This window comes from Musca autumnalis, unplaced genomic scaffold (assembly GCF_047663935.1).
Source record: "Musca autumnalis isolate F117 unplaced genomic scaffold, ASM4766393v1 scaffold_229, whole genome shotgun sequence".
NCBI lineage: Eukaryota > Metazoa > Arthropoda > Insecta > Diptera > Muscidae > Musca > Musca autumnalis.
The window spans coordinates 45547-117635 of NW_027411788.1; the positions used below are offsets into that span (position 1 = coordinate 45547).

The 72089-nt window shown below is 33.6% G+C and overlaps 2 protein-coding genes across 2 annotated transcripts; both read left to right on the forward strand.

Moving 5' to 3' along the window:
* The first annotated feature begins 7386 nt into the window (after positions 1-7386).
* LOC141396316 (single-strand selective monofunctional uracil DNA glycosylase-like) lies at positions 7387-8665 on the forward strand. Its single transcript, XM_073971692.1, has 2 exons — positions 7387-7702; positions 7761-8665. The coding sequence occupies exons 1-2, from the start codon at positions 7466-7468 to the stop codon at positions 8313-8315; spliced, it is 792 nt and encodes a 263-aa protein (XP_073827793.1). The 5' UTR covers positions 7387-7465; the 3' UTR covers positions 8316-8665.
* A 19518-nt stretch (positions 8666-28183) lies between these two features.
* LOC141396317 (single-strand selective monofunctional uracil DNA glycosylase-like) lies at positions 28184-29527 on the forward strand. Its single transcript, XM_073971693.1, has 2 exons — positions 28184-28725; positions 28789-29527. The coding sequence occupies exons 1-2, from the start codon at positions 28706-28708 to the stop codon at positions 29357-29359; spliced, it is 591 nt and encodes a 196-aa protein (XP_073827794.1). The 5' UTR covers positions 28184-28705; the 3' UTR covers positions 29360-29527.
* The last annotated feature ends 42562 nt before the right edge of the window (positions 29528-72089 follow it).

Below are 72089 nucleotides of genomic sequence, written 5' to 3' on the forward strand. Positions count from 1 at the left end.
TGTTTTATTCCCCGATACGATTTGTACCAAATAAAACAGGGTTCGTTTTAGATTACGTTTCTACAATGCTTTATTTACTTTATTACACTTATTCCGAACCGACTTTAATTACTAGCACACAGCTTGTCTCTAGTTAGCACGCAGCACTTCTTTAACCGATCTGTTCAGTTCAACGCTTAAAACACAACTCACTCAATGTTGCCATTCGTAACTCTATTTATACCCAAAATCTCCTTGGTCTAGAAATATCTAGAAATATGGCAACAACTCGAATCTGTGCAGCACAGAACATCCATACTCACATACATACAAGCACAGTAATGACGTAACTACAACAACAAACAACTACACGAAATACAAGAAGTAGGAACTAAACGATAATTACATTATTGTTGCAAAACAAAACAAACAAAAGAACATTAACAAAAGGTAATGTAACGACTAGAATAATGAAGAGAGTTCTACATGGTAGTTGTTGTTGCTTAAATAAAGTAACTGCGTAATAAAAACTTTACGTTACAATTCAAATTTTTAAATTAACGGAAATTAAACTAAACTAACTTAAACCTATCAGTTACATTCGTAACAATATTACGTTGTATAAAATTTGGTTCTAATCGGTAGATCCGTTCGAGGGGGACAGATGAACGGACAACGCTAAAAAGACTCCAAATTGTCTGAAACGAATTTCGTCCATATATACTTGGGGTCTAAAACCAATATTTCGATGAGACACATCTTTAGTCGTATTTTGTTTGTATCCCCTTTACCCTAAATCCTGAGGTATTAAATAGGTGGCGAGGCGACCCGATGTAGCAATATTTGCATAAAAATCCAATTTGACGACTGAAATGAAAATTGCTCTGTCATGATAGAGGCAATTTGTAGCATGGGAGGAAATTGTGGTTCTCTACACAAAACACATTATATATTAGGCAGTAGATGCGTTTTCTAGCAGAAACATTATTGCAATTTGCATCAGGGGAAAGATCAGTAGTTATTTTTCCATATGTAGGCTACTTTGGCGGTATATGCCCTCCAGGAATGAAAATATGGACCAAAAATAAAATTTGTATATTTTTCATACAAAAGTAATGGTGTATGTCAACCGCTAAATAATATCAGATCATCATGCAAAATTATAGGTATTTTCGTCAACCTAAACTCTTACCCCGTGCAAAATTTCGTGACTATTGAGCTATAATTGCGACCTCTAGCGGCTTTATGATTACACAACAAACAAAAAACTGGATATATTAGGCTGTAACTCTGTTATCTGATCACGTACATCAACATAATTGACATCAATTAAAAGGTCAAGAGATCGCCTTCTTAATATATTTCACAAGTGGGGAATGTGTCTTTTAGGAACAAAGATATAAGGTGTTTATTAAAAATGTTCACAATTTTCACACAAAAGTTGTGGTCCATTTAACCCTCTAAATATTATCTGATCGCCATCTCAAATTGCAAGCTTCAAGTTTGTCATATACTCTTGCTTCACTTAAAATTTCGAGGCGATCGGACTATTATTGCGACCAACAGAGCAGCAACAAAATCGGATAAAAATTATGTTTTTGGTCCATTTCACCCGCTAAATATTTCACGATCATCGCCAATTAAAATAGCGATCTATTCTGATGTGAAACCGATCCCCATACCAAATTTTGTGACGATCGGTCCATAATTGCGGCCTGGAGTTTGATTACAATTTATAATGGACAGACGGACACACGGACGGACGGACGGAAGGACACACATCTCAAAATCGCTTTATCTCGCCGAGATATGAAGATTGGTATACCACATTGGGGGTCTCCGACGAATATTTCGCGGTGTTACATGAATTTTTCCCAAAACAAACTTATAATACCCTTTCCACATAGTGGTGTAGGGTATAAATACAGAAACGCCAAAGGAAACATTGGTTATTGGATACGATTTTGACACTTGCCACAGGCTTGGTATGGAAATTTTAATTAAATATCAAAAGCTATTGAAATTGATTTCAACAGTGAAAGTTCTTGTTCACATATGCTTCCAGGTTTTATATTTCCTGAGCTTTTGATAATATCGGAAAATATTTTGTTGCTCATTGGAATCGGAATACATACCTTTATAAAGTCAGATAAATGTGGATTTTCTTAAATAAGATTTTTCAAAGACCCACTGACACAATACACTTGGATTTTCTAAGAATATTTTTCAAAGACCCGCTGACCACAACTCGTTCTAAAGAATTTTTTTCGAAGAGCCCCTGACAAATAGCACTTGGATTTTTTATAGAATATTTTTCAACAATCCACTGATTAATAAACGTGGATTTTTTAAATGATATTTTTCGAAGAGCCACTGACCAATAAACGTGGATTTTTTAAAGGATATTTTGTTAACGACCCTCTGATTAATAAATGTGGATTTTTTTAAGAAATGTTTTCAACGACCCTATGACCAATGAAGGTGGATTTTTTAAAGAAAATTTTGCAACGATCCTCTGACCAATAAATTTGGATTTTTTAAATCATTTTTTTTCAACGACCCTATGACCAATAAACTTGGATTTTTTAAAGATAATTTTTCAACGATCCTCTAACCAATAAACGTGGATTTTTAAAGGAAATTTCGCAATGACCCACTGACCAATAAATGTGGATTTTTTAAAGAAAATTTTGCAACGATCCTCTGACCAATAAACGTGGATTTTCAAAGAAATTTTTTCAACCCTCAGGCCAATAAACGTGGATTTTTTAAAGGATATTTTTTGAGGACCTGCTGACCAATAAACGTGGATTTTTTAAAGGATATTTGTCAAGGACCTGCTGACCAATAAACGCGGATCTTTTAAAGGATACTATTCGAGGACCTGCTGACCAATAAACGTGGATTTTTTAAAGGATAATTGTCAAGGACCTGCTGACCAATAAACGTGGATTTTTTAAAGGATACTTTTCGATGACCTGCTGGCCAATAAACGTGGATTTTTTAAAGGATAATTGTCAAGGACCTGCTGACCAATAAACGTGGATTTTTTAAAGGATACTTTTCGCAGACCTGCTGGCCAATAAACGTGGATTTTTTAAGGGATAATTGTCAAGGACCTGCTGACCAATAAACGTGGATTTTTTAAAGGATACTTTTCGCAGACCTGCTGGCCAATAAACGTGGATTTTTTAAAGGATAATTGTCAAGGACCTGCTGACCAATAAACGTGGATTTTTTAAAGGATACTTTTCGCAGACCTGCTGACGTGATTTTTTTAAAGATCCATTGACAATTAAACGTGGATTTTTAAAGGATAATTGTCAAGGACATGCTGACCAATAAACGTAGATTTTTTAAAGGATACTTTTCGCAGACCTGCTGACGTGATTTTTTAGAAGATCCATTGACAATTAAACGTGGATTTTTAAAGGATATTTTTCGAGGACCCACTGACAAAAATAAACGTGGATTTTTTAAAGAATATATTTCAACGACCCTTTGATCAATAAACGTGGGTTTTTTTAAGAATTTTTTTCAACGACCCTCTGACCAATAGACGTGGATTGTTTAAGAAATTTGTACAACGACCATCTGATCACTAAATGAGGATTTTCTTAAAGAAAATTTTGTAATGATCCTCTGACCAATAAACTGGGTTTTTTTAAAGAAAAATTTTCAGCAACCCTCTGACCAATAAATATGGATTTTTTAAAGAAAATTTTTCAACGACCCTCTAACCAATAAACGTGGGTTTTTTTAAAGAAAATATTTCAACGACCCTCTGACCAACAAATGTGGATTTTGTAAAGAAAATTTTGCAAAGACCCTCTAACCAATAAATGCGGATTTTGTAAAGATAATTTTGCGACGACCCTCTGACCAATAAAGGTGGATTTTGTAAAGAAAATTTTGCTACGAACATCTGACCAATAATCGTGGGTTTTTTAAATAAAATTTTTCAGCGACCCTCTGATCAATAAACGTGTTTTTTAAAGAGCAAAGATCATTTTTTAATAATTTTTTATTAGTTTTCTCGTTTAGAGTTGAGCTTGATGATCGACATTTTTTGGATATTTTAAATTATAATCGAAATGCAATGTGTTTTCAAACAGCAACATAGTATATTGATTTGTCATATTATAATATAAGTTGCGCGTTGCAGAAGCTACTGAGAATCTACGAGTATAAAAATTTCTATTAGTTTTTCACACTCCAGTACAAGAGAGTATAAAAGAGTTATGTTGTTCTCTTCAAAAAGCTTTCTACTAGACAACTTTTTTTCAGGCAAAAACTAGCGACATGCTTGCTGCCATGTGCTACACCCGATGTTACGATGTTATTACATCCGCCGTAAAGCCACAGTTACAAAGGTTGCAGCGCAGCAATTTTCCATTGTTTAGATCGACTGCAACTGGTATCAAATGCATTTGGTATTAACATACATATATTAACATACGGCGAGTCATAGTTTTGATGATTAGCTTTTACAGGATGAGGGTTTTACCCAAATAAGTTAAATATTTATTTTTTTTGGTAAATATTAATTGCCATTAAGGCAGTAAGAGTCTGAGTTTGTTGGTATTTTCCACAAACAAATTGATTGTGGAAATTCCATGGTACTCTATGTGCGGGGAATAACCTTTCTCATTTTATGTTCGTCCATTATTATTTGCTTATTTTGAAGCCAACATTAAACTGTTCATACCGTTATCAACCGAGCAATTTCCTTGAACGATGGTTAATGATAATGGACCAGATAAAACGTGTAAAACTAAGGTTGTGAATGTAGCGGTTCAACTGATTTTGAGAGCTAGGATTGAACTCTGATTTACTATGGCTAGGTTAATGTTGAATATTCTTACAACCAATTGGGGTAGACGTAGACATTATTTTAGGTGTATTCTTCCTTTATACTAACACCATTTCCTTCTGACTAATTGCCCTGTGAAGCCTTGAAAAATATTCTTTAAAAAATCCACGTCAGTGTGTCTATGAAAAATATTCTTTAAAAACCCAAGTTAATTGGTCAGTGTGTCTTTGAAAAATATTCTTTAAAAATCCACGTTTAATGTTCAGTGGATCTCCGAAATATATTCTTTAAAATACCCCCGTTTATTGGTCAGTGTGTCATTAAAAAATATTCTTTAAAAAATCCACGTTTGTAGTAGGTCAGTGGGTCTTTGAAAAATATTCTTTAAAATTCACGATTATTGTTCAGCGGGTCTTTAAAAATATTTTTTAAATAAATCCTCGTTTATTGTTCAGCGGGTATTTGAAGAATGTTTTTTTTAATCCACGTTTATTGTTCAGCGGGCCTTTGAAAATATTTTTAAAAAATCCACGTTTATTGTTCAGTGTTTCATTGAAAAAAAATCCACGTTTATTGTTCAGTGGGTCATTAAAAAATATTCTTTAAAAAATCCAGGTTTATTGTTCAGTGTGTCTTTGAAAAATATTCTTTAAAAATCCATTATTATTAGTCAGTGGATCTTTGAAAAACATTCATTGAGAAATCCACATTTATTGGCCAGCGGGTCTTTGAAAAATATTCTTTAAAATATCCACGTTTATTGTTCAGAGGGTCTGTGAAAAGTATTTAAAAAAATTCCACGTTTATTGGTCAGAGGATCTCTGAAAAACATTCATTGAGAATTCCGCGTTTATTTGCCATCGGGTCTTTAAAAATATTCTTTAAAAAATCCACGTTTATTGTTAAGAGGGTCTTTGAAAAATTATCTTTAAAAAAAAAACGTTTATTGTTCAGCGGATCTTTGAAAAATTATCTTTAAAAAATTCATATTTATTGTTCAGTGTGTCTTCGAAAAATATACTTTAAAAATCCACGTTTATTATTCAGCGGATCTTTGAAAAATATTCTTAAAAAATCCACGTTTATTGTTCAGCGGATCTTTGCAAAATATTCTATAAAAATTCACATTTATTGGTCATTGGGTCGTTGAAAAATATTTTTTAAAAATCCACTCTCAGTGGCCTGTTAAGCCTTGAATATTTTTTTTAATCCACGTTTATTGGTCAATGGGTCGTTGAAACAATTTTTTAAGAAATCCACGTTTATTGGTCAGTTGATCGTTGAAAAATATTCTATAAAAAATGCACGTTTATTTGTCAGTGGGTCTTTAAAAAATATTCTTTAAAAAATCCACGTTTATTGTTCAGTGCGTCTTTGAAAAACATTCTTTAAAAAATCCACGTTTATTGTTCAGAGGGCCTTTGAAAAATATTATTAAAAAAATATGCCCTTATTATTTAGTGAGTCATTAAGAAATATTCTTTAAAAGTCCACGTTTATTGTCCAGTGTGTCTTTAAAAAATATTCTTTAAAAAATCCATTCTTTAAAAAATCCACGTTTATTGTTCAGTGAGTCTTTGAAAAATATTCTTAAAAAATCCATATTTATTTTTCAGCGGATTTTTGAAAAATATTCTCTAAAAAATCCACGTTTATTGTTCAGTGAGTCTTTGAAAACTATTCTTTAAAACATCCACGATTATTGGCCTGTATAGCCTTGAATTTTTTTTTTAAAACTTCAAGTTTATTGTTCAACGGGGCGTGGACAGGAAAGCTTCTCTCAAAACAGTGTATAACCGCCTACATAACAATACCTAAGAATTTAAAACTTTAATAAATATTGGGCCCATTTTCCAATCGAATTACCATTAATTCGGCATATCGAATTCCCTATGGGTACGGAATTCCTAATAAAATTGATGGTATGAGGAATTCGGAACGTACACAATTCTGAAGATAAATGCATCAAAGTTTCCAAAAGACCGAAAATTTTATCGACCAATTCCTGAAAAGACACGACAAAATTCTGAAATTCTTTTGGCAAAAGGATTTCGTTAGTTTCCCCCGTAATATCGAGCGTATTCTGAGAACGACAAAAGGTAATGATCAACAAAATATTTGAGTCATACCAATGCTGTTTTACAACTTGAAAATCTACCAGAGCTTCGGTGGCTAATAATATCGTGTGAATATAAATAGCAAATGGGCTGAAAATTTCTAAAAAATAATGGAATGGAAAAGAACATTTGATCGATTGCTTATAGAAGCGTTACGCTAAACCACATCAAAGCTATAAAACATTCGATTAAAAGTTATATTCGAAGTTACTGCTACAAACACACCCCAAATTAACAAATAGCAAAAAATCAGATACAAAATTTGACTCAGACTCTGTTTTGGTAGCTACACCACTACGAATAAAACAGCGTATTGGAAATCCCAATTAACAAGGGGGTTTACAATCATTTTTGAAAAACCGAAGGGAATGAAGTTAATTCAGCTACTTCTATAATATTAGAATTTTAAGCGGATTAGATTTTATGAAGCTTCCACCACTGATCAGTGCATATGACAGCTATGAAATATCATTTCGGTTATGAATCATGCTAAATTGCAGAATATTTTGCATATAAGTTGTTGTTACTTTACAAAGTGAAATAGCTCAGTCTGAGAATGGCAGTCAATCCGGAACGTCAACCATTATGGGAGCAATTTTACAATTGCTCCAACGAGTTGAACGAAGCGTTAAGACAGCGAACACCAGTACTTCAATCTAATTTTTATATCTATCATCCGCTGGAGTATGCTGGAGACATTTACCGCAACTTTTTGGAAAAGTATTTAAATGGACCGAAGAGAATTTGGTTTGTTGGAATGAACCCCTCACGTTATGGATCACTACAAACGGGTGTAAGTTCAGAAGAAAAAAATCAATACATTTTTGCTTCCACTTTGAAATAAATTTTAGATTCCTTTTGGAGATATTCCTACGGTACGTGATCGAATGCATTTGCAAGGTGGCGTTACAAATCCTCCAGAGCTGCATCCTAACATAACAATAACAGGTTTGGATTCGCTGGAAGAGGAAGAAGAAGTAAGCAGTAAACGTTTTTGGAATTTAATTAAAGCGATTTTCAATGATGAAGAAGATTTCTTGGATCGTTTCTTTCAAAATTGCTTCATACACAACTTTTGCCCTTTGGTCTTTATTGACAACAATGGACACAATATATCGTTTGAATCTTTGGCCGAAAGAATGCCCATGGAAATAAAGGCAATGGAAGAAGCGTGTTTAAACGCATTGCAAGAACAGGTTGAATTGTTACGACCAGAGATCATTATACCTGTGGGTTTGTATGCGTTCAATATGCTTCAAAGATTGGATTACAATAAAAATGGAAACTGTTTATTAGAGAGGATTCCACACCCAAGCCCTAAAAATTTTGTTTATGAATCCGGCTGGATAAAAATATGTAAGCTGATTCTAATGAACAGCAATATTTTCGATATTATCCGAAGCTAAGTAATGGAAAATATGAAATTTTTTGAAATCACTTTCAAATTCATTTAATATTGATTTGAATTTTCTATACAAAGCAAGTGTACCAAGTGTCAAAATCTCAACGCATTCCCAATATTTTTTTGTATTTTTATCGTATTGTCTAATCAAATTAATGAAAAATATAATTAAGTGTAAATTGTTATAAAATGTAAATTAATTTTTTAAAGAATGTCCTTCAAGGCTTCACGGGCCTATAAACGTGAAATTTTATAGAATGTATTTCAGGGCTTCACAGACCAGTAATCGTGGATTTTCAAGGAATGTTCTTCAAGGATTCGCAATCCAATAAAATTAGATTTAAAAAAAATGTCCATCAAGGATTCACGGTCCAACAAACGGGAATTTTTTAAAGAATATTTTTCAAGGATTTTTTAAAGAATATTTTTCAACAATCCACTGACCAATAAACGTGGATTTTTTTAAAGAATATTTTTCAACAATCCACTGACCAATAAACGTGGATTTTTTAAAGAATATTTTTCAACAATCCACTGACCAATAAACGTGGATTTTTTAAAGAATATTTTTCAACAATCCACTGACCAATAAACGTGGATTTTTTAAAGAATATTTTTCAACAATCCACTGACCAATAAACGTGGATTTTTTAAAGAATATTTTTCAACAATCCACTGACCAATAAACGTGGATTTTTTAAAGAATATTTTTCAACAATCCACTGACCAATAAACGTGGATTTTTTAAAGAATATTTTTCAACAATCCACTGACCAATAAACGTGGATTTTTTAAAGAATATTTTTCAACAATCCACTGACCAATAAACGTGGATTTTTTAAAGAATATTTTTCAACAATCCACTGACCAATAAACGTGGATTTTTTAAAGAATATTTTTCAACAATCCACTGACCAATAAACGTGGATTTTTTAAAGAATATTTTTCAACAATCCACTGACCAATAAACGTGGATTTTTTAAAGAATATTTTTCAACAATCCACTGACCAATAAACGTGGATTTTTTAAAGAATATTTTTCAACAATCCACTGACCAATAAACGTGGATTTTTTAAAGAATATTTTTCAACAATCCACTGACCAATAAACGTGGATTTTTTAAAGAATATTTTTCAACAATCCACTGACCAATAAACGTGGATTTTTTAAAGAATATTTTTCAACAATCCACTGACCAATAAACGTGGATTTTTTAAAGAATATTTTTCAACAATCCACTGACCAATAAACGTGGATTTTTTTAAGAATATTTTCCAACAATCCACTGACCAATAAACGTGGATTTTTTAAAGAATATTTTTCAACTATCCACTGACCAATAAACGTGGATTTTTTAAAGAATATTTTCCAACAATCCACTGACCAATAAACGTGGATTTTTTAAAGAATATTTTTCAACAATCCACTGACCAATAAACGTGGATTTTTTAAAGAATATTTTTCAACAATCCACTGACCAATAAACGTGGATTTTTTAAAGAATATTTTTCAACAATCCACTGACCAATAAACGTGGATTTTTTAAAGAATATTTTTCAACAATCCACTGACCAATAAACGTGGATTTTTTAAAGAATATTTTTCAACAATCCACTGACCAATAAACGTGGATTTTTTAAAGAATATTTTTCAACAATCCACTGACCAATAAACGTGGATTTTTTAAAGAATATTTTTCAACAATCCACTGACCAATAAACGTGGATTTTTTAAAGAATATTTTTCAACAATCCACTGACCAATAAACGTGGATTTTTTAAAGAATATTTTTCAACAATCCACTGACCAATAAACGTGGATTTTTTAAAGAATATTTTTCAACAATCCACTGACCAATAAACGTGGATTTTTTAAAGAATATTTTTCAACAATCCACTGACCAATAAACGTGGATTTTTTAAAGAATATTTTTCAACAATCCACTGACCAATAAACGTGGATTTTTTAAAGAATATTTTTCAACAATCCACTGACCAATAAACGTGGATTTTTTAAAGAATATTTTTCAACAATCCACTGACCAATAAACGTGGATTTTTTAAAGAATATTTTTCAACAATCCACTGACCAATAAACGTGGATTTTTTAAAGAATATTTTTCAACAATCCACTGACCAATAAACGTGGATTTTTTAAAGAATATTTTTCAACAATCCACTGACCAATAAACGTGGATTTTTTAAAGAATATTTTTCAACAATCCACTGACCAATAAACGTGGATTTTTTAAAGAATATTTTTCAACAATCCACTGACCAATAAACGTGGATTTTTTAAAGAATATTTTTCAACAATCCACTGACCAATAAACGTGGATTTTTTAAAGAATATTTTTCAACAATCCACTGACCAATAAACGTGGATTTTTTAAAGAATATTTTTCAACAATCCACTGACCAATAAACGTGGATTTTTTAAAGAATATTTTTCAACAATCCACTGACCAATAAACGTGGATTTTTTAAAGAATATTTTTCAACAATCCACTGACCAATAAACGTGGATTTTTTAAAGAATATTTTTCAACAATCCACTGACCAATAAACGTGGATTTTTTAAAGAATATTTTTCAACAATCCACTGACCAATAAACGTGGATTTTTTAAAGAATATTTTTCAACAATCCACTGACCAATAAACGTGGATTTTTTAAAGAATATTTTTCAACAATCCACTGACCAATAAACGTGGATTTTTTAAAGAATATTTTTCAACAATCCACTGACCAATAAACGTGGATTTTTTAAAGAATATTTTTCAACAATCCACTGACCAATAAACGTGGATTTTTTTAAGAATATTTTCCAACAATCCACTGACCAATAAACGTGGATTTTTTAAAGAATATTTTTCAACTATCCACTGACCAATAAACGTGGATTTTTTAAAGAATATTTTCCAACAATCCACTGACCAATAAACGTGGATTTTTTAAAGAATATTTTTCAACAATCCACTGACCAATAAACGTGGATTTTTTAAAGAATATTTTTCAACAATCCACTGACCAATAAACGTGGATTTTTTAAAGAATATTTTTCAACAATCCACTGACCAATAAACGTGGATTTTTTAAAGAATATTTTTCAACAATCCACTGACCAATAAACGTGGATTTTTTAAAGAATATTTTTCAACAATCCACTGACCAATAAACGTGGATTTTTTAAAGAATATTTTTCAACAATCCACTGACCAATAAACGTGGATTTTTTAAAGAATATTTTTCAACAATCCACTGACCAATAAACGTGGATTTTTTAAAGAATATTTTTCAACAATCCACTGACCAATAAACGTGGATTTTTTAAAGAATATTTTTCAACAATCCACTGACCAATAAACGTGGATTTTTTAAAGAATATTTTTCAACAATCCACTGACCAATAAACGTGGATTTTTTAAAGAATATTTTTCAACAATCCACTGACCAATAAACGTGGATTTTTTAAAGAATATTTTTCAACAATCCACTGACCAATAAACGTGGATTTTTTAAAGAATATTTTTCAACAATCCACTGACCAATAAACGTGGATTTTTTAAAGAATATTTTTCAACAATCCACTGACCAATAAACGTGGATTTTTTTAAAGAATATTTTTCAACAATCCACTGACCAATAAACGTGGATTTTTAAAGAATATTTTTCAACAATCCACTGACCAATAAACGTGGATTTTTTAAAGAATATTTTTCAACAATCCACTGACCAATAAACGTGGATTTTTTAAAGAATATTTTTCAACAATCCACTGACCAATAAACGTGGATTTTTTAAAGAATATTTTTCAACAATCCACTGACCAATAAACGTGGATTTTTTAAAGAATATTTTTCAACAATCCACTGACCAATAAACGTGGATTTTTTAAAGAATATTTTTCAACAATCCACTGACCAATAAACGTGGATTTTTTAAAGAATATTTTTCAACAATCCACTGACCAATAAACGTGGATTTTTTAAAGAATATTTTTCAACAATCCACTGACCAATAAACGTGGATTTTTTAAAGAATATTTTTCAACAATCCACTGACCAATAAACGTGGATTTTTTAAAGAATATTTTTCAACAATCCACTGACCAATAAACGTGGATTTTTTAAAGAATATTTTTCAACAATCCACTGACCAATAAACGTGGATTTTTTAAAGAATATTTTTCAACAATCCACTGACCAATAAACGTGGATTTTTTAAAGAATATTTTTCAACAATCCACTGACCAATAAACGTGGATTTTTTAAAGAATATTTTTCAACAATCCACTGACCAATAAACGTGGATTTTTTTAAGAATATTTTCCAACAATCCACTGACCAATAAACGTGGATTTTTTAAAGAATATTTTTCAACTATCCACTGACCAATAAACGTGGATTTTTTAAAGAATATTTTCCAACAATCCACTGACCAATAAACGTGGATTTTTTAAAGAATATTTTTCAACAATCCACTGACCAATAAACGTGGATTTTTTAAAGAATATTTTTCAACAATCCACTGACCAATAAACGTGGATTTTTTAAAGAATATTTTTCAACAATCCACTGACCAATAAACGTGGATTTTTTAAAGAATATTTTTCAACAATCCACTGACCAATAAACGTGGATTTTTTAAAGAATATTTTTCAACAATCCACTGACCAATAAACGTGGATTTTTTAAAGAATATTTTTCAACAATCCACTGACCAATAAACGTGGATTTTTTAAAGAATATTTTTCAACAATCCACTGACCAATAAACGTGGATTTTTTAAAGAATATTTTTCAACAATCCACTGACCAATAAACGTGGATTTTTTAAAGAATATTTTTCAACAATCCACTGACCAATAAACGTGGATTTTTTAAAGAATATTTTTCAACAATCCACTGACCAATAAACGTGTATTTTTTAAAGAATATTTTTCAACAATCCACTGACCAATAAACGTGGATTTTTTAAAGAATATTTTTCAACAATCCACTGACCAATAAACGTGGATTTTTTAAAGAATATTTTTCAACAATCCACTGACCAATAAACGTGGATTTTTTAAAGAATATTTTTCAACAATCCACTGACCAATAAACGTGGATTTTTTAAAGAATATTTTTCAACAATCCACTGACCAATAAACGTGGATTTTTTAAAGAATATTTTTCAACAATCCACTGACCAATAAACGTGGATTTTTTAAAGAATATTTTTCAACAATCCACTGACCAATAAACGTGGATTTTTTAAAGAATATTTTTCAACAATCCACTGACCAATAAACGTGGATTTTTTAAAGAATATTTTTCAACAATCCACTGACCAATAAACGTGGATTTTTTAAAGAATATTTTTCAACAATCCACTGACCAATAAACGTGGATTTTTTAAAGAATATTTTTCAACAATCCACTGACCAATAAACGTGGATTTTTTAAAGAATATTTTTCAACAATCCACTGACCAATAAACGTGGATTTTTTAAAGAATATTTTTCAACAATCCACTGACCAATAAACGTGGATTTTTTAAAGAATATTTTTCAACAATCCACTGACCAATAAACGTGGATTTTTTAAAGAATATTTTTCAACAATCCACTGACCAATAAACGTGGATTTTTTTAAGAATATTTTCCAACAATCCACTGACCAATAAACGTGGATTTTTTAAAGAATATTTTTCAACTATCCACTGACCAATAAACGTGGATTTTTTAAAGAATATTTTCCAACAATCCACTGACCAATAAACGTGGATTTTTTAAAGAATATTTTTCAACAATCCACTGACCAATAAACGTGGATTTTTTAAAGAATATTTTTCAACAATCCACTGACCAATAAACGTGGATTTTTTAAAGAATATTTTTCAACAATCCACTGACCAATAAACGTGGATTTTTTAAAGAATATTTTTCAACTATCCACTGACCAATAAACGTGGATTTTTTAAAGAATATTTTTCAACAATCCACTGACCAATAAACGTGGATTTTTTAAAGAATATTTTTCAACAATCCACTGACCAATAAACGTGGATTTTTTAAAGAATATTTTTCAACAATCCACTGACCAATAAACGTGGATTTTTTAAAGAATATTTTTCAACAATCCACTGACCAATAAACGTGGATTTTTTAAAGAATATTTTTCAACAATCCACTGACCAATAAACGTGGATTTTTTAAAGAATATTTTTCAACAATCCACTAACCAATAAACGTGGATTTTTTAAAGAATATTTTTCAACAATCCACTGACCAATAAACGTGGATTTTTTAAAGAATATTTTTCAACAATCCACTGACCAATAAACGTGGATTTTTTAAAGAATATTTTTCAACAATCCACTGACCAATAAACGTGGATTTTTTAAAGAATATTTTTCAACAATCCACTGACCAATAAACGTGGATTTTTTAAAGAATATTTTTCAACAATCCACTGACCAATAAACGTGGATTTTTTAAAGAATATTTTTCAACAATCCACTGACCAATAAACGTGGATTTTTTAAAGAATATTTTTCAACAATCCACTGACCAATAAACGTGGATTTTTTAAAGAATATTTTTCAACAATCCACTGACCAATAAACGTGGATTTTTTAAAGAATATTTTTCAACAATCCACTGACCAATAAACGTGGATTTTTTAAAGAATATTTTTCAACAATCCACTGACCAATAAACGTGGATTTTTTAAAGAATATTTTTCAACAATCCACTGACCAATAAACGTGGATTTTTTAAAGAATATTTTTCAACAATCCACTGACCAATAAACGTGGATTTTTTAAAGAATATTTTTCAACAATCCACTGACCAATAAACGTGGATTTTTTAAAGAATATTTTTCAACAATCCACTGACCAATAAACGTGGATTTTTTAAAGAATATTTTTCAACAATCCACTGACCAATAAACGTGGATTTTTTAAAGAATATTTTTCAACAATCCACTGACCAATAAACGTGGATTTTTTAAAGAATATTTTTCAACAATCCACTGACCAATAAACGTGGATTTTTTAAAGAATATTTTTCAACAATCCACTGACCAATAAACGTGGATTTTTTAAAGAATATTTTTCAACAATCCACTGACCAATAAACGTGGATTTTTTAAAGAATATTTTTCAACAATCCACTGACCAATAAACGTGAATTTTTTTAAGAATATTTTCCAACAATCCACTGACCAATAAACGTGGATTTTTTAAAGAATATTTTCCAACAATCCACTGACCAATAAACGTGGATTTTTTAAAGAATATTTTTCAACAATCCACTGACCAATAAACGTGGATTTTTTAAAGAATATTTTTCAACAATCCACTGACCAATAAACGTGGATTTTTTAAAGAATATTTTTCAACAATCCACTGACCAATAAACGTGGATTTTTTTAAGAATATTTTTCAACAATCCACTGACCAATAAACGTGGATTTTTTAAAGAATATTTTTCAACAATCCACTGACCAATAAACGTGGATTTTTTAAAGAATATTTTCCAACAATCCACTGACCAATAAACGTGGATTTTTTAAAGAATATTTTCCAACAATCCACTGACCAATAAACGTGGATTTTTTAAAGAATATTTTCCAACAATCCACTGACCAATAAACGTGGATTTTTTAAAGAATATTTTCCAACAATCCACTGACCAATAAACGTGGATTTTTTAAAGAATATTTTCCAACAATCCACTGACCAATAAACGTGGATTTTTTAAAGAATATTTTTCAACAATCCACTGACCAATAAACGTGGATTTTTTAAAGAATATTTTTCAACAATCCACTGACCAATAAACGTGGATTTTTTAAAGAATATTTTCCAACAATCCACTGACTAATAAACGTGGATTTTTTAAAGAATATTTTTCAACAATCCACTGACCAATAAACGTGGATTTTTTAAAGAATATTTTTCAACAATCCACTGACCAATAAACGTGGATTTTTTAAAGAATATTTTCCAACAATCCACTGACCAATAAACGTGGATTTTTTAAAGAATATTTTCCAACAATCCACTGACCAATAAACGTGGATTTTTTAAAGAATATTTTTCAACAATCCACTGACCAATAAACGTGGATTTTTTAAAGAATATTTTCCAACAATCCACTGACCAATAAACGTGGATTTTTTAAAGAATATTTTCCAACAATCCACTGACCAATAAACGTGGATTTTTTAAAGAATATTTTTCAACAATCCACTGACCAATAAACGTGGATTTTTTAAAGAATATTTTTCAACAATCCACTGACCAATAAACGTGGATTTTTTAAAGAATATTTTTCAACAATCCACTGACCAATAAACGTGGATTTTTTAAAGAATATTTTCCAACAATCCACTGACCAATAAACGTGGATTTTTTAAAGAATATTTTTCAACAATCCACTGACCAATAAACGTGGATTTTTTAAAGAATATTTTTTAACAATCCACTGACCAATAAACGTGGATTTTTTAAAGAATATTTTTCAACAATCCACTGACCAATAAACGTGGATTTTTTAAAGAATATTTTTTAACAATCCACTGACCAATAAACGTGGATTTTTTAAAGAATATTTTTCAACAATCCACTGACCAATAAACGTGGATTTTTTAAAGAATATTTTTCAACAATCCACTGACCAATAAACGTGGATTTTTTTAAGAATATTTTTCAACAATCCACTGACCAATAAACGTGGATTTTTTAAAGAATATTTTTCAACAATCCACTGACCAATAAACGTGGATTTTTTAAAGAATATTTTTCAACAATCCACTGACCAATAAACGTGGATTTTTAAAGAATATTTTCCAACAATCCACTGACCAATAAACGTGGATTTTTTAAAGAATATTTTTCAACAATCCACTGACCAATAAACGTGGATCTTTTAAAGAATATTTTCCAACAATCCACTGACCAATAAACGTGGATTTTTTAAAGAATATTTTTCAACAATCCACTGACCAATAAACGTGGATTTTTTAAAGAATATTTTCCAACAATCCACTGACCAATAAACGTGGATTTTTTAAAGAATATTTTCCAACAATCCACTGACCAATAAACGTGGATTTTTTAAAGAATATTTTTCAACAATCCACTGACCAATAAACGTGGATCTTTTAAAGAATATTTTCCAACAATCCACTGACCAATAAACGTGGATTTTTTAAAGAATATTTTTCAACAATCCACTGACCAATAAACGTGGATTTTTTAAAGAATATTTTCCAACAATCCACTGACCAATAAACGTGGATTTTTTAAAGAATATTTTTCAACAATCCACTGACCAATAAACGTGGATTTTTTAAAGAATATTTTTCAACAATCCACTGACCAATAAACGTGGATTTTTTAAAGAATATTTTTCAACAATCCACTGACCAATAAACGTGGATTTTTAAAGAATATTTTCCAACAATCCACTGACCAATAAACGTGGATTTTTTAAAGAATATTTTTCAACAATCCACTGACCAATAATCGTGGATTTTTTAAAGAATATTTTCCAACAATCCACTGACCAATAAACGTGGATTTTTTAAAGAATATTTTTCAACAATCCACTGACCAATAAACGTGGATTTTTTAAAGAATATTTTTCAACAATCCACTGACCAATAAACGTGGATTTTTTAAAGGATATTTTTCAACAATCCACTGACCAATAAACGTGAATTTTTTTAAAGAATAATAACACTGTGCTACAGTGAAAATTTGCAGAGGTTCTGATGCATAAATTCGGTATAGCGGGAGTCCATGAAATACGAAAATATTTTTGGTTTTTTTGGTCACTTCGTTTTTAGATTTTATAACGGAAAATGTAGTGACAAATGGGGTTTCTTGGATTTTCAACTTAAAACGGACATACATTTTTTTCCACAACGGACTTTTACAGCTTATTTTTTATTTAAAACGTGAAAATCATGTCTTTTGAACAAGCTAAAAATCGGGTAACAAATATTTAAGTTATAGTGATTTTTGTGTGACAAAAACGCATTAAAAAACAGGAAAATGTTTTCCTCGTGCTCTAGACTGCGTAGTAGACACCAAACTTCGTAATAATTTACCTTTATCAAGAAGGACATTTTGTTGGCTTTACAAAATGGGTTGAATTCGGTTGAAAAATAGATGAGTTATGGCATTTTTTGTGTTTAAACTTTTTGGTTGTTCCATTTTATTGGTTGTAGAAAAAAGAAGTTATGTTAGCTTTAAGTTGAAAATCCATTTTCGTCTTACATGGACTCCCTCAAAACTGAATATACGCATCAGAACCCCTGCAAAAAAAATTTTGTCAACTTTTGTAGCACAGTGTAATCGTATAATAATCTAATAAACGTTCATACACTCTCTCCATATATTTAATCTACTTAATCTACGGCGTTAAAAAAAGAGAGCGAGCTTTCAGCTTTCCCTCCAAAACCGGCAACGCTCTTTCTGTAATCAAAAGCATTGCCGATGAACGAATGAATCACTGGTTTTAATATTTCCTATTGTTTTCATTTTTTTTTTCATAATGTGAGGTTTTAACTGTTGTTGTTGTTGTTGTTGTATGGAATGCATTTTTCTTATAGAATTCGCGTGGTAGGTGTTTTAGAAATAATTCGCGCTTTATACTCTCGTGAGCATGACACTGCATTTTTGTTGTTGTCATGTAAATTGTGTGATTTGAATCTACAAGTGTCATTGCCATTGAATAGTTTGTTTACGTTTTTGCTCGCTTGGTGAGTGTGTGCGTTTGTATGAACATCTATGGCATTTTGTGCTTATATTTCAGGCACACTTACGATTGTTTATTGTGCGCAACTAGTCAGAACAATATGGGAAAGCTATACCAGACATTAGAATATAATGGTTATATCGTAATGATAGACTTCTAAGCAAAACTAATGTACAATTTGAAATATGGGGAGAAAAAATTTCACTGAAAGGAATAACGTCAGAAATGCCCTTGAAAAATATTCTTTATATATTGATCTGATGGTCGTTTGAAAAAATCCTCATTACTCGTTATTGTTGTTGTTATTTACATGCAAAAAGCCGTGGATTTCTGTGCATATAATGGAAAATAAATTTTAATTGAAAAGCGCGGTAATTATTATCCACCAACATTGCGTATTGACTTATCTTTTATTATCTCCTATAAGAAGACCTTGTGGTCTCCTATAAGTAGACCTTGTGATCTTCTATAGGAAGACCTCGTGGTCTTCTATAGGAAGACCTCGTGGTCTTCTATAGGAAGACCTCGTGGTCTTCTATAGGAAGACCTCGTGGTCTTCTATAAGCACACCTAGTGGTCTCCTATAAGAAGACCTTGTGGTCTTCTATAAGAACACCTTGTGGTCTTCTATAAGAAGACCTTGAGGTCTTCTATAAGAACACCTTTTGGCCTTCTATAGGAACACCTTGTGGTCTCCTATAAGAAGACCTTGTGGTCTTCTATAAGAACACATTGTGGTCTTCTATAAGAACACCATGTGGTCTCCTATAAGAACACCTTGTGGTCTCCTATAAGAAGACCTTGTGGTCTTCTATAAGAACACATTGTGGTCTCCTATAAGAACACCTTGTGGTCTCCTATAACAAGACCTAGTGGTCTCTTATAAAAAGGCCTTGTGGTCTCTTTTACGAAGACCTTGTGGTCTCCTATAAGAAGAACTTGTTGTCTCCTATAAGAAGACCTTGTGGTCTTCTATAAGAACACCTTGTGGTCTACTAAAAGAACACCTTGTGGTCTCCTATAAAAAGAACTTGTTGTCTCCTATAAGAACCCCTTGTGGTCTCCTATAAAAAGACCTTGTGGTTTTCTATAAGAAGACCTTGTGGTCTTCTATAAGTAGACCTTGTGGTCTCCTATAAGAAGACCTTGTGGTCTCCTATAAGAAGAACTTGTGGTCTCCTATAAAAAGACTTTGTGCTCTTCTAAAAGAAGAACTTGTGCTCTTCTAAAAAAGACCTTGTGTTCTTCTGTAAGAAGACCTTGTGGTCTTCTATAAGAAGACATTGTGGTCTTCTATGAGAAGACCTTGTGGTCATCCATAAGAAGATCTTGTGGTCTTCTATAAGAAGACCTTGTGGTCTTTTATAAGAATACCTTTTGGTCTTCTGTAAGGAGACCTTTTGGTCTTCTGTAAGGAGACCTTGTGCTCTTCTAAAAGAAGGCCTTGTGTCCTTATATAAGAAGACCTTGTGGTCTTCTATAAGAAGAACTTGTGGTCTTCTAAAAGAAGACCTTGTGGTCTTCTATAAGAAGACCTTGTGGTCTTCTATAAGAAGACCTTGTGCTCTTCTAAAAGAAGACCTTGAGCTCTTCTAAAAGAAGACCTTGTGTTCTTCTATAAGAAGATTTTGTGGTCTTCTATCAGAAGACCTTGTGGTCTTCTATAAGAAGACTTTGTGCTCTTCTAAAAGAAGACCTTGAGCTCTTCTAAAAGAAGACCTTGTGGTCTTCTATAAGAAGACCTTGTGGTCTTTTATAAGAAGACCTTTTGGTCTTCTGTAAGGAGACCTTTTGGTCTTCTGTAAGGAGACCTTGTGCTCTTCTAAAAGAAGGCCTTGTGTCCTTATATAAGAAGACCTTGTGGTCTTCTATAAGAAGAACTTGTGGTCTTCTAAAAGAAGACCTTGTGGTCTTCTATAAGAAGACCTTGTGGTCTTCTATAAGAAGACCTTGTGCTCTTCTAAAAGAAAACCTTGAGCTCTTCTAAAAGAAGACCTTGTGTTCTTCTATAAGAAGATTTTGTGGTCTTCTATCAGAAGACCTTGTGGTCTTCTATAAGAAGACTTTGTGCTCTTCTAAAAGAAGACCTTGAGCTCTTCTAAAAGAAGACCTTGTGGTCTTCTATAAGAAGACCTTGTGGTCTTCTATAAGAAGACCTTGTGGTCTTCTATAAGAAGACCTTGTGGTCTTCTATAAGAAGACCTTGTGGTCTTCTATAAGATGACCTTTTGGTCTTCTGTAAGGAGACCTTGTGCTCTTCTAAAAGAAGGTCTTGTGTCTTTATATAAGAAGACCTTGTGGTCTTCTATAAGAAGACCTTGTGGTCTTCTATAAGAAGAACTTGTGGTCTTCTATAAGAAGACCTTGTGGTCATCCATAAGAAGATCTTGTGGTCTTCTATAAGAAGACCTTGTGGTCTTTTATAAGAAGACCTTTTGGTCTTCTGTAAGGAGACCTTTTGGTCTTCTGTAAGGAGACCTTGTGCTCTTCTAAAAGAAGGCCTTGTGTCCTTATATAAGAAGACCTTGTGGTCTTCTATAAGAAGACCTTGTGGTCTTCTATAAGAAGACCTTGTGGTCTACTATAGGAAGACCTTGTGGTCTACTATAGGAAGACCTTGTGGTCTTCTATGAGAAGACCTTGTGGTCTTCTATGAGAAGACCTTGTGGTCCTCTATGAGAAGACCTCGTGGTCTTTTATGAGAAGACCTTGTAGTCTTCTATAAGAAGACCTTGTGGTTTTCTATAAGAAGACCTTGTGGTCTTCTATAAGAAGACCTTGTTGTCTTCTATAAGAAGACCTTGTGGTCTTCTATAAAAAGACCTTGTTGTCTTCTATAAGAAGACCTTGTGGTATTCTATAAGAAGACCTTGTGGTCTTCTATAAGAAGACCTTGTGGTCTTCTATAAGAAGACCTTGTGGTCTTCTATAAGAAGTTTTGTGGTCTTCTATAAGAAGACCTTGGGGTCTTCTATAAGAAGACCTTGGGGTCTTCTATAAGAAGACCTTGGGGTCTTCTATAAGAAGACCTTTTGGTCTTCTGTAAGATGACCTTGTGGTGTTCTACAAGAAGACCTTGTGGTCTCCTATAAGAATACCTTGTGGTCATCTATAAGAAGACTTTGTGCTTTTCTAAAAGAAGACCTTGTGGTCTTCTATAAGAAGACCTTGTGGTCTCCTATAAGAAGATCCTGTGGTCTTCTATAAGAAGACCTTGTGATTTCCTATAAGAAGATCCTGTGGTCTTCTATAAGAAGACCTTGTGGTCCTCTAAAAGAAAACCTTGTGGTCTTCTATAAGAAGACATTGTGGTCTTTTATAATAAGACCTTGTGGTCTTCTATAAGAAGACCTTGTAGTCTCTATAAGAAGACCTTGTGGTCTTCTATAAGAAGTCCTTGTGCTCTTCTATAAGAATGCCTTTTGGTCTTCTATAAGAATACCTTTTGGTCTTCTATAAGAATACCTTTTGGTCTGCTATAAGAAGACCTTGTGGTCTTCTATAAGAAGACCTTGTGGTCTTCTATAAGAATACCTTTTGGTCTTCTATAAGAAGACCTTTTGGTCTTCTATAAGAATACCTTTTGGTCTTCTATAAGAATACCTTTTGGTCTTCTATAAGAATACCTTTTGGTCTTCTATAAGAAGACCTTGTGGTCTTCTATAAGAAGACCTTTTGGTCTTCTATAAGAATACCTTTTGGTCTTCTATAAGAATACCTTTTGGTCTTCTATAAGAATACCTTTTGGTCTTCTATAAGAATACCTTGTGGTCTTCTATAAGAAGACCTTGTAGTCTCTATAAGAAGACCTTGTGGTCTTCTATAAGAAGTCCTTGTGGTCTTCTATAAGAATACCTTTTGGTCTTCTATAAGAATACCTTATGGTCTTCTATAAGAAGACCTTGTGATCTTCTATAAGAAGACCTTGTGGTCTTCTATTAGAAGACCTTGTTTCAATAAGAAGACCTTGTGGTCTTCTATAAGAAGAGCATTTGGTCTTCTATAAGAAGACCTTGTAGTCTTCTATAAGAAGACCTTGTGGTCTTCTATAAGAAGACCTTTTGGTCTTCTATAAGAATACCTTTTGGTCTGCTATAAGAAGACCTTGTGGTCTTCTATAAGAAGACCTTGTGGTCTTCTATAAGAATACCTTTTGGTCTTCTATAAGAATACCTTTTGGTCTTCTATAAGAAGACCTTGTAGTCTCTATAAGAAGATCTTGTGGTCTTCTATAAGAAGTCCTTGTGGTCTTCTATAAGAATACCTATTGGTCTTCTATAAGAATACCTTTTGGTCTTCTATAAGAAGACCTTGTGGTCTTCTATAAGAAGACCTTGTGGTCTTCTACTAAAAGGCCTTGTTTCAATAAGAAGACCTTGTTGTGTTCTATAAGAAGAGTATTGGTCTTCTATAAGAAGACCTTGTAGTCTTCTATAAGAAGATTTTCTGGTCTTCTATCAGAAGACCTTGTGGTCTCCTATAAGAAGACCTTGTGGTCTCCTATAAGAAGACCTTGTGGCCCGCTTTAAGAAGACCTTGTGGTCTACTAAAAAAGGCCTTGTGTTCTTATATAAGAAGACCTTGTGGTCTTCTATAAGAAGACCCTGTGTTCTTCGATAAGAAGACTTTGTGGTCTTCGATAAGAAGACCTTGTGGTCTTCTATAAGAAGACCTTTTGGTCTTCTATAAGAAGCCCTTTTGGTCTTCTATAAGAAGACCTTTTGGTCTTCTATAAAAAGACCTTTTGGTCTTCTATAAGAAGACCTTGTGGTCTTCTATAAGAAGACCTTGTGGTCTTCTATAAGAAGACCTTGTGGTCTTCTATAAGAAGACCTTGTGGTCTCCTATAAGAAGAACTTGTGGTCTCCTATAAGAAGACTTTGTGCTCTTCTAAAAGAAGACCTTGTGCTCTTCTAAAAGAAGACCTTGTGTTCTTCTGTAAGAAGACCTTTTGGTCTTCTATAAGAAGACCTTGTGGTCTTCTATAAAAAGACCTTGTGCTCTTCTATAAGAAGACCTTGTGGTCTTCTATAAGAAGAACTTGTGGTCTTCTATAAGAAGAACTTGTGGTCTTCTATAAGAAGACCTTGTGGTCTTCTATAAGAAGACCTTGTGGTCTCTTATAAGAAGGCTGTGCTCTTCTAATAGAAGACCTTGTGCTCTTCTAAAAGAAGACCTTGAGTTCTTCTGTAAGAATATCTTGTGTTCTTCTATAAGAACACCTTGCGGTCTACTATAAGAAGAACTTGTGGTCTCCTATAAGAAGACTTTGTGCTCTTCTAATAGAAGACCTTGTGCTCTTCTAAAAGAAGACCTTGTGTTCTTCTGTAAGAAGACCTTGTGTTCTTCTATAAGAAGAACTTGTGGTCTTCTATAAGAAGTCCTTGTGGTCTTCTATAAGAAGACTTTGTGGTCTTCTATAAGGAGACCTTGTGGTCCTCTGTAAGAAGACCTTGTGGTCTTCTATAAGAAGATCTTGTGGTCTTGTATCAGAAGACCTTGTGGTCTCCTATAAGAAGACCTTGTGGTCTCCTATAAGAAGATTTTCTGGTCTTCTATCAGAAGACCTTGTGGTCTCCTATAAGAAGACCTTGTGGTCTCCTATAAGAAGACCTTGTGGCCCGCTTTAAGAAGACCTTGTGGTCTACTAAAAAAGGCCTTGTGTTCTTATATAAGAAGACCTTGTGGTCTTCTATAAGAAGACCCTGTGTTCTTCGATAAGAAGACTTTGTGGTCTTCGATAAGAAGACCTTGTGGTCTTCTATAAGAAGTTTTGTGGTCTTCTATAAGAAGTTTTGTGGTCTTCTATAAGAAGACCTTGTGGTCTTCTATAAGAAATTTTGTATTCTTCTATAAGAAGACTTTGTGGTCTCCTTTAAGAAGACCTTGTGGCCTCCTATAAGAAGAACTTGTGGTCTCCTATAAGAAGGCCTTGTGGTCTACTATAGGAAGACCTTGTGGTCTTCTATGAGAAGACCTTGGGGTCTTCTATGAGAAGACCTTGTGGTCTTCTATAAGAAGACCTTGTGGTCTTCTATAAGAAGTTTTGTGGTCTTCTATAAGAAGACCTTGTGGTCTTCTATAAGAAGACCTTGTGGTCTTCTATAAGAAATTTTGTATTCTTCTATAAGAAGACTTTGTGGTCTCCTTTAAGAAGACCTTGTGGCCTCCTATAAGAAGAACTTGTGGTCTCCTATAAGAAGACCTTGTGGTCTACTATAGGAAGACCTTGTGGTCTTCTATGAGAAGACCTTGGGGTCTTCTATGAGAAGACCTTGTGGTCTTCTATAAGAATACCTTGTAGTCTCTTATAGTAAGACCTTGTGGTATTCTACAAGAAGACCTTGTGGTCTTCTATAAGAATACCTTGTAGTCTCTTATAGTAAGACCTTGTGGTATTCTACAAGAAGACCTTGTGTTCTTCTATAAAAAGGCGAAAAATATCGTGTTTTGTTAGTTTTTTTTAGGAAAAACTCATGAAAAATTGCCTCTATTGGGGTCTTCAACTGGGGGCGTCACAAGACCCGCCACTGGCCGGGGCGATTTGTATGGAAGGAAAAAAGTGTTATCGGGCGCCTGGAGATTCTGATTTTTGGGATTGTACTGAGCAAAAAAGTCAACTAGACCATATGTCTACGGTGAAAATCGAGCCCCCGGATTTTGACTTGAAGTTTTTTTCAAGGATTTTAGGATATTTTGGCCTATAACAACCAAACCACTGAGATTTTCGATCCAACACAAAGACAACAATTGTAGCCAAGACAATAATAAAGAACTCTCTAGTACATCGCAAAAGCATTGGAACGCTCCTTCAGGTAGTTATGGCCTCGAGAAGGTGCACATTTTTCGGGAAATATCGATAAACGACACTGTGCTACAAAATGGAACTCAAAGTCAGTGGGTGGAAAATTTCTTTTGGAGATGAAAGCCCTTGGTGAGTGTACTGAGAACCCAAAAGGAAATTTTCACCATAGGTCAAGTTTCCGAGATATTGTGTGATTAATGGTTTAATTTTGGTGAGTGTACTGAGAACCCAAAACGAAATTTTCACCATAGGTCAAGTTTCCGAGATATTGCGTGATTAATGGTTTAATTTTGGCCCCTTAACTTGTGATCAAATAGCTTTATATCTCTCTAAAGCGTTATTGTAGCTTCATTTTGACTTTACATGTCTTCAGTAAAATCGAATGGTGAATCTTTTTGTAGAATATTTCATCCCTCTAACTCAATTCCTTTCATGTCCTATTCGTCCTTTATTTTTTGAACCGTAGTAAAAGTACCACAAGGCGAGATTTTACAGCATCCAAATATTCTACAAAAATGTTGCTCAGAAGATTTTAGGTACGATTCTCATTGATGACCAATCGATATTTCCCCGTTTTCATGGTAAGTAACCGTTTAACCGAATATGTATATCATTAGAAAGCTAATAAACCTATTTTGATGTAAAATATCACTGGCTTCTTTTTGGCGATGAAAGTCGATTAAGATAATATTATAAATCTGGAAAGGCAGTTATGTTATAGGTCAAAGTTTTGAGTTATGGCGAAATGAATTTGTGTTATGTTGTTTTTTTTATCATGCACCTAAAGTTTATCAAGAATGAATTAATGTCGCCATAACTCAGAAGTTTGAACCACGTCAATAACTGTCCTTATCATTTTCATTTTTTCATAGCGCAAAATTATAAAATGTTCTATTTCGTATTTTTCCTACATTTTATCCATAAATATAATGTTTTTTGTTTTGTTCAATATTTATTTTGAAAAGCTTCGTAACCAACAAAGTTGTAATAAGCTACTTGCTGTCATTTGATTGTCCATTTTATTAGCTTTACTTAAAACCGGTTCCAAAATCGGTTTTAATATCAGAATATCCGGTTAAAAATATAGATAACCGGATATGTCCTCCAATAAAATTTGTTATTAACTTGTTCGTCATTACAAGAGCTATTTATGGTAAGTATTTCAGAAGCACCACAGACGAATAACGAATATACATAAAAACAAATCATAGTTTTCTGAACAAAAACCGGTAAAATGTCAAAAAGGACCATGAAAACGGGGAAATATCGATTGGTCATCAATGAGAATCGTACCTAAAATCTTCTGAGCAACATTTTTGTAGAATATTTGGATGCTGTAAAATCTCGCCTTGTGGTACTTTTACTACGGTTCAAAAAATAAAGGACGAATAGGACATGAAAGGAATTGAGTTAGAGGGATGAAATATTCTACAAAAAGATTCACCATTCGATTTTACTGAAGACATGTAAAGTCAAAATGAAGCTACAATAACGCTTTAGAGAGATATAAAGCTATTTGATCACAAATTAAGGGGCCAAAATTAAACCATTAATCACGCAATATCTCGGAAACTTGACCTATGGTGAAAATTTCCTTTTGGGTTCTCAGTACACTCACCAAGGGCTTTCATCTCCAAAAGAAATTTTCCACCCACTGACTTTGAGTTCCATTTTTAGCACAGTTGGATCGAAAATCTCAGTGGTTTGGTTGTTATAGGCCAAAATATTCTAAAATCCTTGAAAAAAAACTTCAAGTCAAAATCCGGGGGCTCGATTTTCACCGTAGACATATGGTCTAGTTGACTTTTTTGCTCAGTACAATCCCAAGAATCAGAAACTCCAGGCGCCCGTGATGGTGTTCAAATCGCCCCACTCTACCCTCCACACTTACTCGGCGATAGCAAGTACATTGGTCCATTTCAGTAAGCCAATATGAACCGGCCTGTACTCATTGATAGAGAGAAGTCTCTCTCTCTCTCTCTTCCCTTTTAGGATGTTATAGGAACCTATGTGTGCGTAATTTCATACAGCTTTTACTGGGTCATCATTGGTTGTCTTTGTACATTTTGTTGTTACCGGGTTCGCAATTGTATAACCGTCTCTGAATTTTAATATAAAACTAACAACAAACATTACTTATTGTTTATTCAATGCACGTCTTTACTTATTTATAATTGGATATTATTTGTATTGAATGTAAAAAAATTAAATCCATTTGCACTGTAATTATTATTCAGCAATATTCATTACAGAATCGGCTACAGTCGATTTTTAACAATTTTAATTTGTTTTTGTACAGTGAACACTTTCGGGGGATGTGGTCGATAATTTGTTCCATTAAAATAATACACTGTTTAGACGTCGACGATACTTGCCGTCCAGCCACAGTTGCACTCAGAGCATTTCAGCCAGAAATTTCCCATTGGACAGCTAATGGCACCGTAGTCACCGTACCGTAAATAGGTGTGCGTCCCTGGTCTATGCATATGTGAGCTATGATATATGTACCTCTTCGGGTATGAATCGTAATAAATTGAAAAAATATTGTACATACAAAAGTAACAACAACACAAAGTAACATCGGTTAGTCTTATAATGGAGGGCAGCCAGGAAGGTCAACCGCGTTGGGAGCAATTTTATGTGTGCTCCAAAGCGTTGAAAGAAACATTGAGGCAACGAACACCAACATTTCCATGCAATCCCATCTATAGATACATATATACATATCATCCTCTGGAGTATGCTGGCGAAATTTATTATTTATTATTTAAAAATTAATTTATTTAAATGGACCCAAGAAGATTTTATTTATTAGAATGAATCCCTCACGCTATGGATCACTACAAACTGGAGTATGTTCAAAAGAAGAAAAAATATTGCAATACATTTTTATTCCTAATTTAAATAAATTTTAGATTCCTTTTAGCGATATTGTCACGGTACGAGAACGAATGCAGTTACGAGGTGCCATTCACAACCCTCCAATGTTTGGATTCACTGGAAGATGAAGAAGAAATAAGTAGTACACGTTTTTGGAATTTGATTAAATCGATTTTCAATGGCGAAACAGATATCACAGATCGTTTTTTCAAAAATTGTTTCGTGCACAACTTCTGCCCTTTGGTATTTGTTGGCAACAATGGATATAATGTGTCATTTGAATCTTTGGCTGCAAAAATACCCAAGGAAACAATGACAATAATGGAAGAGGCCTGTTTAAAAACATTACAAGAACAGGTTGAATTATTGCAACCAGAAATCATAATTCCTGTGGGTTCGTACGTTTACAAAATGATTCGAAAGTTAAATTACTATAAATATCGAAACTGTGTATTAACGAAGATTCCACATCCAAGTGCTAAACATTTTGTCTTGGAAACACAGTGGATAAGTAAATGCAATCAGATTCTAATGGAGGACAAAGTATTTGCCGATATTATCCAAAGCCAAGAAAATGAAAATCGAGTGGACTTTGACATTTCTTGAAATCATGTTGAAAATCGTTTAATATTCAATTGAATTTTTCATGCCACCAAGCAAGTGTCAAGTGTTCCAAGTGTAAAAATCTTAACCCATACCCAATAGTTTCCTTCGGATTGTGTTCATGTATCTTTATAGTGTTGTTTAATTAAATTATCATAAAATCGAATAAAACGTAAATGGTGACGTTGGAAAATATTCAAATGTGTTTGTCTCTAATTAGCTTAACCACAATAAATATTTATGCCCTCAGAATTTAGAGTTTTATAAGATCAAAATCCATTTGGGAAAATTGAAAAATATTCTTAAACAATCCACTTTTACTGGGCTTTGAAGCCTTTAAATATATTTTTTTTAAAAATCCACGCTTATTGGGCTGTGAATCTTTGAAAAATATTCTTTAAAAAATCTACGTTTATTGGGATGTGAATCTTTGAAAAATATTTAAAACAAAATCCACCTTTATTAGTCAGTGTGTCGTTGAAAAATATTTTTTAAAAAATCCAGGTTTATTGGTCAGTGGTTCGTTAAAAAATATTTTTTAAAAATCCACGTTTATTGGCCTGTGTAGCCTAGAAAAATAATCTTTAAAATCCACGTTTATTAGCCAGTGAAGCATTGAAAAATATTTTAAAATAAAAAATAATTTAAAAAAATTAAGTTTCAGTGTTTTATTTAAACTTAAAACCAGAAAATAATTTGTCGCTTAGCCTCAATAAATATATTTTTTCTCATGATGGAATCTCTCAAATAAAACGCTTGCATTTAAATTATAAATGGTGGCAAAATTAAACGCTAAGCATTTTATTTGAGGGATTCCATTATGAGAAATAATATATTTATTGAGGGTAAGCGACAAATTATTTTCTAGTTTTAAGTGCATTTCTAAATAAAACACTGAAACTTAATTTTTATACCCTATACCACAATGTGGAAAAGGGTATTATAAGTTTGTTTTGGTAAAAATTCATGTAACACCGCGAAATATTCGTCGGAGACCCCCAATGTGGTATACCAATCTTCATATCTCGACGAGATAAAGCGATTTTGAGATGTGTGTCCGTCCGTCAGTCCGTCCGTCCGTCCGTCTGTCCATTATAAATTGTAAACACGCTCCAGGCCGCAATTATGGACCGATCATCACGAAATTTTGTATGGAGGTCGGGTTCAGATCAGAATAAATCCCTATTCTTATTGGTGATGATCGTGAAATATTTAGCGGGTGAAATGGACCAAAAACATAATATTTATCCAATTTTCTAGCGGCTCTGTAGGTCTCAATAATAGTCCGATCAACGCGTAATTTAAAATAAGGTAAGAGTATATCACAAAGGAGAAGCTTGCAATTTGAGATGGCGATAGGATAATATTTAGATGGTTTAATGGACCAAAACTTTTGTGTGAAAATTTTAAATATACAGCTTATATCGTAATTCCTGGAAGTGACACTCCGGATAAGTGAGATATACTTGAAAGTGGAACGCTTGACCTTTCAATTGATGCCAATTATATTGGTGTGCATGATCAGATAACAGAGTTACAGCCTAATATATTCCGTTATTTGTTTGTAGTGTAATAATAAACTCGCTAGAAGTCGCAATTATACATCAATAGTCATGAAATTTTGCACCGGGTAAGAGTATAGGTCGAAAAAGATGCCTACAATTTTGAATGATGATCTAATATTCTTTAGCGGGTGAAATGGACCATTACTTTTGTATGAAAAAGATAAAAATTTTATTTTTGGTCGATATTTTAATTCCTTGAGGACATATATATTTCGCAAAATAGCCTGCATATGGGAAAAAACTACTGACCTATCCTCTGATGTAAATTGCAATAAAGTGTTTGCTAGATAACGGGCCTACTGCCTAATATATAATGGGTTCTGTGTAGAGAACCACATTTTTATCCCATGCTACATATTGTCTCTCCAAAAGTTTATGTAACAACACGAAATATTCGTCCTAGACCATATTTGGTATGCCAAAATTCATATCTCGACGAGATAAAGCGATTTAGCGATGTGTGCACGTCCATTAAAAATTGTAAACAAGCTTAAGGCCGCAATTATGGACCGATTGTAACGAATTTTTAAGGAGGTTGGGTTCGGACCGATCGTGAAATGTTCAGGGGATGAAATGGACCAAAAACAAAATTTTAACCAATTTTGTAGCGGCTCTGTAGGTCAAAATAATAACCCGCAAAATTTTGAACAAAGTTTGAGTTTATGATGAACAAGAAGCGTACAAACCAACGTGAAGATCAGAGAATACTTAGCGGGTTAAATGGACTGAAACTTTTGTGTGAAATTGGTAAAAATTTCAATAACGTAGCGGTTAAACAACGGAAGTAGTAGTACTACATAAGTGGGTTTCATTACATTTTAGTTTGTGTGAACTAAATTTTCCTTTCCTGCTACAAAAATGTCTTTGTCATGCTAGATAACTTTTTGGTTTTGGTCATAAGTATTATACATTACATCTCTGATATTTGATAATTAAATTTTCACAGTCATTGAAAAGAAGTTCCGTGGAGAGCAATTGTCCAGGGATAGTGGTATAGGGTATCCCATGGTCGGCTCCGTCCGACTATAGACTTTTCTTACTTGTTTTAAATTATTTTTTATTTTCAAGTTTTTAGTTAATACATATTTTGACCACTGAGAAAAAATTGTAGTCAATTTAGGCCGAAAATTTAGATAAAAACTTTAAAATGCCCGAAATCGTTTATTACCGTTATATGAATGCTATACCAAAACCTACACTTATGTCCATAAATTCTAGTGGGGAAGTTTCTATACCATTGGGGACTCCAAATGCCAAGTTACAGCCAATTCTGGCTAAAAATGAAGAAAAAATCCTTAAAACACTTGAAATTGGGTGGAGCCGTAATATGGGGGCTATACCAACCCCAAGACATATGTCACAATTTTTGGTGGAGCAATTTCTGTACCACTGGGATCTCCAAATGCCAAGTTACACGCAATTCGGTATAAAAATTAAGATAGAATCCTTAAAACACTTGAAATCGGGCGGTACCGCTAAATGGGGGCAATACCAAAACCTGGACCTATGTCCATAATTTTTAATGGGTACGTTTCTGTACCATTGGAAACCCTAGTTGTCAAAAAACAGCCAATACGGGCTTAAATGACGATATAATAATTATTCCAAAAACATCCCATAAGGGACAAGGGAGACTTTTCTCATATCAATGAGTGCACACCGATTCATATTAGCTTAATGATATGGGACCTACAGTTTATTGCCGAGTCCGAACGGCGTGTCTAAGACACCACTTTTGTAGAGAAGTTTTACATGGCTGAAATACTCAGGAAATGTCGCCAACATTACTGAGGGGTATTTGGCAACCGTTGAAAAGTGGTTTGATGTTGCCTGGCCGGGGAATCGAACCCACGACCCTATGTTTGCAAGGCGGGTGTAAAATACCTTAAATCGAGTGGTACCGCTAAATGGGAGCTACAGGAAAAACTGGATCCATATTGGTTTTGGTTTCATATTCATGTATTGTCAACCAAATCTGAAAAGTGTACAAAGTTTTACTTCGATTGGTCAACTACAACTGTGTGAAAAATTAGTTACCATATTTGAAAAGCAAATTAGATAAAACACTGTAAAAAAGTGTAAAAATGGGCCAATATTGGTTTTGATTTCATATATTGGAAAATTCACATTGATTAGCCCCACCTGCTACACCTTCAAATTGTCTTTGAATATCAGGTTCCTTTTTGGAATACACCTAAAATAAATACATATGGTAATATTCAAAAAAGTTTAACAATCGTTGAAGTTGAGGTTCACCATTTAATAAGTCGCGAACTGTTAATATATTTTATAAAATATGAATACATTTATATATATTGAAGTGTTTTAGCTACGATCTCATAATATGGACCATAACAAATAATTTTCGTGGAAGCTGGGCTGGTGATAATATAAAAAAATGGGAAAAATGTGTTGAAGTTTACAAGTTTTTTTGTGTTCTTTCTTGATTTCTGGCCAAACCACGGAAAATTCAAACCTATGCTCAAAGAAAGAACTAAAGAATACCCCTTAGGATATATGGTTCTAGTGTATGACTTTTCGATATATACACTGTATCCCCCTAAAATCGATGCTGACATTTTGAAGTTTTGATTTCAGTGTTTTTCGAATTTTTCTTATAATTAGATGGTGCAACTAGATAATAATCGAAACTAGTTTATAGGATTGTAGAACTCGCGATTCCACGTCGTTCGATGTATATCTCATGAGTGTGCTCCGTATAGCTTCCTAGTAATAGAAGTCCAAAGACGAAAATTTGGTCCGTAAATTTTCTGAAAAAACCTATTTTTTGGCTTTAAAATTTACAACTGTCGTACAGGTACCCCTGAACCCCGCGTGATTTTAGTTTTTTTACGTGCCGGATCTAATGAGTTCTTCCGCGGTCAAATCCATCCACTAAAACGCCGGATATAGATACCTTGAAAGTAGGAAAATCTGCAAAAATATATTTTGGCAATTCCGCAAATTGAACCGCGATTTTCTTTGATTATTTTTACATAAATGTAATCCTTTATACGAGATTATTATATTTGCCAAAAAGGTGTGTCACAAATTACAAAGATTCGGGAGTAATATCCATATTTATCCCAAAATAGAATGTGGTGGCACATCCGCAGTTCTTGACGAATCTGTCTAAAATAATTTATATTGACGTATTTTTAATGGGGGACCATTGAAATCAGATGCACCTTATAATCATATGCACATCGCGTAATTTTTGCCCACTTGAAGGTTTTTTGAATAGTAAGATGCAACTGATGGCACACTTTGGCCGCTGAATGAAACATGGGAAAATCCGCGCATATTGATAGACATGGACTCCCTGTATCCGAAAAGCACATGCACCCCAACTGATTTCAACGGATTCGCGAATTACACTCCTTTTAATTTTTGTGTTTTTTCTTTGGTTGTAATTTCAATATTACTCTCTACTTCTTATTTCTATTGCTTATCACAGAAAGCAAATATACTTTCACGATGACTAATTACTTTTCTCGTAGAAGTTTAAGCAAAATACTTCTGGATTTGGATCGAAATTTAGCGAAATAATAGAATAACTCACAACATTTATTTTTCAAATTTTTCGTATTTAACCAAAAATATATTTTTGAAATAATTTCCAACAATAAGTTTCCGTTCTTTGTTGTTGCTGTAATATGCAAGTTATAAACGCGATCTTTATAATTTTGGTCTCATATTTTTCTAGGCGTTGTCTAGATTCTGTACGTATTTTTAAATTATTTTTTTAGAGATTTTTTGGACTTTGATTTAGAATAAATAAAATTTATTCCAAGATTACTTCAATATTTTTTGATTTACCGCGAAAATAAAAATAAATTTGGCAACTATTTTAGCATCTACGGACAGATATCACATTCTGCTAACGATTCATATATACATGTTCTTATTACAACTCAATAGGAATTTTTAAATATTTTTTCTTTACAAGAGAGTAAAACCGCATATAACTTTTGAGTACAGCATCCAATTTTGTGAACGCGAACAGATTTGAAACCACGATTTTTTTCTTAACCCATGTACCAAAAATGGCGGATGTGCTCGCCAAAAAAGTTTTTAATTTTTTTTCTATGTAACTGTAAAGGAAATTTGAAATTTACCATATATATACCACGCAATTTGGTATATATGTTAATTGGGAAAATTGCGAGTTTATTGAAGATCTATCGTCCAAAATTGTGCACTCGTACCTCACATATGCCTAGAAAATAGTTCATTGTGGGCATATATTGTGATATCTAAAATATATTTTATACAGGTAGAAATAAGTAACAATGAATAGGAATTCAAAAATTTTGCATGCAAACAAATTGATAAATCCCAAAATTATTCATATTCAATTACACAGCAAAGAAGATAGTATAAGTCAGCTGCGCTAACGGTGATAGAATAGGTACCCTAAAAAGAACCTTCTCAAAAAAAAAAAAAAAAAAAGCAAGTAAAAAGTCGTTAAGTTCGGCCGGGCCGAACTTTTTATACCCTCCACCATAAAATAGTCTTAAATAAAATGAATAATTAGGGTCCTTTCACAATTTAAGGTGGAACAACTTTTCGACAATGGATATATTGCTACTGCCTCCCACTATTGCTTAAATTACACTGTGAACACAAATGTTGGGGCAGAGATAATTCCTTTTGGAGATGAAAGCCCTTGGTGACAGAAAAACCCCGAAGGACAGATGCGCCGTGAGTCGAACTTCCGCGTTATGGCGTGATGAAGTTTTTGCAAGAGACCCTGTAAGCCATCATGAATTAGCATTATATTTTTGTTTGTTGTTTTTGTAGAGCACTTAAGCAACAGTGAACAAAGATATAACGCTAATTCCTGATGGGCCACAGGGTCTCTAACAAAAATTTCATCACGCCATAACGCGGAAGTTCGACTCACGGCGCATCTGTCCTTCGGGGATCATAATATACTCACCAAGGCCTTTTTTCCCCAAGAGGAATTTTCCGTGCCCCAGACTTTCACCTCCATTTTGTTGCACAGTGTTATCTAATCTAATCTAAAAAATGTGTTCAGCTAGGTGAAAGGCACCACCAACGGGGCTATATCAAAGAGCAAACCTATCTTTAAATTTTTTGGCGGAAAAGTTTTATAGCTGCAGGGAACTTCAAGAGTCAAATTGAGGGTAGTTTCATCAAAACAATGTAGACCCTCAAAAATGGACCCATGTTGACGAATTTTAGTGAAGAAATTTCGTGACCACTGAAAATTCCCGAAAATCGGGAGGTACTGTTATATGGGGGATATACCAAAACATGGCTCTATATTGACGATTATTTTTGAATAGACAAAATTGTAGCTAAAATTCTCAAAATACCGATCATTACAGCTAGTTCGGTTAAAAATTGCAGCCAAAATTCTCTAAATACCGAACATCGGGAGATACCGTTATATGGGGGCTATACCAAAACATGGACCTATGTGGACGATGTTCCTTTTGAGATGTTTTTTGACCACTGAGAACTTCAAATGTCAAATTACAGCTAGTTCGGTTAAAAATTGCAGCTAAAATTCTCAAAATACCGAAAATCGGGAGGTACCGTTATATGGGGGCTATACCAAAATATGGACCTATGTTGACGATGTTTGGTGGAGATATTATGCGACCACTGAGAACCTCAAATGGCAAATTACAGCTAGTTTGGTTAAAAATTGTAGCTAAAATTCTCAAAATACCGAAAACCGGGAGGTACCGATATATGGGGGCTATACCAAAACATGGACCTATGCCCATATCCTTTGGAATATTAGTTTGTTGATCACTAGAAACCCTAAGTACCAAATTCTAGCTAATTCGGTCTGCAAATGTGGCGAAGAACGTCAAAATACCTCAAATCCGGAGGTACCGTTATATGGGGGCTATACCAAAGAGTGGACCGATATAGCCCATCTTCGAACTTGACCTGCCTATGGAAAAAAGACCCTCGGGTGCAAAATTTCAGCACTCTATCTCAATTATTGCGGACGCTAGAGTGATTACAACAGACGGACCGACGGACATGGCTAGATCGTCTTAGAATTTTATCCTGATCAAGAATATATATAATTTTTATAGGGTCGCAAATGATTAGTTCGATGTGTTACAAACGGAATGACAAACTTAATATACCCTCCATACTATGGTGGAGGGTATAAAATAATAATAATAATAATCAAATAGATAGAAATAATAATCAATAGATAACAAGTAAAAAGTCGTTAAGTTCGGCCGGGCCGAACTTTTTATACCCTCCACCATAAAATAGTCTTAATTAAAATGGAATAATTAGGGCCCTTTTACAATTTTAGGTGGAACAACTTTTCGATAATGGTTAGACTTCTACTGCCTCCCGCTATTGCTTAAATTACACTGTGAACACAAATGTTGGGACAGAGATAATTCCTTTTGGAGATGAAAGCCCTTGGTGTGTGTATATGAAAAACCCCGAAGGACAGATGCGCCGTGATTCGAACTTCCGCGTTATGGCGTGATGAAGTTATGGCAAGAGACCCTGTAAGCTATCATGAATTAGCATTATATCTTTGTTTGTTGTTTTTGTAGAGCACTTAAGCAACAGTAAACAAAGATATAACGCTAATTCCTGATGGCCCACAGGGTCTCTAACAAAAATTTCATCACGCCATAAGGCGGAAGATCTGTCCTTCGGGGTTCATAATATACTCACCAAGGCCTTTTTCCCCAAGAGGAATTTTCCGTGCCCCAGACTTTCATGACCACTGAAAATTCCCGAAAATCGGGAGGTACTGTTATATGGGGGATATACCAAAACATGGCTCTATATTGACGATTATTTTTGAATAGACAAAATTGTAGCTAAAATTCTCAAAATACCGATCATTACAGCTAGTTCGGTTAAAAATTGCAGCCAAAATTCTCTAAATACCGAACATCGGGAGATACGGTTATATGGAGGCTATACCAAAACATGGACCTATGTGGACGATGTTCCTTTTGAGATGTTTTATGACCACTGAGAACTTCAAATGTCAAATTACAGCTAGTTCGGTTAAAAATTGCAGCCAAAATTCTCAAAATACCGAAAATCGGGAGGTACCGATATATGGGGGCTATACCAAAACATGGACCTACGCTGACGATGTTTCGTGGAGATGTTTCATGACCACTGAGAACCTCAAATGGCAAATTACAGCTAGGTCGGTTAAAAATTGTAGCTAAAAATTCTCAAAATACCGAAAATCGGGAGGTACCGATATATGGGGGCTATACCAAAACATGGACCTATGCTGACGATGTTTCGTGAAGATGTTTCATGACCACTGAGAACCTCAAATGTTAAATTACAGCTAATTCGGTTAAAAATTGCAACTAAAATGCTCAAAATACCGAAAATCGGGAGGTACGGTTATAAGGGGGCTATACCAAAACATGAACCTATGTTGACGACGTTTGGTGAAGATGTTTTATGACCACTGAGAACCTCAAATGTCAAATTGCAGATAGTTCGGTTACAAATTGTGGCTAAAATTCTCAAAATACCGCAGATCGGGAGGTACCGTTATATGGGGGCTATACCAAAACATGGACCTATGTTGACGATGTTTGGTGGAGATATTATGCGACCACTGAGAACCTCAAATGGCAAATTACAGCTAGTTCAGTTAAAAATTGTAGCTAAAATTCTCAAAATACCGAAAATCGGGAGGTACCGATATATGGGGGCTATACCAAAAACATGGACCTATGCCCATATCCTTTGGAATATAAGTTTGTTGATCACTAGAAACCCTAAGTGCCAAATTATAGCTAATTCGGTCTGCAAATGTGGCGAAGAACGTCAAAATACCAAAAATCGGGAGCTACCGTTATATGGGGGCTATACCAAAGAGTGGACCGATATAGCCCATCTTCGAACTTGACCTGCCTATGGAAAAAAGACCCTCGGGTGCAAAATTTCAGCACTCTATCTCAATTATTGCGGACGCTAGAGTGATTACAAACAGACGGACATGGCTAGATCGTCTTAGAATTTTATCCTGATCAAGAATATATATACTTTATAGGGTCGCAAATGATTAGTTCGATGTGTTACAAACGGAATGACAAACTTAATATACCCTCCATACTATGGTGGAGGGTATAAAATAATAATAATAATAATAATAATAATAATAATAATAATAATAATAATAATAATAATAATAATAATAATAATAATAATAATCAAATAGATAGAATTGATACTCTAAAAAGAACCTTCTAAAAAAAAATAATAATAATAATAATAATAATAATAATAATAATAATAATAATAATAATAATAATAATAATAATAATAATCAAATAGATCCGATACGGGTCCTCCAACTGCACTTTTCCCAAATTTTGTGTGGGGAGATACTCGAAGGACGGACCGATATAGTCCATATTCCTACCGGACACATGACTGGATGAAATAATACGATGTGTAAAGTTTCGACCAATCAGAAAAACCCCTTGAGAGTTAACTTGCGGATTTGCGGAGCAAGTACAATCTTACTTATTTACTTAGCTGGCCCATTACAGAACATTTGTTCTATAGGCCGAACTAAGAAGAGATCTCCATTCCTCTCTATTTGTTGCTTTGCACTCTGGAATATCGCGCCTTTTCATCTCAACATCCACTTGTTTGCGCCATCTATTCCTTGGCCTGCCAAATTCTGCGTGCACCGCCATGTGGCATGTATTCATACGCCTTTTTTAGCGGGTTCATCATCGCTCATTCTTATGATATGGCCTAGCCAACGCAATCACCGCATCTCGATACGTTTAACTATATTGATGTCGTTGTATAGCAGATACAGCTCGTGGTTCATGCGACGTCGATATTCACCGTCAACGCAGATTGGTCCGTAGATCTTTCGAAGAATTTTTCTCTCAAACACACCAAGCACTGCCATGTCTGCTTGCGCAAGTACCCAGGCTTCGGAGCCATACATCAGCACGGGTAGTATCAGTGTTTTGTAGAGCGTTATTTTTGTTTGACGAGATGTGGCTTTGTTTTTAAACTGCTTACTTAAACCAAAGTAGCATCTGTTGGCTAATACAATTCTTCTTTTTATTTCACAACTGATGTCGTTTGTTGTGTTCACGGAGGTGCCGAGGTAGACGAAGTCTTTAACTACCTCAATATTATAGGAACCAACTTCCACAGTCGGTCCGAGCTCAATGGACGCATTGCGCGTCGACACCATCAACTTGGTCTTCTCACCGTTTACCGCCAGACCCACTTTAGCAGATTCTCCTTCGACCTTTATAAAGGTATCAGTTACTTCTTTTACTGATCGGCCCATGATGTCTATATCATCAGCATAAGCAAGTAACATATGGCTATTGGTGTAGATTGTGCCACTTCTTTTGACGTTTGCCTCTCGTATAACCTTTTCTAGCAGGATGTTGAAGAGGTCACACGAAAGGCTGTCTCCTTGTCTAAAACCTCTTTTGGTACCAAACTCTTCGGAGAGGTTCTTTCCTACTTTAACTGAGGACCTCGTGTCAGTTAAAGTCATTTTACAAAGCCGGATGAGCTTTGCGGGAATACCAAATTCAGACATGGCTTGGAATACCTTTGAACGCAGCGGGCTGTCGAAGGCTGCTTTATAATCGACAAAAAGGTGGTAGGTGTCGATCTGCATCTACAATCTGCTGAAAGTACAATCTGCTGAAAAAAATTCAAAACGATTCGAGAGGACTCTTAAATTTCCCGTTTCCGAATTTTGAGTGGGAGGTACCCTAAGGACCGATATAGTCTTATCCGATCTATATCTGGAAGGAATAATAATATATGGAAAGTTTGGAGCAAATCGATTGCTCACTCTGCCAGTTATCGTTCACACAATTTATCGAAAACATTTTTGAAATTTTTTGGGGGAGGTGTGGACCGACATAGCATAGCCTACATTTGAACTTAAACAAAGTTTGGGCAAAATATTACGAAGTATAAAATTTGGTTCTAATCGGTAGATCCGTACGAGAGTTATCGTGCGCACCAGCTAGCTATACATTAAAAGAGACAGATGAACGGACAGCGCTAAATAGACTCCAAATGAAGCGAATTTCGTCCAAATATACTTGGGTCTAAAACCAATATTTCGATGAGACACATATTTGGTCGTATTTTGTTTGTATCCCCTTTACCCTAAATCCTGAGGTATCAAATAGGTGGCGAAGCGACCCCATGTTGCAATATTTGTATAAAAATCCAATTTGACAACTGATCTGAAAATATGGACCAACAAAAAAATTTGTATATTTTTCATCCAAAGGTAATGGTCTATGTCAACCGCCAAATAATATCAGATCATCATGCAAAATTATAGGCATTTTCTTCAAAATAAACTCTTACCTCGTGCAAAATTTCGTGTCTAGTGAGATATAATTGCGACCTCTAGCGGGTTTGTGATTACACTACAAACAAAAAACTGGATATATTAGGCTGTAACTCTGTTATCTGATCACGTACATCAACATAATTAACATCAATTGAATGGTCAAGAGATCGTCTTCCAAATATTACTCACTAGTGGGGAATGTGTCTTTCAAGAACAAAGATATAAGCTGTTTATTAAAAATTTTCACAATTTTCACACAAAAGTTGTGGTCCATTAATATTATCTGATCGCCATCTCAAATTGCAAACTTCTTCTTTGTCATATACTCTTACCTTATTTAAAATTTCGAGGCGATGGGACTATTATTGCGACCTACAGAGCAGCTACAAAATCGGATAAAAATTATGTTTTTGGTCCATTTTACCCGCTTAATATTTTACGATCATCTCCAATTGAAATAGCGATCTATTCTGATGTGAAACCGACCTCCATACCAAATTTCGTGACGATCGGTCCGTAATTGCGGCCTGGAGTTTGATTACAATTTATAATGGACAGACGGACACACGGACGGACACACATCTCAAAATCGCTTTATCTCGCCAAGATATGAAGATTGGTATACCACATTGGGGGTCTCCGACGAATATTTCGCGGTGTTACATGCATTTTTCCCAAAACAAACTTATAATACCCTTTCAACATGGTGGTGTAGGGTATACAAATGTGGAAATGCATGTGGTCAAAAATTTGTAGAGATAGACCTACAAAATATAAATGAATTTTACTGGGGAATGGATTCCAAATCACGGCAAATGAATTGGCTTGCAGCTCGTATTACACGAAAAAGCATATCTAGACGAAGATCGGGCAGTATAGTTATACATACATGATAAATTATAACAATACTGACATTAAAGTATGTCAGCAGTTTTTGCTAAAAACTCTCCACGTCTTCCAAAATGTCTTAATATCTGCTCGAAATCAGTCAAATTTATCAAATGTGCACCCAGATAAGAATAAACGCACTGCACCGCATAATAAATCTGACCCCGCAAAGGTTCGTGTTTTAAAGAAATTCATTGAACAGCTTCCTGCCGTTCCTTCTCATTATTGACGAAATAAAAGCAAAAAAATGTATCTCCCCCAAGAATTTCGTAACATAAAAGGAGTGTACGATGTTTCCAAACAACATTTGAAAAGTAAGGTCAAAGAGTGTGACATACTTTCCTTAAGGATTTTCCGTCACATATTTGAAACATGTTTTCATATCGGTTTTCATTTACCAAAGAAAGATAAATGTTTGATGTGTGAAAGATTTAATAACCTTGAGCGCGATCAGCAATTACTTTTAAAGGAAACCGATTCGTATCAAAATCATACAAGAGATGAAAATCAATCCAAAGAAATATTTCTAAAAGAACAAAAAGAACCGTCCGTACTTTGTGCCAGCTTCGACCTGCAAAAAGTTCTGAACACATCTCACGGAAAAAAATGTGACATTATTTTATTCTCGGAAATACGCTTACTATAATGAGAGTATTTATAAAAGTGGTACTAGAAATGGTTATTGTTTTTATGGGGAGAAGCTGATGGAAAACGAGGTTGTAATGAAATATGCACTATAATTTTTGAATATTTGAAAATTCTTGATGAAAGAAAAACAGATTCAAATTTAAGCCTCTATTGCGACAGCTTAAAGAATCGACATTTGTTACCAATATTAAAATAACATACTTATTGCCAGGCCATACGATGATGCCCGTAGATTCCATACACAGCACAATCGAATCATTTGTTCGTAAGAGAACAGTTTGGGCACCACGTGAATGGTATACAATAATATCAAATTCAAGAACAATTCCCACTGGTTATAAATGTATAACAATGAAACATTCTGATTTTAATAATTGGAAACAGTATTCCGAAAATATATTCCCGAATTCGTCTTAATTATCTTTGCAGCGCCTGAGATGTGCAACATTTGAAAAAGGCAATCCTATTGTGACCCTAAAATATGGATATTTTGAAAACTCCGACACATCAAACATCTGAATGAAATTGAGTTATTCTTGCACACAGAAAAATTAGATATACTGTTAATATCTGAAAGCCACTTCACCAATTCATCCTTTGTGAATATAAATGGCTACAAGTTTTACAATTCGGTTCAACCCTCACAAAGAGCTCGAGGAGGTGCAACGGTCATAATCAAGGATTCACTACAGCACTATGAAGACGTAAAAATAGAAACAGACATTTTCCAAATTGTCTCGGTAGTCGTAAAACTGAAAAACAACAACGCATTTAAAATTGCAGCTATATATTCTCCACCAAGACATTCCGTAAAAGAACCAGATTATACTGAAATGATAAATGCATTAGGAGATCACTTCATACTTGGAGGAGCCTTAATGCCAAAAACAAGCTTTGGGGATCAAGATCAAGGGTATGAATTATACAAATCCATACAATGGAATGCATGTCGTGTATTATCTGGAAACGAACCAACATATTGGCGATCAAATACTGAACTTATACCAGATCTAATAGACTTCTTCATAGTAAAAAACTTACCAGACTTATACCTTAATATTGAAAACTATGTAGGTCTGTCCTCTGATCACTCGCCACTTATAGTAACTGTAGGAGACTACGTTATTGAAAAACCTGCACTTGCTACATGAACATCATATAAACTAAATGGGACTTGTTTAGATTGTTACCCAATGAAAAAATAACTCTGAACACACGTCTAAAAAATGAAAATGATATTGATGACGAGCTAGAAAAATTAGTTCAGGATATTCAGCACGCCTGTTGGCAAAGCACTCCAGGAGACACGTCACAAATGGCTACCTCAAAGAACTATCCTAAAACAGTAAGAGACCTAATTTTGACTAAACGCAAAGCCAGGAAAATTTGGCAACAAAACCGAACTGTAGAAAACAAAAGAAGACTTAATCAATTAACAACAGATCTCAAGAGATTAATGAAAAATGAAGATGATAAGAATATGTCTGATTATCTCAAGAATCTCTCTGCATCAAAAGAAACTAATTATAGTTTATGGAGAGCAACTAAACATGTAAATCAAGTGAAGCCAAAAATACCTCCAATCAGAAACCTTCAGGGAAATTGGATCAGAACAGATCAAGACAAAGCTGAATTTTTTGGTACGTACTTTGAAAACATATTCAGTCCATTGCCTATGCAAACATCAGAAGAAAACGCCACAATTGTCAATAAAATAGATCCATATCCATTGAAAATAGTAACATTCAATGAAAAAAAGGCTCCTGGATACGACCTAATTACAACGAAGGTAGTTAAGAAATTTACAGAAAAGGCTATGAGGAAATTTCTATACATTATAAATGCATGTTTCAGGCTGAGATATGTGCCATTGCAATGGAAAGTTGCAGAAATAATAGTTGTAGAAAAACCTGGCAAACCATCCAATGAATTGAAATCTTACAGGTCAATTTCAATTTGGTTTTCGAGAAAAACATTCAACAATCGAACAAGTGCACAGAATTATCAATACTGCACAAAAGGCTATAGAGAAAGAAGAAATAGCATCTGCTGTTTTTCTGGATGTAAGTCAAGCATTTGATAAGGTATGGCATAAAGGGCTGCTACTCAAGCTTCACAAATATTTACCAACTGAAATGTTTGAAATTCTAAAATCATACTTGAAAGATCGATTTTTTCGAGTTAAAGTGGAACAAGAGTACACTTCATTGAAACCAATAAATGCAAGGGTTCCTCAAGGAAGTGTCCTTGGACCACTTTTGTATCTTATATTCACTTGCGATATGCCAACATCACCAGAATCGACCATCGGAACATTTGCAGATGATACTGCAATACTGGCTAGCGGAAAAACAGAGGAAATTGCCACAGATAAACTTAAATCTTCGCTTCTTAACGTAGTAACATGGACTAAAAAGTGGAGGTTAAAACTAAATGAATGTAAATCAGTACATATGTTTTTTACCAATAAAAATAACCCACGTACACCACCTCTATTTATCAATAACATAAAAATTCCGTATGCTAATACAGCAAAATATCTAGGAATGACCCTTGATTCAAAAATCAAGTGGAAAGAGCGCGTGAAGAAAAAAGTGGATGAAGTAAAACTGAAATTAAACCAACTAAAATGGCTTTTCTCAGCTAATTCAGAAGTTACCATAACAAAGAAACTGCTTGTATACAACCAAGTAATAAAACCCATATGGACATATGGTATTCAATTATGGGGATGTGCAAGTCAACCCGAAATCGAAAAGATTCAAAAACTACGTTATATAGTAAAAGCCCCATGGTACGTACGAAACTCTGATATTCACAGAGATCTTCGCATGAACTTAGTCAAAGATGAGATAAGACTACAAGCACAGGCGTATGCTATCAAACTTCGTCAACATACAAATACTGATATGTCAAACATATATCACGATCACATCAACATAAACGGCAGAAGACTTAGAAGAACATCTCCTATGGATTTAGTCATTTAAGTTTTTATCTGCTTTTTATCTTTAGAGTGTAATTACTGAATTACTAACTCACAACATTCCTAACAATTATTCTAACCAAGAATTGTACAATAAAGACATATTGCTTTATGAGTTTATGAACTCAGTCGTAATAATAAATAAATAAAAAAAAACACACGGCTAACAAAAAGAAATGTGTCCTTAAATATTTATCCCCAATCTTTATATAAACACCAACTTCAGATTTCAACACCAAAATACAACGACGTAAAAGATCTTTGCCTTAAAAACATTATTCCAACAAATTTCACGAAGAATTTATAAATTTAAGAAGCAGCAATGCAATGATGGACTCCCTTCCGGAAACTGACGAATTTATTATATTTATTTATTTTGACTTCATTTTGTGTTTTTGTCTTTTATAAATATTAAAAAATAAAAAAACAAGTAAAAAAGTATCAGTCGGCTTTGCCGACAGAGATATCAAGCTTTTTGTAGAAAATTAACTTATGTTGAAACTGAGGTATGGGGTATTGTAACTCGCGATCAGTTTTACTATACCATAACTTTTGACCGCATTTCGGTAAAATAAACTGTTTTAGCCCGATTCACCGAGGGGTTTCTTAAAATAATAATTTGAGCGGAAGCTGTGGTCGTACTAATGTAAAAAAATCGGAAAAAATCGTTGAATTAAACGAGTTTCATTATGTTATTTTACAATTAGTGGTTTTACAACACAATGTAGAGCTTAATGCTCAAAGGAGAAGTTAAAGAGTACACTTCAGAGTTGAAGTTTCTAATGTATGATTTTTTAATATATCCACTGTATCTACTTCAAACGGATGCTGACATTTTGAAACCTAAAAAATGGGGTTTTTTGAATTTTTGCTCTAATCGGGACGCGCAGCTGGATTTCCCTAAAAGCTTATTATTTGATTGTAGTACTCGCGATTTCGCATTTTTTAATGTATAACATAAGGGTGTAGCCCTCACAGGATCACAGTAATCTGCGCCCAAACACGAAATTTTTGTGCGTAAATTTTTCTCAAAAACCTATTTTTTTGGTTTAAAATTTACAAACGTCATTCGATTTTTGTGGAAACCCGCGTAAATTTAGTTTTTTTTACGTTCTGAATCTAACAAGCCACGACGCGTAAAAAATCCACCCACTAGATCGGCGGATATAATACCCCTCAAATTTCGAAAAATTGCAAAAAATTATTTTGAAAATATCGCATATTAAAACGCGTTTGGATGTGTCAGTTTTACTTAAATGAATAGATCGATACGCGTGTTTAAACTGTGCGAAAACAGATATTTAAAAACTCTCGTAAATCCAGAGATATAATAGATTTTTTCTAAAAATTTAGTGCGATGCTACATCCACGGTTCTTGATGGATCGCATTGAAACGGCATAGAATGATGTATTTTTTAATGGTGATTATTGAAATCGAATGCGCATAAAATGTAAATGAACTTCGCGGAAATTATGACCATTTTGCAGTATTTTGCACCCTAATATGCAGCAGATGCTACATCGTGGCCGCCAAATGGAATTTGACAAACTGTACATCAAACAAGTAAAAAAGTATCATTCGGCTTTGCCGACAGAGATATACCCTCAGCCTGTGTATATTGAAACAATTTTTTTTTTCCCAAAATAAATATGTATTTAGGGGGTTTTAAAAATTTTGGGCGTTTGAACCGACAAAAATGTTGATTAGGATTAAATATTAAAAGTTTTGCGGAGGAGATACTAAAATGAATGGATCGACATTGACCGTTATGGAAGTGGGTCTCCAACCACAACATATGGTGCCATAGGGGGTTTTTACACTATACGGGCTATTTGCTCAAGAAATATGGACTTGCCCCTAAAAAACTTTTACCATCGTAATGAAGGCAGCGAATGCAAGTTGCTTCAACAAAAATCAAAGTGATTCGATAGCAGGTCTTAAAGTGAACTTCTCCGAAACTTTGTGTAGGAGGTACCGGATGGAGTGGACAAATATAGTCCATATTTGAACCTGATCTATATCTGGTAGATGTATTAGGATGTGTAAAGTATAGACCAATTCGGCCACCTCCTTCAAGAGTTACTGTACGAACAATTTTTCCGAACATTTTTGAACTTTTGTGGGGGAGGTTACTGAAGGAGTGGAGCGATATTGCTTATCTTCAAACTTAAACTATGTTTGGACAACATATTACTAAGGCCATATTTTGGACCGAAACGGCAGATCCGTTCGAGAGTTATTTTGCGCTCCAACCACCTCACACGGTGTCATACGGGTTTTTTGCAACTTTCATGCTATTTTCTCAGGAAGTATGGACTTGCCCCTGATAAAACTTGTACCGTCGTATGGAGGGCAGTGAATACAAGTTGCTAAAACAAAAATCAAAGCGATTCGAGAGATGGCCCTAAACTGAACTTTTCCGAAATTTTGTGTGGGAGGTACCCGATGGAGTGGACCTATTGAGACCGATGTAGCTCATCTTCGAACTTAAACTAAGTTTGGGCAAAATATTACGAAAGCCAAAATTTGAACCGAATCGGTTCATCCGTTCGAGAGTTATCGTGCGCTCCAGCCAGCAGGACAGACAGACAGACAGACGGACGGACATGGCTAGATCGACTCAAAATTGTCTGAAACACAGTTCGTCCAAGCATACCTGGGGTCTAAAACCATTATTTCGATGAGGCACATTTTCATCGTATCAAAGTGTATATACCCTCCTTAGCCTAAAGGCTGAGGGTATAATAAGAGGGATTGATTCGCTGTGTTGGAAAATCGGCTGCGCATCATGTCATTTTCATAATTACGCGGTTTATATGCGTCTCAAATGTTATAATATTCAATATAACATTATTTTAAAGTTATGTCACAATTGGAATTCCTTGTGATTTAATATAAGGTTCTAATAATTTATCCAATAGGAAAACTATAAGCGAAAAATTTTTTACAACGGAATATCATCATTATTGCGTGAAATTTTCACGAAATTGCCGAATAACTCAAAATTTTTTCTCCAACTTTTCCTATAAAACCATAAAAAAATAAAATTAGAATAATATGATTTTAATTTTTTCCTAATATTTTCTTCGTATTTTTGCAAATAACATGAATACTATAGCTCCAACCTTCACAACTTAGGTTTCATTTTATTCCTCAAAATGTCTGGATGCTGTTATAATTTTTTTTATATATTTTTCGTAAGTATGAGCGCTATTGTTTCAAAAATATGTTTGTAAATACGTGAAATTATTTAACAAATTTGATTTTTCGCGAATCCATTGAGACCTTGCTATTATTTTTCGAATTATTGCAAAGGTTACGAATTCAGTTAACGATAATAGGATATAACAGCTAACTATATTAGGCCGCGATTTTTTAGAATTTTTTCTAATTATCATAATTAAAACGCTCATATCTTTTGCGCGCAACGATCAAAGTTAGTAACGAAAACAGATTTGGAATGCAGATTTCTTTTTTAATCTGTGTACCAAAAATCATTGATGTAGTATCAAAAAATTTTTTTGATTTTTTATACCCTCAGCCTTTAGGCTAAAGAGGGTATTTACACTTTGATACGACCAAAAATGTGCCTCATCGAAATAATGGTTTTAGACCCCAAGTATGTTTTGTACGATATCCGTTTCAGACAGTATTGAGTAGATCTAGCAATGTCCGTCCGTCTGTCTGTCTGTCTGTCTGTCGGTCTGTCTGGCTGGTGCGCACGATAACTCTCGAACGGATCAATCGATTCGGTTCAAATTTTGGGTATCGAAATATTTTTTCCAGATTCGATTTAAGTTCGAAGATGGGCCATATAGGTCCACTCCTTCAGGTACCTCCCCCACAAATGTTCAAAAATTGTCGCAAAACTTGTGCGCACGATAACTCTTGTAGGGAATAACCGATTTGGTCCATACTTTGCACATCGTGTAATTTTTACCAAACTTAGATGAGGTTCCAATATGGACTCAATCGGCCCACTCCTTCGGGTACCTCCCCCACAAAAGTTCGAAAATGTTCGGAAAATTTGTTCGAACGATAACTCTTGAAGGAAGTAACCGATTTGGTCCATACTTTGCACATTATGAAATTTCTACCAGACTTAGATGAGGTTCCAATATGGACTCAATCGGTAAACTCCTTCGAGTACCTCCCACACAAAATTTCGGAAAAGTTCAGTTTAGGACCTGCTTTCGAATCGCCTTGGTTTTTGTTGTAACATATTGTATTCACTGTCCGCTATACGAAGGTACGTGTTTCCTTAGGGGCAAGTCCATACTTCCTGACAAAATAGCCTGAAAGTTACAAAAAACCCTATGACACCGTGTGTAGTGGTTGGAGCGCAAGATAACTCTCGAACGGATCTGCCGATTCGGTCCAAAATTTGGCTTTCGTAATATTTTGTCCAAACTTAGTTCAAGTTCAAAGATGGATTATATCGGTCCACTCCTTCCGGTACCTTCCCCACAGAAGTTCGAAAATGTTCGGAAAATTTGTGCGTACGATAACTCTTGAAGGGAGAAACTGATTTGGTCCACACTTTGCACATTATGAAATTTCTACCAGACTTAGATGAGGTTCCAATATGGACTCAATCTGCAAACTCCTTCGAGTACCTCCCACACAAAATGTCGGAAAAGTTCAGTTTAGGACCTGCTCTCGAATCGTCTTGGTTTTTGTTGTATTTGTTGTATTCACTGTCCCCTATACGAAGGTTCAAGTTTCCTCAGGGGCAAGTCCATACTTCCTGACAAAATAGCCTGAAGGTTGAAAAACAAACCCTATGACACCATGTTTATGGGTGAAAGCGCAAGATAATTCTTGAACGGATATGCCGATTCCGGTCAAAATTTGGCCTTCTTAATATTAAGGTACCTACCCCACAGATGTTCAAAAATATTCAGAAAATTTGTGCGCACGATAACTCTTGTAGGGAATAACCGATTTGGTCTATACTTTCTATACGACGCTGTAAGTATCATTAGGGGCAAGTCCATACTTCCTGAGAAAATGCCTGAAAGTTAAAAAACCCTATGACACCGAGTGTAGTGGTTGGAGCGCAAAATAACTCGAACGGATCTGCCGATTCGGTCCAAAATTTTGCTTTCGTAATGTTTTGTCCAAACTTAGTTCAAGTCCAAAGATGGATTATATCGGTCCACTCCTTCCGGTACTTCCCCCACAAAAGTTCGAAAATGTTCGGAAAATTTGTGCGTACGATAACTCTTGAAGTTCATACTTCCTGAAAAATAGCCTGAAAGTTGAAAAACAAACCCTATGACACCATGTTTATGGGTGGAAGCGCAAGATAATTCTCGAACGGAAATGCCGGTTCCGGCCAAAATTTGGCCTTCGTAATATTGTTTCCAAATTTAGTTTAAGTTCGTAGATAAGTCATATCGGTCCACTCTTTCAGGTACCTACTCCACAAAAGTTCAAAAATATTCGGAAATTGTGGGCACGATACCAACATTTTGAAACCCACTAAATACATAAGTTTTTTTGTGAAAAAAAAAATGTTTCAATTTGCACAGGCTGAGGGTATATCTCTGTCGGCAAAGCCGACTGATACTTTTTTACTTGTTTTTAAATGGAAAAGACAATTTTAGACATTTGTCCTGATATACCCTCAGCATGGGCAAATTGAAACACTTTTTTCACAAAAAAACTTATGTAGTTATGGGGTTTCAAAATTTTGGTCGTATGAACCGACAAAAATGTTGATTAGGATTAAAGTTCAAAATTTTTGCGGAAAAGGTACTTGAAGGAATTCAATAGCAGGTCTTAAAGTGAACTTATCCACAATTATGTGTGGGAGTTACGGGATGGAGTGGACAAATGTAGTCCATCTATACCTGATCTATATCTGGTAGATATTATGAGAATGTGTAAAGTATGGACGAAATCGGTCACCCCCATCAAGAGTTATTGTGCGCGCAATTTTTCTGAATATTTTTGAACTTTTGTGGGGTAGGTACCTGAAGGAGTGGACCGATATGGCTTATCTACGAACTTAAACTAAGTTTTGAAACAATATTACGAAAGCCAAATTTTGGCCGGAATCGGCATTTCTGTTCGAAAATTATCTTGCGCTTTCACCCATAAACATGGTGTCATAGGGTTTGTTTTTCAACTTTCAGGCTATTTTTCAGGAAGTATGGACTTGCCCTTGAGGAAACTTGTACCTTCGTATAGGGGACAGTGAATACAAGATGTTACAACAAAAACCAAGGCGATTCGTGAGCAGGTCCTAAACTGAACTTTTCCGAAATTTTGTGTGGGAGGTACTCGAAGGAGTTTACCGATTGAGTCCATATTGGAACCTCATCTAAGTCTGATAGACGTTTCATAATGTGCAAAGTATGGACCAAATCGGTTACTCCCTTCAAGAGTTATCGTACGCACAAATTTTCCAACTTTTATGGGGGAGGTACCGGAAGGAGTGGACCGATATAATCCATCTTTGAACTTGAACTAAGTTTGGACAAAATATTTCGAAAGCCAAATTTTTGACCGAATCGGCAGATCCGTTCGAGAGTTATCTTGCGCTTCAACCACTATACACGGTGTCATAGGGTTTTTTGTGACTTTTAGGCTATTTTCTCAGGAAGTATGGACTTGCCCCTAATAAAACTTACAGCGTCGTATAGAGGACAGCAAATACAACTTGCGTAAACAAAAATCAAAGCGATTCGAGACCAGGTCCTAAACTGAACTTTTCCGAAATTTTGTGTGGGAGGTACCCGATTGAGTCCATATTGGAACCTCATCTAAGTTTGGTAGAAATTACTCGATGTGCAAAGTATAGATCAAATCGGTTATTCCCTACAAGAGTTATCGTGCGCAAAAGTTTTGCGACAATTTTTGAACATTTGTGGGGGAGGTACTGAAGGAGTGGACCTATATGGCCCATCATCGAACTTAAATCGAATCTGGACAAAATATTTCGATAACCAAAATTTGAACCGAATCGATTGATCCGTTCGAGAGTTATCGTGCGCATCAGCCAGCCAGCCAGACAGACAGACAGACGGACGGACATTGCTAGATCTACTCAAAATTGTCTGAAACGGATATCGTACAAACATACTTGGGGTCTAAAACGATTATTTCGATGAGGCACATTTTTGGTCGTATCAAAGTGTAAATACCCTCTTTAGCCTAAAGGCTGAGGGTATAATTACTCTAAAAATGGTTTGTTTCAAGTGAAATTGTTTTAATGTAACCGCCACTTGTTAATGTAATAGCCTGATTGTGTGACAGCGAAAAAGATGTAAGCGACACTTATTACCGTTATATTGAATATATTCCAGAAATTATTTATTTTTTTAGTAAATGGGATTCAGTGATAGAACTGTACCAAAATTTAATAAAAAATTTTTCGTTAGATTAAAAGTTATTCAATAAAAACCGTCTCCTGTAAAATTTGATTTTTGTCGCTTACATCATTTTCGCGGGAACGGCTCGATATTACCGAATATAGCTATATTATGTTTTTCGCAGGCTAGTGTGATAAAAAAGCCCTATCTATCGATATCCCCGCAAATTTTTAAGCTTTAATCCTATCCATACTTTTGTCGGTGCATACGGCCAACTCCCCTAAATACATAAGTTTTTTTGGGAAAAAAAGAATTTCAATCCACACGGGCTGAGGGTATATCTCTGTCGGCAAAGCCGACTGATACCTTTTTACTTGTTATATTCTTATATTTGAGACAATAAACTATAAATAATTGCAAAAAATTACTTAATTTTACTTTCAAAAAATATTTTAAATAAAAATTCCTAAAACGTGAAATTTTGTTGCAAATGTATTGGCCACCACTGTATATATAAACAATATTTTATATGGAAATGGTGAACATTGGAGATTCTGTTGTAATAAGACCTATTTTTTTCGATTTAATTCATTTGGTAATGTACACTGTTGTCAGAATTCCCAAACCTACGACCTCATATCACAGACATAGACCAACAGCGAATCATATTGCAAATTTAAGACTTGACTCCTGGTTTTACCCCTTCACTAACACAGCATTCCCTTCCAGTACGAATTTCTTTATACTAAACTTTATCTCACCCCTTCATAACAACAATAACGCACATTCACCATTCAAGGTTCTTTAAGATTGAGATAAGATTACTTGGAATCCGTATACTTTAGATAAATGCTATCTTTGACAACGCCAGGAAGTGACCCTATACTATATTCTGATATTCTGAATCAACGAAAATTTGTATATATCTGCAAGGCAAAATTCCACGTTAAAACGAAAAGTGTTGGAATAATGTTTTTAATGTTTCGATGGAAATTGGTAAAAAAACCTTCCCTTTTTATGAAATGATAAGATACACAGCCCAACTCCATCTTACTCACAACTATTTTCTTAATTTATTGTGAACATTTAATTTGAAATATATCAACAAGTACGGACATCAATTTTTAAAACAACGCGCACTTCATTGGCGACACTGAACGTTTTAAATACGTTTCACATACCTTTCGTTACAATTACAAAAAATATTTAAAAATCGCTGTTTATTTTGGATATTATTCTAGTTTTATAAACAATTTAAATATTGAGACAAAAAAAAAATAATAATAATGATTTGACACTATTTGGTGTAAATTTATGAATTTATTTCTTCGATTTTTGGGCAGGTTTTTCGGAAAATTGGCCACAGTGCACTGGTGTAAAGAAAATGTTGTATTGACAAATTTTAAAAAATTAAGACAAAAGTGTAATCATTCGTATCCCAATACCAATTAGGACTTACAATTTATGAAATTGTTTGTATTTTTATACAAAAAATGTCAAGAAAATGGAAACGGTCAATCTTTTTTAAAATTGTTTTACATAATAAATCGCGAAAATTGCATTCAAGCCCACTGTGCAAAATTATTTTCTATTTTCTAGTAGATAGCTGAGAAAACAAAAAAAAATGCAAAAATAATATTTTCTATTGGGACCAATATTAAAGAAATTATGAGTGTATCTTTGCACATAGTTTTTACAGAATATTAATTTTTCAAAATATACTTAAATGTTTTGCTGATCAGCAGCATCACGACAGCAAAAAATAAAGGAAATCAAAAACCTGATTTTGAAAAAGTATCCGGTTTCACTCAGAAATCCCCATATATATTTCGATGTGTTACAAAATGTTGGAGCTAAAACCAACTTATAATACCCTCCCGCCACACAGTGGTGTAGGGTATAAAAATGTGTAATAAAACGGAATTGTATCCAATAACAAATGGTAGCATTTGAACCATGGAGTAAAAGCTCGAATGGCTTCAAGGTTACTATATTTTAACACTTATGTCTGTTTAGATATAAATTCAAATTAGTTTTTATTTAATTATAATTCATAATGTTTACAAAGCTTTTTTTAAACCGTATTATGTATTATTTGCTGGTCTGCAACTTAGAACTGACAACTTCCGGATATTATCCAACCAAAGAGTGAACTCTGGGCAATTGGCATGTCGGGTTTTTCTCGAATAATGCCGGCTCGCAAAATGTCGGGAATATGATCGTTTGCCACCATGATCTCAATATTTACCGGGTTATAGAAATTTGGATCTGCGAGGTTCTTCAGATCGCTATAAATCGATAGCAGCTTTTTCTCATTAGTGGAGTAAGGGGAACTCATATCCAAATGACGTCGTACTTCACCAGTGATTTGTATTTTAACGGACGGATCATTCACCGATTGTAATTCTATGACAGAGAAATATTTTCCATCCTTTCGTGTGAAGGGAAGACGTAGTTGATTCGCCAACTTTCGAGAAATTGTAGTTTGAGTTGATCCCGAATTTATAAGTAGACGCACCTTTTCGAAACCGACGTTTGTAACAGCCTTCACCAGGGCAGTGGGCAAAAATACGTGCGATTGGGCGCGAGAAATAACAGTGGAACTTGATGCATGTGCTGATGACAGGTTTTCTTCTCGACTCTGTCGTCTTTTTGATGTTGGGTGTTCTGAGCTGCGACTAGATGAGCGTCTTTTGGAAGCAGACCTGGACAAGGGATGGTCGCAGTGTAACATTGCATGAGTTCCGTTACAACATGCCACCGTGCTAGTTTCAGGTTTTCGGCATCTTTCGCAGTTATGAGCGGTACACTGCCAATTGGAAGAAATGTCGTTTTCACGTGCTTCATTTCGCTCGCTCATATCGTTGATTGTTTAATCTGGACAGGATTTGATAAAGTACCTTTATTTTACTTGGGAAATGCTACTAAGTATGTTGTCTGTTTCTTTTTATTAATTTTTTTTCTTGTGTATTTTCACGTTCTATGTTTTATTCAAATTCGTTGAAATATTGGATATGCGAAGGTTATTTCAATTTTTTTCCTTTTCCAATTCTAAAATTTACACTACGGCAACGGCTATCGAACAACTACCGTTGGTAGGAGTATTTCCTCCTTATATATATTTTCTTTACAGTGCTGCTGTCGACTAGCAAGAGCTTTAATTAGTGGTTATTGTGTTGTCGTCGACGTCGACATCAGCATGTAATGCTCGTATTTACATGTAAGATTGATCCGCTAGAGAGTTGCGTGAAAGCTAGGAGAGCTTGATTTTATATCTTCTCACAATAATTTTTAATTATCCAATAATTGTGCTTCTCTTTTGTAGATATTCTTCTTCATTTGCCGTTCGGTATGCGGGCTTTAACACTCAAACAATTACATGGAAATATATTGGTATATATGTAATAAATAAATAAATAAATAAATAAATAAATAAATAAATAAATAAATAAATAAATAAATAAATAAATAAATAAATAAATAAATAAATAAATAAATAAATAAATAAATAAATAAATAAATAAATAAATAAATAAATAAATAAATAAATAAATAAATAAATAAATAAATAAATAAATAAATAAATAAATAAATAAATAAATAAATAAATAAATAAATAAATAAATAAATAAATAAATAAATAAATAAATAAATAAATAAATAAATAAATAAATAAATAAATAAATAAATAAATAAATAAATAAATAAATAAATAAATAAATAAATAAATAAATAAATAAATAAATAAATAAATAAATAAATAAATAAATAAATAAATAAATAAATAAATAAATAAATAAATAAATAAATAAATAAATAAATAAATAAATAAATAAATAAATAAATAAATAAATAAATAAATAAATAAATAAATAAATAAATAAATAAATAAATAAATAAATAAATAAATAAATAAATAAATAAATAAATAAATAAATAAATAAATAAATAAATAAATAAATAAATAAATAAATAAATAAATAAATAAATAAATAAATAAATAAATAAATAAATAAATAAATAAATAAATAAATAAATAAATAAATAAATAAATAAATAAATAAATAAACAGGTAAATCTGACTTAGCCTTTCTTATTTTGCGGGAAAATTCGACTGATTCTTTTTTAATTGTATTTTTATCATAGCCCTAGAGGTAACCAAAGAAGCAGTGAACCGATATGGTCCATGTTCGAACTTGATCTAATCAAGTTCATTACTCGTAAACGTGGATAATTTTACTATCAACGAACATAAATGATTGCATTATCAACAAACGTGGATATCAAAAGTAAAACCCGCAACGACAACAACAGGCAACATTTCCCGAGTGTATCGACAAATCAAATCAACAAAATATTTTCTTTCCGGAGAATAATTAACGTCGCTGGACCATTGTTCAGGCATTGCTCTTATAAAATAATATATTATATTCCAACACAGACTTTATTATACATATGTATATGTATGCATATGAGAAGAGACAGCGAGAGACGTTTCTCTTCGCTAGCTGCAGACAATGGTTATAAAATATAATCACGAAATATTACTAGAAAAATTCCCGTTCTGTAAATGCCTGGGCAAAATCCACATCCTGTTGAAGTAAGATGATCAAAATATAACTTAACGAAGATGCCACGGTTAACATTCGATTTACTCAATGGAAAATTGCAGCGCGAATGTGCTATTATAAATGTGGCACGTGGCAGTAAGCATGCTGCTAGGTTTTGCTCGCCAGATTTGTCTACCAGAAAGCTTTTGAAGAGAATAACATTTGGTTTCACGTCGAAAAAAAAAATAGTAGAAAGTGTGCAACTTGTAGGAGTAGAGTATTGAGGAGAGTTCAAAATCCATTAAAAAACTCAAATTACAAGTCATATAGTAATTAAAAGTATCAAATTACATATCTTAAGTAAACAAATGGGGTAAAAAGTGTCGCAGACTCATTTATAAAGTAAACAAACAGCATACCATGGGGTGACCGTGGGAAATTCTTGGAATTCCTTATGCTGGGGGGGGAAAGCATGTCCACTATCAACGTGGGTGGCCTCGTTTGTCCGTCCGTCTGTCCGTAAGCATGCTGGATCTTGTTCATGATCAATGTGGGTGGTCTCGTTTGTCCGTCTGTCTGTTGATTGATCTAATTATGAAGCATTGATCATTGTTGAGGCATTGTGTTTATTGTATGTTTGTGTGTATGTCGTTTGGTTCCTTTTGCTTAGCATTGGATCAGCAGCCACGATAGCTTTATTATATGTTTGTGTGTATGTCGTTTGGGTCTTTTGCTTTACTTTAAGTCAGAGGACAAGTGTACTGAGTATTTGCTGTGTGTTTGAATATGAATTCGATCGATCTTTTCGATTTGTTTATTATTATTATTCGATGATGGCGACAAAATCTTTAATATTGAATTGAAGGGTGGATTGAAATGTTGGTTGCTTCAAATTGATCTTTGCTATGGATTTGGATATGTATGCAAATATGATTGGGAGAGTTAAGGGGGAAAGGGAACCAATGTGTACAAATGAGAAATCGATGACCATTGTTGAGGCATAGCGTTTGTATGTATGTTATTGAGCTTCCTTTAAATTTATGTTGTGTATGTTTGCATTAAACATACATTCAGCATTATACAATATCGGATTTGTTTTGATTAAATGTTATGAAGCTGGGTTATTGAATTTTTTTTAAAGACGACACCACGTCTGGTTCTTTAAATCCTATATGTATGTATAGATGTATGTATGTTTGTGGTGATATTGACCTTGAAAAGGAATATGTTTAGATTACGACTTTGATTTCTTTAAGTCTGTGTATGGAAGAGTGAAGAACGATTTATAAAGCTACTGTAGGAATCAGTTCCTCACTTTCAATTGAGAGTTTGAAGGAATAACATATCCCATTCAACATCAGCTTAAGTTAAAGTTCCTTAACGATTTCAACAAATCCAAAGATTTCTAAATAGTGAACTCATACTATAGTATAAAAGCAACAAGTGCAAAAAAAAAGTTTAAGATTTAAAGTGCTTTTGAAAAAATGGAAAGATTCGAGTGTAACGTTTGCTCCAAAAAGTGCGTGTCTAACGCTGCATTAAATAAGCATTTGCAGTCCCACAAAATTTGCAATATATGCAATAGAATACTGCTACATTCGCAAGCGCTTAGAACACACTATGCTGTTTATCATCCGGAGTATCCGCAAGGACTACAACGTCAGGTTAATCATCAGCAGCCGAGATTAAGACAGGTGCCTCAATATCAACAACAACAACCTCTTCAGAATCATGGAATATGGCAAAATAATGGATTTTGGAATCAAGATAATCGATTATGGCAGCGATATAATCAACAGCCTCAAGCACTCCAACAATATCAAGACTTATGGAATAACTCTCCTGGATTTTGGCAGCCGTACAATCAACAGACTCAAGCGTCCCAACAATATCAAGACTTATTGAATAACACTCCTGGATTTTGGCAGCCGTACAATCAACAGTCTCAAGCATCCCAACAATATCAAGACTTATGGAATCACTATCCTGGATTATGGCAGCAATATAATCAACTGCAACATACACCACAACAACAAGTCAATCAAGATTTCGGATTATGGCAACAAAACAATCAACAACAGCAGGTACCCCAACAATATACAGGTATATGGCACCAAGGTCATCGGTTATTACAACAACAACAAGCAGAATTTCAACATCCATATACTATGAATCAACATCCTCAACAATTACCGCAACAACAGGAACAACAAGTTGATCAAAGCACTCCTATATTTAAATATTGCGAATATTGCAAACTTTTTGTAATAAGCACAAATTGGATTCAGCACTGTGAAACAAAAAGCCAAAGACAGAAAGTAGGTGGACGAATTAATGATGATATGACATTGGTCAAAAGTGGCTTCAGCAATAGGGTGCAAACTTTCCAATATAATATAAAAAGGGATACAATTGATGTCGACTACATATTTCGTGAATCGAAAACAGCTCTAATGAATCAGCTTGATGATGCCTTAATCCGCCATGATTTAATAAAATTCTATTTGGAGCTTGGAGGAAAATATGTCAAAATTTCTCAAGAAAAGGTGATAGAAAAAAATATTTACCACAACACAAAAATGAAACAACTCTCTAGATCTGATAATATAGAGAGTCAAATAAATGATCATTTTGACAGCATTAAAGTTAAAATGTCTGAATTTCAAGAACGGGGATCTGGTTGGGCTCTTTCAAACATAATGAGCCTGAAAATTCACATTAATAAGTGTTGTCCTATAAGAGGTTCGCACTACATACCAACCCCCGGAGAACTGCTTGATAGACGTGCATGCATAAATGTATACAATAAAGATATATATTGCTTAAAGTGGAGTATAATTGCAGCGTTGTTAAACCCCAAAAACCCCTCAAAAACGTCATCATACGGGAGGATTAATATTGAATCAGATTTAGTCAGTTTGCAGAATGGCATAGTCCTTAATTTTAAAGGGATGGAGTTTCCGGCGGATGTCAAACAAATAAAAATATTTGAGGAAAATAATCCAAACATAAGTATAAATGTGTTTGGATATGATTATAAATCAAAAGCAATCGTTGGTCCGTATTACATCACTCAAAAGGAAAAAGATACGCATATAACGCTGCTACTTCTAGAAAAGGAGGATAAAGCTCACTATATTCTAGTGAAGCATATATCTAGGTGAGTTATAATAGTTCAAGTATTATTTTAACATCGTTATACTAATTTTACTTTTCCTTAGGTTAATACGTCCACAGATAACCAAGAAGAACGGACGTTTATACATGTGCAACCAATGCTTACATTATACGTTTAATAAAGATTTAATGGATAGACATAAGAATTTATGCAGCAGGATTGTGACCAGAATGCCTGTAGAAGGTAAATCGACCTTAGCATTTAAGAATTTCAAAAAACAAATGTATGTACCTTTTGTTATATATGCAGACTTTGAATGTATTTTAGAAAAATCAGGTAATAATGACAATATTGTTAATAAGCACATTCCCTGTGCTTTTAGCTTTTATATAAAATGTAGTTTTGACAGTAGCTTAGATAAGTTTTTTATATACACTGGTGAGGACGCAGCCAAAAAATTTGTAGAAATGTTAGATAAGGAATGTAAAGAAATCTATACAAACTATTTAAGCGTCAATAAACCTATGTCACCTTTAACTCAATCACAATTAGAAGATTTTGATGCAGCAGTAAATTGCCATATATGTGAAAAGAAATTAGACAATGATAAAGTTAGAGATCATTGTCACATTACTGGCGAATATAGAGGGGCTGCACATAATGAGTGTAACCTCAACTATACAGTTCCAAAATTTATCCCAATTTTATTTCACAATTTTTCATCGTATGACTGCCATCTGTTTATAAAAGAACTCATTAAGTATATACCTAGGAAGAAAACCAATTTAATTCCTCAAAATAAAGAGCTATACATCTCCTTATCTCATATCATTGATATGGGAAATAATGAAACACTAGAATACAGATTTTTGGATAGTTATAGATTCATGGCGGCAAGTTTAGACACTCTAGCCAAAAATTTGAAAGATGACGATATGTTATCTGTAAGATCATACTTTCCTAACAATAATGAATTCTCGTTAATGAGGAGGAAGGGCATATTTTGTTATGAATATTTAGATTCATTTCAAAAGCTCAATGAATCAACTCTTCCTCCCATAGAGGATTTCTATAGCAACCTAAATAATAAACATTGTGATAAAGACGATTATGAGCATGCTAAGAAAGTGTGGGAAAACTTTAATTGTCGATCATTGAAAGAATATATGGAATTATATTTAAAAACAGATGTGCTCCTACTGACTGACGTTTTTGAAAATTTTCGCAAGTCTTGCAAAAAGGATCACCAGCTCGATCCTTGTCAGTATTATACTGCGCCAGGGTTAGCTTTTGATGCGATGCTGAGACATACAAATGTATCGCTTGAACTGATTAGGGATTTAGACATGTTTAATTTAATTAAAAAGGGTATACGGGGTGGTCTAACCCAATGCTCAAAAAGATATGCCAAAGCTAACAACAAATACATGAAGAATTTCGATAAGGATTTACCGTCAAACTTTTTATTATACCTAGACGCTAACAATTTGTATGGTTGGGCTATGAAACAATTTCTTCCCATATCAAATTTTAAATTTCTGGAGCCAGAAGAAATGATTATAGACGAAGAAGAAATAAAGAAGCTTCAACCAGATTCTGACATTGGTTACATATATATAGTTGACTTGGACTATCCAAAAGAACTTCATGATAGTCATAATGATTTGCCCTTTTGTGCACAAAATAAAAAGGTAGGGGGTTCTAAATATGAGAAGCTTATTGCTGATTTTGCTCCAAAGAGGGAGTATCCAATTCATTATATGGTTTTAAAGCAATGTCTTGAAAATGGACTTAAATTGAAAAAAGTTCATAGCGTTATTTCCTTCAAACAAGCTCAATGGCTTGAGCCATATATAGATAAAAACACCGCTAAAAGAAAAGAAGCAACCAATTCGTTTCTTAAAGATCTATATAAATTATATAATAATGCAGTATTTGGTAAAACGATGGAAAATGTTGACAAACGAAAAATTGTGAAATTAGTAACTGAGTGGGAAAGTGAAGATCGGCGCACATTAGACGCCAGAAAATTAATTGCAAAGCCAAATTTTCATAGTATGTCGCAATTTGATAATGATCTTTGGGCAATACAAATGAATAGAGTAAATGTATTATATGATAAACCAATCTATCTAGGATTTTGTATTTTAGAATTAGCAAAGTGGAAAATGTACGATTTCCACTATAATTACATTAAGAAAAAATTCGGAAATCGGGCCACTTTATGTTATATGGATACTGATTCTTTCATTTATGATATTTTATCGGAAGATGTTTACGAAGAAATTAAACCTGATATAGATTTATACTTTGACACTTCCGATTATCCTGAAAATAATATTTACAACATACCACGGAAAAACAAAAAAGTAATCGGAATGATGAAAGACGAGAATTGTGGCAAAATAATGAGTCTTTTCGTGGGTTTAGGAGCAAAAATGTATTCTTTTAGAACTGAAGAGGATGAAGAGGTAAAAAAGGCTAAAGGTGTAAAGAAGAGCGTCATATCAAAATATTCCATATATGATTATAAAGATTGTTTATTTAATGAAAGCACTACTAGTGACATAACACTTAATTTTAGATCTAAGATGCATCAAATATATACAAATATAATGCATAAAGTTGTCTTAAGTTCTAAAGATACTAAGAGAAAGATTATGCCAGATAAAGTACATACTTTAGCTTGGGACCATTATAGTATAGAATTAAATGATTTAAATAACGGGCCTGAATTGAATGATTTAATAAATTTACCTGAATTTGTAACCGATATGGATATTGATTTAGATTTAGATACAACACTCAGTACCGAAGATTTTAATAACTTACCCCCATTTTAAGGTATATATTGTTATTGTAATACCTAAGAAAATACTTACATTATGAAAAAAGAACATCTAAATAAAACAAAACTTGTATATTGTTATATAATAAACATGTGTTTTATTTCATTATTGAATTTGCATGATGCAAAGGTAAGTATACAAATACATACAAACTTATACTATTTTTCTGACAATTCCAGTCAATGGAACATACTCTACCAGACGATCATGGATAATTAAGCAGTATGCTGAGGTATTTGGAGGAATTGGTGTATTGGTTTCAAATTGAATTTTTAAATCGATGGGTCCATTCTTCACAGTTTCGTTTTGATTGCTGATGTCAATAACGGCAATGGGGTTGTCTTTAAAACTTGAATATGTGAGAAGTGGTTGTGGTTCCCTCATATAATAAGATTGTTGAAACTTGGCATACATGTCATAGAGTACTGCATAACGATTTTCTCCAAACTTTAGATTCAAATCATCATACGGATAAGTTTCAGAGTTCAAGTGAACTTTAATATTTTGAAGTTCACAGTGTTGTAGCTTGTTGTCTCTTTCAAATATCAAAGCAACGTATCGAGGTCTTTCGTGATTGGCAGACAATTTAACACTCCAGCTGTGTTGCCTTCCACCAGCAAAAGTTGGATTAAAGTAGCAATCCCAGTAGGATAATAAACAATAGAAAAGGTGAATACACATCTGTGGGACTAAATTTTAGTAATCTACTACTGTTAATCATGTAATTATGAACATTTAAGCATGATTGTAAAATATTACAGATGCATATGGTGTTGAGGTTGGTTTCAGGTTAGTTTGGCTTGGGTTCGGGTTACGTTGGGTTCGGGTTAGTTTGGGTTCGGGTTAGGTTGGGTTCGCGTTATGTTGGGTTCGGGTTAGGTTACGTTCGGGTTAGGTTGGGTTCGGGTTAGGTTGGGTTCGGGTTAGGTTGGGTTCGTGTTAGGTTCGGGTTAGGTTGGATTCAGGTTGGGTTGGGTACAAGTTAGGTTGGGTTAAGATCAAGGGATACACTATTTATATTGTGACAATATCCCACATTTAACAGTAGAACTCTAACTATGGAAGAAGAAATGTTGAAACGATTGGTTCAATCCCGCAATGTTTTGAAAAGAAAATTTCAAAACATTAAAAGGGGAGAACAAGCAAGAACAACCCAATTGGAAAATACCTTCAAACCATTAACAGATGAACTAAACAAATTAGTTAAAACCACAAGTGAAAATGCATCCAAATACATGATACCCAAGACAAAAAATATGCATGAATATGAGAAAACACCGTTTTCCAGTATCGAGAAACATAAGGAAGATTTTAAAAACGAAATCACTGCAAACGATGAAGAGTACGAAGAAGATAATAATCAAGATGAGTCAAGCAACGATGAGGGTGGAGAAGAATCTTTTTATTCTGATCATGATGATTATGATTATGAAAACAATCTTCTTCAATTGAAAATCAATAATAATCTGGACACTGTATACGGTCCACATAAAGATGTTAATGGGGAATGGAAATTTGGAGATAAACCTTTACAAATAAATAATGAAAAAATTATCGTAGGAAACCAGAATTGGGCACTCACACCCGGCTTATTTGAACTCCTATTTCATCAAAAACCCAAAAACTACGATGAATCAGAGTTGGAGATATATAAGAAAATTTTATTGGGCTCAAATGCACATAGAGTAAACTACAACCATAATGAACGTGTAAAATCTAACAAAGGATATAAATACACCAATATAATAAAGAAGATAATCGATGGCACTCATACTGGTAAAGGCCTAATGAGAGTAAATCCTGAAACACCTCAATATGTATATTGGAACGATCCCAATGTTCTTGTTGAACGACTAAAGCGGTTGGTGGAATCAAATCAAAATGGAAAATATGACCACACAAATGAGATGGTTTCTATAATTGAAGAACTACGAGAGGCAGATATTATATATTAATTATTCAAATGTGTACACTGCGATCACGAAATAAATGCAATCTATGGTCTTCTGAATATCATTGTTTTTTATTTCTTTTTTGTTTTGTTTTAATGAGTAATATGGTACAGTTATGTACATAAGTCAGCATTTATAATATCTTTGTAATAATTTAGGAATCTATAGCTCAACCCCTAAATGGCATTGTTTAAGTTTCTTTTCCTTCGAATTTTCAATTTGAGTTAGATACACTAATATTTATTTGCTTGAAATAAATATTCTTGAAAATAGCATATCTGTACGCTTTGTAATTTTTTTAACTTTCATAAATTTGAACCAAATGGTATGTTTGAGAAATATCAAAATGTGTTCCTGTTACTAAGAAGTCGTATTTAAAGTAAAGAAGACTGATTAGTCAGAGCCTCTTGAAGCGAAGAGTTGATCTATTCGACCCAAAAATATGCCACACAAATATTTGTTTGTTTCTTATTATAATTTATTAATAAACATTCAAATTAAATCACTAGTAGCACTAGAAATTTTCTGAAGTATCCTGTTTCTTTCCGTTTTCAAACCATGTGTTATATAGAATTCATTCATTTCATTTCATTTCATTTCATTTATTTATTACTTAATCCATAAGCCCATCAGGGCCGAAATTGATTAAGATAGTTCTAACAAATATGACACATTTTATGAAAACTTAAAATACAATTACAAATTCACTTTAATTTATAATAATAATAATTACTAAAACACGACTACGGATGAAACTGATTTAACAACAATATATATACCAGTAAATCAGATTAGTTTAATTAAAGAGGAATAGAGAAACCATTAACGCGAAAAATACAGAAATTCTTGCACTAAATACTCAGCAATGCTAGTCTTTTGAATCTATCAAAAGACATTGAGAAATCCCTATTCTCATAGGGAATACTGTTATTCCACAAACGAATGGAACGCACTATAAAAGACCTTTGCATCACTAAGGTGGCAAACCGGGGTAAGTAAAGTGAATGGGCCCTAATAGAAGGACCAAAAACAAATTTTGATGCTAGGTGTGGTGGGTTCCCAAACTTCAATATTTTGAACAAAAGTAAAATTATTCTCAAGTTAATAAAAGTATCAAAAGTACACCCCAAAAACTGAATAGCATAAGAAGTGACGTGATCGCGTACGTTTAAGCGGTATACGTATCGTAAAATACGATTGAAACACATTCGCAGTCGATCAATATTTTCCAAAGAGGTGCCGGAATATACTTCTAAGCCATACATAATATGAGGCATTATCAGAGTCATTGCTAACCGCTTCCGTATTTCCAATGGGAGGTCTGAGCCTGTGTTATACAGTTTTCTCAAGGTAAATGTTACATTTGAAATTACATTACTTATATGATTCTGAAAGGATAATTCATCGTCCAAATGGAACCCCAGAATTCTACAGCAGTTTACTTTAGATATAACAGCATCATTCAAAATAAAGCAATCATTTGAGTTTAAAGCTCCATTAAACACCATCACTTTAGATTTAGATGCATTAATGATTATGAAGTTGTCTTCGCACCATTTATTAGCAAATATTTGTCTGCTTCGATATCCTTCGACTCTTTTATGTACATTAAGAGGTTGGAGTCCTTGATGTTTACAGGAATGACATTTTCAGAGTCCATATTGAAATAGCTTGAAAGTAAGTTTCAGACTGCATAAAATTATTCCAAACTAGATGTCCATTTATAGATCTTAAATGTTAATGAAGAGTAAGATTTTTTCTTCATATTCGTGTTTTTATATTTATCAGCAAGATAAAGGGTTTGAAACGTTGTGACAAAAAAAAAAGAAAGCAAAAGCAGGATATCATAACCATATTTTCATAATTATTTCAAGCTCAAGTTCAAGCAAATTTTTGTCTATATATTTTATCTTAAAAAAAAGCTAAATAACCCATTTTTTAACATTCATAATAAATGGAATATTAAGTAATAGTAAAGTCCAATGATTCATCCTTTTGTTTTAATAAAACATATTTTTTACAATTATTTCCTTTTTATACTAAAATTGTAGTGTGATTAACATTAATTTCACAATATTGTGAAATTCATTAAGCATACATATGTTAAGCTAACAGAAAGTTCTTGTCCATTTCTTATTTGTAAAGATTGATTTTTGCGCTGCTATTCCCCTTTCCCCCCCCTTCACTCACCTAGAATAAGTCTATCGTCACTTTCCATACACAGACGTAAAGAAATCAAAGTCATAATCTAAACATATTCCTTTTCAAGGTCAATATCACCACAAACATACATACATCTATACATACATATAGGATTTAAAGAACCAGACGTGGTGTCGTCTTTAAAAAAAAAAAATTCAATAACCCATCTTCATAACTTTTAATCAAAACAAATTGAATATTGAGTAATATTGAATATAGGTTTAATGCAAACATACACAGCATAAATTTAAAGGCTATGCCTCAACAATGGTCATCGATTTCTCATTTGTACACATTGGTTCCCTTTCCCCCTTAACTCTCCCAATCATATTTGCATACATATCCAAATCCATTGTAAAGATCAATTTGAAGCAGCCAAAAATTCAATCCAATTCAATCAATATTAAAGATTTTGTCGCCTTCATCGAATAATAATAATAAACAAATCGAAAAGATCGATCGAATTCATATTCAAACACTCAGTAAATACGCAGTACACTTGTCCTCTGACTTAAAGTAAAGCAAAAGAACCAAACGACATACACACAAACATACAATAAAGCTATCGTGGCTGCTGATCCAATGCTAAGCAAAAGGAACCAAACGACATACACACAAACATATAATAAACACAATGCCTCAACAATGATCAATGCTTCATAATTAGATCAATCAACAGACAGACGGACAAACGAGACCACCCACATTGATCATGAACAAGATCCAGCATGCTTACGGACAGACGGACGGACAAACGAGGCCACCCACGTTGATAGTGGACATGCTTCCCCCCCCCCCAGCATAAGGAATTCCAAGAATTTCCCACGGTCACCCCATGGTATGCTGTTTGTTTACTTTATAAATGAGTCTGCGACACTTTTTACCCCATTTGTTTACTTAAGATATGTAATTTGATACTTTTAATTACTATATGACTTGTAATTTGAGTTTTTTAATGGATTTTGAACTCTCCTCAATAATCTACTTGTAGGTTTTGGGAGGCAAGCAAGTAATGTTTCTAACAGATAATTCAATATACAATGTTGCTGAATAAAATTATTTTTAAGAACCCGCTAGATGTTTAAAGAATATTTCCAAATATTCAAGGGCCCACTGACCTAATTTTTTTTTAAAGAATCTTTTTCAACGATCCACTGACAAATAAAGGAGAATTTTTTAAAGAATATTTTTCAATGACCCTCTGACCAATAAACATGGATTTATTTAAAGAACATTTTTCAACGACCCACTGACCAATAAACTTGTATTTTTTAAAGAATATTTGTCATCCACCCACTGACCAATAAACGTGGATTTTTAAAGAATATTCTTCATCCACCTACTGACCAATAAACGTGAATTTTTAAAGAATATTTTTCAACGACCCACTGACCAATAAACGTGGATTTTTTAAAGAGTATTTTTCATCCACCCACTGACCAATAAACGTGGACTTTTAAAGAATATTCTTCATCCACCTACTGACCAATAAACGTGAATTTTTAAAGAATATTTTTCAACGACCCACTGACCAATAAACGTGGATTTTTTAAAGAATATTTTTCAACGACCCACTGACCAATAAACGTGGATTTTTTAAAGAAAATTTTTATCCACCCACTGACCAATAAAGTGGATTTTTAAAGAATATTTTTCATTCATCCATTGACCAATAAACGTGGATTTTTAGAGAATATTTTTCATTCATCCACTGACCAATAAAGTGGATTTTTAAAAAATATTTTTCATCCTCCCACTGGCCTCTAAACGTTGATTTTTAAAGAATATTTTACATCCACCCATTGACCAATAAACGTGGATAAAAAATATTTTTCAAAGACCCACTGACCAAATAAACGTGGATTTTTAAAGAATAGTTTTCAACGACCCACTGACCAGTAAACGTGGATTTTTAAAGAATATTTTTCATCCACCCACTGACCAATAAACGTGGATTTTTAAAGAATATCTTTCACTTATCCACTGGCCACTAAACGTGGATTTTTAAAGAATATTTTTCATCCCCCCACTGACCAATAAAGTGGATTTTTAAAGAATATTTTTCATCCACCCAATGACCAATAAACGTGGATTTTTAGAGAATATTTATACCCTACACCACTATGTGGTAAGGGGTATTATGTGTTAGTGCATTTGTATGTAACATACAAAAGGAAGCGAGATAGACCCATAGTTCCTTCTAGGGATATACATAGAATCACTTTCTGAGTCGATTTATGCATGTCCGTCCGTCCGTCCGTCCGTCCGTCCGTCCGTCCGTTCGCAACATACAGGTCGCATTTGTTGACCGATTTCGCTGAAAATTGGGGAATACCATTTTTTTAGCCGTCGGAAGATCAAGTTCGAAGATGGGCTATATCGGTCCAAGTTTTGGTATAGCCCCATATATATTTTCGGCCGATTTCACGTATTTTCTGTAACACACACGCTATATATGTCCGATTTCGATGAAATTTGGAATGTGTGACTGAATTTGGTCTAAAAATAAATGTGCCAAATTATATCGAAATCGGTTCAGATTTGGATATAGCTCCCATATATATGTTCGCCCGATTTCACGTATGCGATGTACCAATCACGCTATATACGTCCGATTTTAATGAAATTTGGAATGTTTGACTGAATTTGGTACAGAAATAAGTGTGCCAAATTATATAGAAATCGGTTCAGATTTGGATATAGCTCCCATATATATTTTCGGCCGATTTCACGTATTTTCTGTACCAAACACGCTATATATTTCCGATTTTGATGAAATTAGGAATGTGTGACTGAATTCAGTCTAGAAATAAATGTGCCAAATTATATCGAAATCGGTTCAGATTTGGATATAGCACCCATATATATTTTCGGCCGATTTCGCGTATTTGCTGCTCCAAACACGCTATATAAGTAGGATTTCAATGATATTTTGAATGTGTGACTGAATTCGGTCTAGAAATAAATGTGCCAAATTATATCAAAATCGATTTAGATCTGGATATAGCTCCGATTTATATTTTACATATTCACAGTGGTGTAGGGTATCATATAGTCGGCCCCGCCCGACTTTGATCCTTTCCTTACTGGTTTTCATTCATCTACTGACCAATAAACGTGGATTTTTAAAAAATATTTTCCTTCCTCCACTGACCTCTAAACGTGGATTTTTAAAGAATATTTTACATCCACCCACTGACCAATAAACGTGGATTTAAAAAAAAAATATTTTTCATCCACGCACTGACCAATAAACGTGGATTTTTTAAAAAATATTTATTAACGACCCACTGACCAATAAACGTGGTTTTTTAAAGAATAGTTTTCAACGACCCACTGACCAGTAAACGTGGATTTTTTAAAGAAAATTTTTATCCACCCACTGACCAATAAACGTGGATTTTTTAAAGAATATTTTTCATTCATCCACTGACCAATAAACGTGAATTTTTAAAGAATAATTTTCATTCAATCACTGACCAATAAAGTGGATTTTTAAAAAATATTTTTCATCCTCCCACTGACCTCTAAACGTGGATTTTTAAAGAATATTTTACATCCACCCACTGACCAATAAACGTGGATTTTTTAAAAATATTTTTCAACGACCCACTGACCAATAAACGTGGATTTTTAGAGAATAGTTTTCAACGACCCACTGACCAATAAACGTGGATTTTTAAAGAATAGTTTTCAACGACCCACTGACCAGTAAACGTGGATTTTTTAAAGAAAATTTTTATCCACCCACTGACCAATAAACGTGGATTTTTAAAGAATATTTGTCATCCACCCACTGATCCATAAACGTGGATTTTTAAAGAATATTTGTCATCCACCCACTGACCCATAAACGTGGATTTTTAAAGAATATTTTTCATTCATCCACTGACCAATAAAGTGGATTTTTAAAGAATATTTTTCATCCACCCACCGATTTGACGTATTTGCTGCACCAAACACGATATATACGTCCGATTTTAATAAAACTTGGAATGTGTGACTGAATTTGGTCTAGAAATAAGCATGCCAAATAACATCAAAATCGGTTTAGATTTGGATATAGCTCAAATATAAATTTTCGACCGATTTGAGGTATTTGCTGCACCAAACACGCTATATACGTCCGATTTTGATGAAACTTGGAATGTGTGACTGAATTCGGTGTAGAAATAAGTGTGCTAAATTATATCTAAATCATTTCAGATTTGGATATAGCTCCCATATGTATTTACGCCCGATTTCACGTATTTGCTGCACCAAATACGCTATACACGTCCGATTTTGATGAAATTTGGAAT

Bases quoted from the DNA above. Each gene is read 5' to 3' on its own strand.
- LOC141396316 (XM_073971692.1), top strand. From the start codon at position 7,466: ATGGCAGTCAATCCGGAACGTCAACCATTATGGGAGCAATTTTACAAT. The intron at 7,703-7,760 runs GTAAGTTCAGAA...AATAAATTTTAG, and splicing joins ATGGATCACTACAAACGGGT to ATTCCTTTTGGAGATATTCC.
- LOC141396317 (XM_073971693.1), top strand. From the start codon at position 28,706: ATGGATCACTACAAACTGGA. The intron at 28,726-28,788 runs GTATGTTCAAAA...AATAAATTTTAG, and splicing joins ATGGATCACTACAAACTGGA to ATTCCTTTTAGCGATATTGT.